This window comes from Bos indicus, chromosome 9, assembly GCF_029378745.1.
Source record: "Bos indicus isolate NIAB-ARS_2022 breed Sahiwal x Tharparkar chromosome 9, NIAB-ARS_B.indTharparkar_mat_pri_1.0, whole genome shotgun sequence".
NCBI classification, from domain to species: Eukaryota; Metazoa; Chordata; class Mammalia; order Artiodactyla; family Bovidae; genus Bos; species Bos indicus.
In genome coordinates this window covers 270,693-342,781 of record NC_091768.1, presented here as the reverse complement: position 1 = coordinate 342,781, position 72,089 = coordinate 270,693, and the positions used below count along the sequence as shown (strand labels likewise).

Here is a 72,089-nt window from a genome sequence, read left to right as displayed (position 1 = left end):
TTGTGCTGGAATCCTCCTCTCAAGTGTCGATATTTAGAGAGCTGCTCTCTATTTGTGGCGTGTGGTCTACTTGCTAGTTTTGGCTAGTTTGTTCCTCTCTGACATTTGTAGGGACATCTACTAGACTTGCAGGAGTGGGTTCGTCTCTTTTTGCTGTGGAGGTGACCCTCTCTAGGTGCAATGTCAGAGGTCTCCTCTCTAGCTGTTATAGGGGTGATACTCTCCAGTTTTGGTGGGTGGGCTCTTCTTTCATTGTGGCCATTGGCTTCTCTTGAGTGGCTTCTCATTGTGGCATACACCTCCTCTCAAATTCAGGAGGGCTCTGGGGGCCCCTCTATCGTTGCAGGGTGCCTCATCTGGGTGTTCTCTGTGGGGTGGGTGTTCATTCTACTTGTTTTTGGGGGCTCCTAACTGTTTTTCATGGGGTTGCTCCACTCTAGTTGTGACGAGCTTCTCCTGAATTACTTCACTGGCTTCATCACTGTTTTGTGGCACAGAGGATTCGTCTCTAGGTGCAATGTGCCAGAGAGCTCCTCTCTAGTTTTGGCAGGGAAATTCTCTCCAGTTTTGGTGGTGGTGGTGGGTCTCCTAGTTTCATCTCTGGAGGCTTCTTCCTTGTGATGGCAAAGGACTCCAGTGGGCTTGTGGTGGGGCCTCCTCTCGAGTTGTCTTGGGCTGACTCATCTCTAGTAGGGATGTGCAGCATGGCTCATGACTTGTTGCAATGTCAGTTGGCTACTCTCTAGTTTTGGCCTGGGACTTCTCTGTAGTTGTGGTCGGGGTCAACTCTGTAGTTGTGGTGGTTTAAATATCCTCTAGTAGTGGTGTGCAAGCTCCTCACTCTTTGTGGTGTGGGGTTCATCTCTATGAGCAGCAGAGGGGCTCATCTCTCTCTGTGATGTCCAGTGGGCTCCTATTGAATTGTGGGGCTGTGTCCTCTCTGGTTTGGGTGTGGGTGGCTCCACGGGGGAGTCCTCTCTGCTTTTGGTGCTAGGGGTTCCTCACTAATATTAGTGGGATTGCTGCTCTCTAGATGTGAGGGACTCTACTCGGCTTACTTTATCTCTATTTGTGGCAGAAGGGTCTTCTTTCTAAGTCCTGCAGGACTCCACTCTAGTTTTGCTGGGGAAATCCACTTCAGTTTTGGCTGGGGAGCCCCTTTGTCATTTTGGCTAGTGGCTCCATTTCTTGTTACAGTTAAGCACTCCTGTCAAATTGCAGCAGGGAAATCCTGGTGCCTCTTGAATTACCACAGGTGACTTGGGCTTCCTTGAGATTGGTGGTGGATCCTCCAGTCGAGCTTCAGTGGGCCAGATCCTCTCTAGTAGTGATCACAGAAAACTAGCCAATCTGATCACATGGATGGACCACAGCCTTGTAGAGGGAAGGGTCATAGTGGAGAGGTCTGACAGAATGTGGTCCATTGTAAAAGGGAATGGCAAACCACTTCAGTATTCTTGTCTTAAGAACCCCATGAACAGTATGAAAAGGCAAAATGATAGGATACTGAAAGCGAACTTGCCGGGTCAGTAGGTGCCCAATATGCTACTGGAGATAAGTGGAGAAATAACTCCAGTAAGAATGAAAGGATGGTGCCAAAGCAAAAACAATACCCAGTTGTGGATGTGACTGGTGATAGAAGCAAGGTCTGATGCTGTAAAGAGCAATATTGCATAGGAACCTGGAATTTTAGGTCCATAAATCAAGGCAAATTGGAAGTGGTCAAACAGGAGACGGCAAGAGTGAACATTGACATTCTAGGAATAAGTGAACGAAAATGGACTGGAATGGGTGAATTTAACTCAGATGACCAGTATATCTACTACTGCGGGCAGGAATCCCTTAGAAGAAATGGAGTAGCCATCATGGTCAAAAAAGAGTCCAAAATGCAGTACTTGAATGTAATCTCAAAAATGACACAATGGTTTCTGTTTGTTTCCAAGGCAAACCATTCAATATCACAGTAATCCAAGCCTATGCCCCAACCAACCAGTAATGCTGAAGAAGCTGAAGTTGAACGGTTCTATGAAGGCCTAAAGACCTTTTAGAACTAACACACAAAATAGATGTCCTTTTCATTATAGGGGACTGGAATGCAAAAGTAGGAAGTCAAGAAACACCTGGGGTAACAGGCAAATTTGGCCTTGGAATATGGAATGAAGCAGGGCAAAGGCTAATAGAGTTTTGCCAAGAGAACGCACTGGTCATAACAAACGCTCTCTTCCAACAATAAAAAAGAAGACTCTACACATGGACATCACCAGACGGTCAACACCAAAATCAGATTAATTATATTCTTTGCAGTGAAAGATGGAGAAGCTCTATACAGTCAGCAAAAACAAGACCAGGAGCTGACCGTGGCTCAGATCATGAATTCCTTATTGCCAAATTCAGACTTAAATTGAAGAAAGTGGAGAAAACCAATAGACCTTTCAGGTATGACCTAAATCAAATGCCTTATGATTATACAGTGGAAGTGAGAAATAGATTTAAGGGACTGGATCTGATAGACAGAGTGCCTGATGAACTATGGATGGAGGTTTGTGACATTGTACAGGAGACAGTGATCAACACCATCCCCATGGAAAAGAAATGCAGAAAAAGCAAAATGGCTGTCTGAGGAGGCCTTACAAATAGCTATGAAAAGAAGAGAAGCAAAAAGCAGAGGAGAAAAGGAAAGATCAACATCTGAATGCAGAGTTCCAAAGATTAGCAAGGAGAGATAAGAAAGCTTTCCTCAGTGATCAATGCAAAGAAATAGAGGAAAACAACAGAATGGGAAAGACTAGAGATCTCTTCAAGAAAATTAGAGATACCAGGGGAACATTTCATGCAAAGATGGGTTCGATAAAGGACAGAAATAGTATGGACCTAACAGAAACAGAAGATATTAAGAAGAGGTGGCAAGAATACACAGAAAACTGTATAAAAAAATAGCTTCATGACCTAGATAATCACAATGGTGTGATCACTCACCTAGAGCCAGAGATCTTGGAATGTGGAGTCAAATGGGCCTTAGAAAGCATCATTACAAACAAAGCTAGTGGAGGTGATGGAATTCCAGTTCAGTTATTTCAAATCCTGAAAGATGATGCTGTGAAAGTGCTGCACTCAATATGCCAGCAAATTTGGAAAAGTCAGCAGTGGCCACAGGACTGGAAAAAGTCAGTTTTCATTCCGATCCCAAAGAAAGGCAATGCCAAAGAATGCTCAAACTACCACACAATTGCACTCATGTCACATGCTAGTAAAGTAATGCACAAAATTCTCCAAGCCAGGCTTCAAGAGTATGTGAACCGTGAACTTCCTGATGTTTAAGCTGGTTTTAGAAAAGGCAGAGGAACCAGAGGTAAAATTACCAACATCTGCTGGATCATGGAAAAAGCAAGAGAGTTCCAGAAAAACATCTATTTCTGCTTTATTGACTATGCCAAAGCCTTTGACTGTTTGGATCACAATAAACTGTGGAAAATTCTGAAAGAGATGGGCATACCAGACCACCTGACCTGCCTCTTGAGAAACCTATATGCAGGTCAGGAAGCAACAGTTAGAACTGGACATGGAACAACAGACTGGTTCCAAATAGGAAAAGGAGTACATCAAGGCTGCATACTGTCACCCTGCTTATGTAACTTATATGCAGAATACATCATGAGAAACGCTGGGTGGAAGAAGCACAAGTTGGAGTCAAGATTCCCGGGAGAAATATCAATAACCTCAGATATGCAGATGACACCACCCTTATGGAAGAAAGTGAAGAGGAACTAAAAAGGCTCTTGATGACAGTGAAAGAGGAGAGTGAAAAAGTTGGCTTAAAGCTCAACATCCAGAAAATGAAGATCGTGGCATCTGGTCCCATCACTTCATGGGAAATAGATGGGGAAACAGTGGAAACAGTGTCAGACTTTATTTTGGGGGGCTCCAAAATCACTGAAGATGGTGATTGCAGCCATGATATTAAAAGACGCTTACTCCTTGGAAGGAAACTTATGAACCAACCTATATAGTATATTGAAAAGTAGAGATATTACTTTGCCAACAAAGGTCCGTCTAGTCAAGGCTATGGTTTTTCCAGTAGTCAGGTATGAATGTGAGAGTTGGACTGTGAAGAAAGCTGAGCACCAAAAAATTGATGCTTTTGGACTGTGGTGTTGGAGAAGACTCTTGACAGTCCCTTGGACTGCAAGGAAATCCAACCAGTTCATCCTAAAGGAAATCAGCCCTGGGTGTTCATTGGAAGGATTGATGCTGAAGCTGAAACTCCAGTACTTTGGCCACCTCATGCGAAGAGTTGACTCATTGGAAAAGACTCTGATGCTGGGAGGGATTGGGGGCAGGAGGAGAAGGGGGCAACAGTGGATGAGATGGTTGGATGGCATCATCAACTCAATGGACATGAGTTTGGGTGAACTCTGGGAATTGGTGATGGACTGGGAGGCCTGGTGTGCTGCAATTCAAGGGGTGGCAAAGAGTTGGACACGACTGAGAGACTGAACTGAACTGACTGGGTATGCTCCTCTCTAATGGCAATGTTCACGGGATCTTATCTCTAATTATGGCTTGGGTCTCCTCTCTAGTTGCAGTGCGGGCCTCCTCTTTCATTATGATCAACCTGGGTGTTCCACTCTAGTTTTGGTGTGCATGGGCACTTTTCTCTAATTGTGATGTGTGGGGATGGGCTCCTATCTACCAGTGGCAGGGGTGTCCACTATAATTGTGACAGGGATTCTACACTCTTGTTGCAATATATGGGATGGGGGCTCTTCTCTAGTTTCAGTGGTGTGCTCTTCACTAATTGCACCTTTAGGATCAATTATCTAGCTGCAGTGTGTATTCGGCTCTCTAGTTTTGGTGGTTGGGCTCAAAATTGTGATGTGTCTGGATGCACATCCCTAGTTGTGCTGTGCCTAGGGAAGTCCTCTATAGTTGTGGAGTGGGAACTCCTGTCTTGTTGCATAATGCTGTGAGGCTCTTCTCTCGGTGCAGTTTGCTTGCTCATTTCTATTTGTGGCTTGAGGGGCAACTCTTTAGTAGTGTCGGGAAGTCTCTTCTCTAGATGTGGTGTATGAGATTGCTCCTCTTTAGAGGTGGGGTGTGGGGCCTCCTTTCTACATGTGGTGTCCAGGTGGGCTCCTCTCTAGTTGCAGTGCATGGGCTCCTCTCTAATTGTGGTGAGGGACTCCCTTCGAGTTTTGTCATGGGACTTGTTGTTCCCCTCGAGTTGAGGTGGAACCTCCACTCGAGTTGTTGTGGGGTGGCTCCTCTCTGGTAGCAATGTGCAGGGTGGCTTCTGTTTAGTTGCAATGTGTTGGTGGATAAACTACCTGCAGCATGAGGTACTGGTGTTGGGGGGTCAACTCTTAGTTGTGTTGGTGGGCTCCTCTCTAGTTGTGTTGTGCAGTCTTCTCTCAAGTTGTATTAGTGGGGCTCTTCTCTAGTTATGGTGTGCAGAGGTCACCTCTAGAGTTGGGGTCGAATTTTCCTTTCGAAATATGGAGGGGATTTTCTTTCTGGTAGCAATGTGCACAGGCACTCTTTCCAGGTGCAATATCCGTAAACCTACTCTCTAATTATCACATGGCCCCTCCTCTTTAGTTTTGGCATGGGCGCCTCCTCTCTAGTTTTGAAAGGAGGCTTCTGTCTAATTGCGATGTGCAGGGATGCTCCTCTCAATTGCAGATGTTCAAGGGGCTGCTCTCTAGTTGCACATGACATCTACTCTCTAGTTGTGTCGAGGTTATTCCTCTCTGTCGGTGGTAGGGGATTCTACTCGACTTGCAGCAGAGGCTCATCTCTATTTGTGGTGGAGGGGGACCTCTCTAGGTGTGATATCCTGGGTCTTCTCTCCAGTTGTGGTGGTGGGACAATCTCCAATTTGGGCGGGTGGGTTCCTCTGTCATTGTGGCCATAGATTTCTCTTGAGCTTTGGCATAGGTCTTCCCTCAAGTTCAGGTGGGGACTCAGGGCTTCTCTCTAATTGCAGTGGTGCAACCTCTGGGGGTTCTCTGTGGGGAGAGTGTTCTCTCTACTTGTGGCATTGGGGACTTCTTTCTAGTTTTCACATGGTTGCTCCACTCTAATGGTTAGAGGTTCATCTCGAGTTATGTCAGGGTCCGTGTCTTTATTTGTGGCGGAGGCCACCTCTCTAGGTGCAATGTGCCAAAGGGCTCCTCTCTAATTTTGGCAGGGGAATCATTTCCAGTTTTGAGGGGGGGCTCCTCTATTTGTCGCCAGGGGCTCCTTTGTGATGATATAGGGCTCCTATAGTTATGGTGGAGGACTCAGGGTTCCTCTCGAGTTGGGACAGGTGACTTGGGGTTCCTTTATAGTTGTGATTGGGCTGAGCTGCATGGGGCAACTCCTCTCTAGTAGCGATTAGCAGCTGGCTCCTGTCTCATTGTTATGTGTGGTATGTAACTGTATAGTTACACATTGGGCTCCACTCTAGTTGCAGTGGGGTCAACTTACATTTTTGTTTCAGCTCCTCTCTAGTTGTGGTTTGCAGACTCCTCTCTAGTTGTGGCAGGGGCAGGGGTCTACTCTTTAGAAGTGGTATGGGGCTTCCTCTCCTGTTGTGGTAGAGTGCTCCTCTCATATTGTGGTGGGTTTGGCTCCTCCTGAAAAGCCTTTCAATTTGCATCAGGGGGCTTGGGGCTCTTCTTGAGTTGCTCTGGGTAACTCAGGATTTCTCTCAATTTGCAGAAGAGGAGAAGGGCCTCCTCTGGAGTTGTAGTGGGGATCTCAGGGTTTATCTTGAGTTGCAGTGACTTGGGGTTCCTCTAGAGTTGCAGCATTGGTCTCAGGGTTCCACTTGAGCTGTGGTTGGGAAACTGGGGTTTCTCTCGAGTTTGGGGGGGGTACTCAGAGTCCCTCTTGACTAGCAGTGGGGCCTCCTCTCGAGTTGTCTTGGGGCAACTCATCTCAAGCAGGGATGTGCAGGGTGGCTCCTGTCTTGTTGCAAGGTCGGGTGGCTACTCACTAGTTTTGGCATAGAACTTCTCCATCATTGTGATCGGGGTCAACTCTGTAGTTGTGGTGGGTTCGATCTCTTTAGTGTGCAAGCTTCTCTTTACTTGTGGTGTGAGGTTTGTCTTTATTAGCAGCAGAGTGGCTCCTCTCTATATGTAATGTCCAGCAGGCTCCTCTCGAGTTGTGGTGAAGGCTTCCTGTTGAGTTGCGTAGATGTGTCCTCTCTGGTTGGAGTGTGGGTGTCTCCACAGGGGAGGTCCTCTCCACCTTTGGCACTAGGGGTTCCTCTAGCACCATAATTTTGTTGGGGTTGACCCTTTTTCATTGCGACAGATAGTCAACTCTGTAGTTGTGTTGAGGGCACTCCTCTTGATGCCTTGGAAGGGGCTTTTCCTCCATAGGTGGAATGTCTATGTGGCTCTTCTCCACATGAGGAATGTAGGCTCATCTGGAGTTGTGGCAGGGTGCTTGTCTATTGTGCCGGCGGGCTCCTCTCTAAGTTGATTTCCAGGGGCTCCTGGCCAGTTGTGGGCAACTTCTCTCTAGTTGTGATATGCACACTCTTCTCTAATTGTGGCACGAGACTCCAAGCTAATTGTGATGTTCATGGGGTTCTCGAGTTGTGGTAAGGGCATCTCTGTACTTGAGGTTGTGGGCTCCTCTTTATTTGTCTCAGGAAGCACATATCAATATACTGTAGGAGCTTGGGAATCCTCTAAAAGGGGGCAGTAGATCCTGTCAAGATGAATCAGGGAACTCCTCTCAAGTTTCGGTGAGGGGCTCCTCTCTAGTTGTGGTTGGTTTTCCAATCTAGTTTTATCTAGAAAGCTCCTCTGTATTTGCAGTGGGGTTCAACACTCTAGTTGTGGTGGGTGGTCAAGTCTCTAGTTGTGATGGGGGTCTCCTCTCTATTGGCAATGGGCAGGGGTTTTCCTCAATATTTGCAATGTGCAGTGGGGTTCTTCTCCAGCTGTGGTGTGTGGGCTGTACACTAGATGTGTCGAGCTTCACTTCTCTAATTGTGCTGTGGGTGCTCCTCTCTTATAGTGATATGTAGCGATATGACCTGGGCCCCTCTCTTGTGATGGCATGGTGCTCCTCTCTAGTTGTGCTGAGGTCTTATCTCGATTTTCCCTGAGACCTCCTGTTGAGTTGAGGAAGGGGGCTCAGAGATCCTCTTGAGTTCTGGTGCTGCCTCCTCTTGAGTTGCAGAAGCCAGCTTGGGGTCCTTTCGAATTGTGGCAGGGAACTCGGGGTTCTTCAAGAGTTGCAGCAGTGGACTCCAGGCTCCACTTGAGTTGTGGAGGGTACTTGGTGTTCTGCTCCAGTACAGAGGAACTAGGAGTTCCCCTCCAATTGCCATGGAAATCCCCTCTTTAGATGAGTCACAGGACTCAGAGCTCCTCCCAAGTTGTGGTGGGTTGTCTCCATGGGGTGGGGCATCCTCTCTACTTCTGGCATTGAGTCTCCTCATTAGTTTTTCACGGGATTGCTCCACTCTGATTTTGCGGAGCTCCTCTAGAGATACTTCAGTGAGATCATCTCTATTTGTGGCTGAGAAATTCCTTTTTAGGTGCAAGGTCCTGGGGACCCCGCTCTTGTTGTGGTGAGGGGATCCTCTCCATCTGGTGGGGAGTTCCTCTGTCTTTGTTTCTGGGGGAATAGGGCTCCTCTTCAGCTGAGCTGGATTCTCATGGTTGCTCTTGAGTTGCAATGATGGTCTTGGGAATCTTATCAAGGTGCATAATGGGGCTTGGTGCTCATCTTGAGTTCCAATGGGGAACACGGGGTTCCTCTTGAGTAGCGGCAGGGGAGTTAGGCCTCCTCTCGAGTAGAAACAGGGAACTCGGGGTTCCTCTCGAGTTGCACCGAAGAATTTGAGGTTCCTCTCGAGATGCAGCACGGGACTCAGGGTGCCCCTTGCACTGTGGCAAGGAACTCGTGTTTCCTCTTGAGTTGGAGGTTGCTCATCTATATTTACCACATAGTGACTCCTCTCTAGGTATGATGTCTGTGCGCATACCTTCACATTGTTGCCGGTGGCTTCTCTTAAGCGGCGGAGTCCTCCTCCTGAGTTGTGGTTGTGGACTCAGGGCTCCTCTCCGTTTTCAGTGGTCCCTCCTCTTAGGTTGTGATGAGGGGCTCTGAGGAGGGTTTCTCTCTTCTTTTGGCACTAGGTATTCCTCACAATTTTTATCGTGGTTGCTCCTCTCAACTTATGAGGGCCCCCTCTCGAGTTAATTCAGGGTGCTTCTCTCTATTTGCTACAGAGGGGATTCTCTGTATGATGTCTCGGTGGACACCTCTCTACTTGTGGTGGGGGAAATCTTGCTAGTTTTGGTGGGCATCTCCTCTGTCATTGTGGCCAGTAGTTCCTCTCGTATTGCAACAAAGGACTCAGTTGTTCCTCTCTAGTAGCATTGGGGAGTGGTGTTCTTCAGTCTTTGTGGTATGCAGGGGAATCTTGTCCAGATTTGGGGTTCCAGCTCCTCTCTCATTGTGGAGCATGTTCAACACACTAGTTGTGGCCTGGGGCTCTCTCTAGTTGCATTGTACTAGGGGTTTCTCTCTGTCTGTGGTGTGGTGGCTCCTTTGAGTTGTTGTAGTTGTTACTCTGTTTGCTGTGGGCAAAGGGATACTCTCTAGTTGTGGTGGGGTTCCAATCTAGTTTTATCCAGAAGGTTCCTCTCTAATTCAAGTGGGGGTCCACTGTCTGGTTGTGGTGGTGAGTCTCCTCTCTAGTTGCATTGGGCAGGGGTTTTCCTTAACATTTGCAATGTGAGGTGGGCCTGTTCTCCAAGTGTGGTATGTGGGCTCCTCTCAAGTTGTGGTGAGATGCACTTCTCTAATTGTGCCGTGGGTGCCCCTCTCTTGTAGTTATGTGTGCCTGAATCCCTCTCTTGCAGTGGCATGGTGCTCCTCTAGTTTTGCTGATGTCTTGTCTCAGTTTGCCATGGGAGCTCCTCTTGAGTTGAGGCAGGGGACTCAGCTCTTCTTGTGTTCTCATCGTGTCTCCTGTTGAAATGCAGCAGGGCGCTTGGGGTCCTTTTGAGTTAGGGTGGGTTAACTCTGGGTTCCTCTCCAGTTGCACCTGGGGAATCAGGCATTCTCTTGAGTTGAGGCAGGCAACTCGGGGTTCCTCTCAAGTTGCAGTGGGGAACTTGGGGTTCCTCCCAAGTGGCAACAGGGGACCTGGGGCTCCAGGTGAGTTGCAGCTAGGAACAGGGGTTTCTTCTCAAGTTGCAGAGAGAAACTTGGGGTCCTTCTCCAGTTGAAGCAGAGTACTCACAACTCCTCTTGAGTTGTGGTGGAAACTCAGGGTTCCTCTCGAGTTGCAGTACAGGTCTCAGGGTTCCACTCTAGCCGTGGTGGGGAACTCAGAGTTCCTCTCTAGTTGGAGGTTACTCAGGGTTCCTCTCGAGTTGCAGGGGAGCCTCCTCACAAGTTGTCTTGGGTCGACTCTTCTCTAGCAGGGATGTGCAGTATAGCTCCTCTCTTGTTGCAATTTTCCTGTGGCTACTCACTTGTTTTGGCATGGGTCCTTACTCTAGTTGTGGTTGGGGTCAACTCTGTAGTTGTGGTGGGTTTGATTCTCTTTAATTGTGTTGTGCAAGCTCCTCTCTAGTTGTGGTTAGGGATTATCTCTAGCTGTGGTCGGGCTACTCTTTTCTAGTTGTGGTGTGCTAGTGGCCTATTCTCTAGTTGTAGTGTGCAGGCTCCTTTCTAGTTATGGTGCAGGGCTCTTCAGCTGAAATATCTGAGGGTAGTCCACTCTCATTGCAATGTGCAGGGCCTCCTTATTGTGGTTGGGGGACTCATCTATATTTTCCTCAGAATGACTCATCTTTAGGTATGGGGTTTGGAGGCATGGTCTCACCTTGTGGCCTGTGGCTTCTCTCAAATAGCAGTGGAGTCCTTCTCTTCAGTTGTGGTTGTGGACTTGGGGCTCCTCTAGAGTTGCAGTAGTCCCTGCTCTTAGGTGGTGATGGGTGGCTATGAAGGGGGTTCCTCTCTTTTGGCACTCGGTGTTCCTCACAAATTTTTGCATGGATGCTCCTCTCTGCTTGTGAGGGCCTCCTCTCGAGTTACTTCATGGGGCTCATCTCTATGTGCAGCAGAGGGATCTCCACTCTATGTGTGATATCTTGCTGGTCACCTCTCTACGTGTGGCAAGGGAAACCTCTCCAGTTTTGGTAGGGGTTCCTTCCTCTGTCACTGGGGCCAGTGGCTCCTCTTGTGTTGCAGCAAAGGACTCAGCGTGTCTTCTTTAGTTGCGTTGGGCAGTGGTGTTCCTCAATCATTACAGTATGTGGGTAAATCATCTCCAGATGCAGTTTGCATTCTCCCCTCTAGTAATGATGCATGGTCAACACACAAGTTATGGCCAGGGGCTCTCTCTAGTTGCACTGTACTGGGGGTTTCCTTTTAGTTGTGATCTGATGGCTCCTTCAAGTTGTTGCAGTCATTACTTTAGTTGCTGTGTGCAAGGGGCAGATCTCTAGTTGTGGTGGGGTTTCCAAACTAGTTTTACCCAAAAGACTCCTCTCTAGTTGCAGTGGGGTTCAACTCTCGAGTTGTGGTAGGTAGTCAACTTTCTAACTGTGGTGCGGGTCTCCTCTCTAGGTGCATTGGGCAGGGCTTTTCCTCAATAGCTGAAATGTGCTGTGGAGCTTGTCTCCAGATGTGGTGTGTGGGCTCCTCTCTAGTTGTGGCGAGTTGCACTGCACTAATTATTCTATTGGTGTCTCCTTTCTCATAGTGATGTGTTCCTGGGCTCCTCTCTTATGGTGGCATGGTGCTCCTCTCTAGTTGTCCTGAGGTTTTATCTTGATTTGCCAAGCAAGCTCCTCTTGAGTTAAGGCAGGGGACTCAGAGCTCCTCTTGAGTTCTGGTGATGCCTCCTCTCAAGTTGCAGCAGGTGTCTTGGGATCCTTTCAAGTTGTGGCGGGGAACTCAGGGTCCCTCTCAAGCTGCAACAGAGGACTCAGGGCTCCTTTCAATTTGCGGCAGGAACTCGGTGTTCCTCTTGAGTATAGCACACAACTCTGAGTTCCTCTCAAGTTGCTGTGGAAGCCTCTTTTTAAGTTGAGGCAGTGGACTCAGAGCTCCTCTCGAATTGTGGTGATGCCTCCTTTTCAATACTGGTGGGTTGTTTCCGTGAGGTGGGGCATCCTCTTTACTTTTGGCACTGGGATCTCCTCACTAGTTTTTCTCAGGATTGCTCCACTCCAATTTTGAGGCAATCCTCTTGAGTTCACCTCATCTTGAGTTGAGGTGGGAAACTCATGGTTCCTCTCCAGTTGCAACAGGTATCTCAGGGTTCCTCTTGAGTTGTGATGAGGATCTCAGGGAACCATTTGGATTGCCTCAGGGGAGTCAGGGCTCCTTTCTAGTTGAGAGGGGCACCTCGGGATTCCTCTCGAGTCGCTGCATGGGAATAGGGCCTCATCTCAAGTTGAAGCAGGAAACTCGGGGTTCCTCTCAAGTGGTAAGAGGGAAGTTAGGCCTCATCTCATGTTGAGGCATGAGACTCCGCTTTCCTCTCGAGTGGTAAGAAGGGTGTCAGTCCTAATGTCGAGGTGAGGCGAGGAATTCGGGATTTTCTCGAGTTGCAACCCGGGAGTCAGACTGCCTGTCGTGTTGTCAGGGGAAACTCGGGGTTCCATTCGAGCTGCGGCAGAGTAAACAGGCCTTATCTCGAGTTGAGGGGGAACTCGGTGTCCTTTCCACTTGTTGTGGGAAACTCAGGATTCCTCTCGAGTTGTGACGAGGATCTCAGGGAACCACTCGGGTTGCCTCAGGGGAGTCAGGCATCCTTTCGAGTTGCGAGGGGAACTGCGGGATTCTTCTTGAGTCGATGCTGTGGAATGCGGCCTCATCTCGAGTTGAGGCAGGAAACTCTGGGATCCTCTCCAGTTGTGACAGGGATCGTGGGTTCCTCTTGAGTTGTAACAAGGAAGTCAGTCCTTGTCTCCTGTTGAGGCATGGAACTCCGCTTTCCTCTCGAGTGGTGAAAGGGGTGTCAGGCCTCCTATCAAGTTGAGGTGGGGAACTCAGGATTTTTCTCGAGTTGCAACAGGGAAGTCAGACTTCACTTCATGCTGTGAGGAGAAACTCGGGTTCCATTCGAATTGCTGCAGGGGAATCAGGCCACATCTCGAATTGACGTAGAGAACACGTGGTTCTTCTCGAGTTGTGGTGGGAAACTCAGAGTCTCTCTCGAGTTGCGATGGGAAACTTGGGGATCCTCTGGAGTTGCAATAGGTGAGACAGGCCTACTGTCGAGGTGCGAGGGAGAAGTCAGAATTCCTTTTGAGTCAAAGCAGGGGATTAGGCCCTCATCTTGAGATGAGGTAGGGAACAAGGTGTACTTCTGCAGTTGTGGTGTGAAACTCGAGGTTTCTTTCATGATGCGATGGGTATCTCGGGGAATATCTCAAGTTGCAAAGGGAGTCAAGCCTCCTTTTGAGTTGTGAGGGGGAATTCAGGATTGCTCTCGAGTCGCTGCAGAGGAATCAGGCCTTATTTCGAGCTGAGGTGGAATTCAGTGTTCTTTTGACTTGTGGCAGGAAACTCGGGTTTCCTCTCGAATTGTGGTGGGGATCTGGGGATTCCTCTCGAGGGGCAAGAGGAGAGTCAGGACTCCTCTCGAGTTGAGGTTGGGAAGTCGTGTTTCCTCTAGAGTTGCAGCCTAGACTGGGAATCAGGCCTCCTGTCGAATTGCAGGAGAAACTCGGGGTTCTTCTCTAGTTATTCCTGGAAACTTGGGGTTCCTTGAGAGTTGCCACAGGGGACTGAGAGCTGCTCTCGAAGTGCAGTGAGAAATCAGTGTTCCTCTGGATTTGCAGCACGGGGTGTAGGATTGCAGTGGAGTCGTGGCAGGGAAGTTGGTGTTCTCCTCGAGCTTGGTTGGTACTCAGGGTTCTTGGCAACTTGGGGTGGGGCCACCTGTCAAGTTTTCTTGAGGCAACTTGTCTCTAGCAGTAATGTGCATGGTGGCTCCTGTCTTGTTGCAATGACGGGTGGCTGCTCAGTAGTTTTAGCAAGGGACTACTCTATCCTTGTGGTCGGGGTCCACTCTGTAGTTGTGGGGGCTTTGATTATCTCTAGTGGTGGTGTGAAAGCTCCTCTCTCCTTGTGGTGTGAGGTTCATCTGTATTAGCAGAAGAGGGGCTCCTCTTTGTGTGTGATGTCCAGCTGGCTTCTCTCAAGTTGTGGTGGAGGGCTCCTCTTGAGGGGTGTGGCTGTGTCCTCTGCGGTGGGGTGTGTGTGTCTCCACGTGAGAGGTCCTCTCTGCTTTTGGCGATATGGGTTCCTCACTTCTATTCATGGGATTACTGCTCTCTAGTTGTGAGGGCCTCCACTGCACTTCCTTCAGGGAGCTTGTCCTCATTGGAGGCAGAAGGTCTTCTTTCTAGGTGTGATATCCTGGGGGAGACCTCTTGAGTTGTGCCTGGGGAATTCACTTCAGTTTTGGCCAGAGAGCCCCTCCATCATTTGGTGCAGTGGCCCATTTTCTTGTGCCAGACTAGGGATCCTGTGAAACTGAAGTGGGGAACTCAGGGTGCCTCTTGAGTTGCAGCACATGTCATGGGGTTCCTTTAAAGGTGTGATGGAGACTCCTCTTGAGCTACAGTGGGGCAGATCCTGTCTAGTAGCAATGTGCAAACTGTTTCCTATCTAAATGCAATGTGCAGGAGGTGACTCTCTATATGTGGCTTGGGGTCCACTCTCTTTGTAGTGAGTGTACACTCTTTATTTGCTTTTTATTTACACTTTATTTGTAGATCAGCTCATCTCTAGTTGTTGTTTGCAGCCACTTCTCACGCTGTGGCTGAGAACTGCTCTTTAACTGTGCTAGTTGGGATCCTCTCTAGATGCCATAGAGTGCTCTTCTCAAATTGGGAGTTGGGTGACTCCTTCACGGTTGTAATGAGAAAGGGCACTTTTTCTAGTTGCAAAGGGCAGGAAGCTCCCGGCTATTTGTGGCAGGCTGGGCCTCCTGCTTAGTTGTGGTATGAGGCTTCCTCTTTGGTTGTGGTAGAAGGCTCTTCTCCAATTGGGGTGGGGTAGGCTCCTCTTGGGAATCCTCTGCAGTTGCATCAGGGTCTTGGGGCTCGTGTTGAATTGAGATGGGGAACTTTGGGTTACTCTCGAGTCAGTGCAGGGGAATCAGGCCGCATCTCGAACTGAGGCCAGGCACTCGGGGTTAGTCTCGAGTTCTGGCGGGAAACTTGGGGTTTCTCTCGAGTTGTGATGGGGAACTCAGGGATCCTCTGGAGTTGCAATAGATGAGACAGGCTTCCTCTTGAGGTGCAAGGGGGAAGTCAGGGTTCCTCTCGAGTTGAAGCAGGGGATTCGGCCCTCATGTCAAGATGAGGTGGGGAACATGGGGTTCTTCTAGACTTGTGGCTGGAAACTCGGGCTTCCTCTCGAGTTGCAACGGGAATCTCGGGGAACCTCTCGAGTTGCCAAAAGGAAGTCAAGCATCCTTTCAAGTTGGGAGGGGGAACTCGTGATTGCTCTCGAATCACTGCAGGGGAATTGAGACTCATCTCACATTGAGGGGGGAATCTTGTGGTTTTTCTTGAGATATGGTGGGAAGCCTTTATGTTGCCTCAGGAATCTTTTGTGTTGCCTTAGGGGAGTCAGAAAACATTCATAAAACGAAGATCATGGCATCCGGTCCCATCACTTCATGGGAAATAGATGGGGAAACAGTGTCAGACTTTATTTTTCTGGGCTCCAAAATCACTGAGGATGGTGACTGCAGCCATGAAATTAAAATACGCTTACTCCTTGGAAGGAAAGTTATGACCAACCTAGATAGCATATTGAAAAGCAGAGACATTACTTTGCCAACAAAGGTTCATCTAGTCAAGGCTATGGTTTTTCCTGTGGTCATGTATGGATGTGAGAGTTGGACTGTGAAGAAGGCTGAGCACTGAAGAACTGATGTTTTTGAACTGTGGTGTTGGAGAAGACTCTTGAGAGTCCCTTGGACTGCAAGGAGATCCAACCAGTTCATTCTGAAGGAGATCAGCCCTGGGATTTCTTTGGAAAGAATGATGCTAAAGCTGAAACTCCAATACTTTGGCCACATCATGCGAAGAGTTGACTCAATGGAAAAGACTCTGATGCTGGGAGGGATTGGGGGCAAGAGGAGAAGGGGACAACAGAGGATGAGATGGCTGGATGGCATCACCGACTCAATGGACATGAGTCTTAGTGAACTCCGGGAGTTGGTGATGGACAGGGAGGCCTGGCGTGCTGCGATTCATGGGGTCACAAAGAGTTGGACATGACTGAGCGACTGATCTGATCTGAGGGGAGTCAGGCCTCATTTCGAGCTGTGAGGGGGAACTAGGGATTCCTGTTGAGTAGCTGAAGACTCGAGAATTGGGCCACATCTCAATTTGAGGCGGGGATCTTGGGGTTCTTCTCGAGTTGTGGTGGGAAACTTGGAGCTTTACTTGTGTTGTGATGGGGAACTCAGGGATCCTCGAGTTGCCATAGGTGAGACAGGCCTCCTCTTGTGATGCAATTGGAAGTTAGGATTCCTCTAGAGGTGAAGCAGGGGTATCGGCCCTCATATCAAGATGAGGTGTGGACCACAAGATTCTTCTAGAGTTGCGGCAGGAAACTCGGGGTTCCTCTCCAGTTGTGACAGGAATCTCAGAGAACCTCCTGAGTTGCCAAAAGGGAGTCAAGCCTCCTTTCGAGTATCGAGGGGGAACTCGGCAACCACTCTTGAGTCACTGCAGGGGAATCTGGCGTCATCTCGCATTGAGGGGGGGATGTCGTGTTTTTTCTCGAGTTGCGGCAGGAAGCCAGGGTACCTCTTGAATTGCGACGGGGACCTCAGGGAACCTCTCGTGTTGCCTAAGGGGAGTCAGGCCTTCTTTCGAGTTGCGAGGGAGAAGTTGGGATTGATCTCAAATTGCTGCAGGGGAATACGGCCTCATCTTGAGTTGAGGTGGAAAACTCAGGATTCCTCTCAAATTGCAACAGGTATCTCGGGGTTCCTCTCGAGTTGTGATGGGGACATCAGTGAACCACTTGTGTTGCCTCAGGGGAGTCAGGCCTCCTTTGGAGTTTCAAGGGGAACCTCAGGATTCCTCTCAAGTTGCTGCAGGGGGAATGGGGCCTCATATCTAGTTGATGCAGGAAGCTTGAGGTTCCTCTCCAATTGTGACAGGGATCTTGGGGTTCCTCTCAAGTTGCAACAGTCAGGTCAGGCCTCATCTCATGTTGAGGCATAGAACTCTGCTTTCCCCTCGAGTTGTGAAAGATGTGTCAGGTTTCCTATAGAATTGAGGCGGGGAACTCGGGCTTTTTCTAGAGGTGAACAGGGGTGTTGCACCTGTTCATGTTGTGAGGAAAAACTCGGGGTTCCATTCAAGTCACTGCAGGGCAACCAGGCCTTATTACGAGTTGAGCAGGAACTCAGAGTTCTTTCAACTTGTGGCAGGAACCTCGGGGTTCCCATTGCGTTGCAATATCTGAGACAGGCCTCCTCTTGAGGTGCAAAGAGATAGTCGGGATTCATTTCAAGTTGAAGCAGGGGAATTGGCCTTCATCTCGAGATGAGGTGGGGAACACGGGGCTCTTCTCTAGTTGTGGGAAACTCGGGGTTCTTCTCGTGTTGTGATGGGTATCACAGGGAATCTCTGGAGTTGCATAAATGGAGTCAAGACTCCTTTCAAGTTGCAAGAGGAAACTCGGGATTGCTCTCGAGGCACTGCAGGGAAAAAGGGCCTCATCTCGCATTGAGGGGGGAATCTCGTTTATTTCTAGTTGTGGCTGGAAGCTCAGGGTTCCTCTCGAGTTGCGACAGGGACCTCGGGGAAACTCTTGTGTTGCCTCAGGAAAGTCAGGCCTCCTTTCGAGTTGTACCTTGGGTTTCCTTTCGAGTTGCTGCAAAGGAATTGGGCCTCATCTAGAGTTGAGGCAGGAAACTCAGGGTTCCTCTCCAGTTGCAACAAGGATATTGGGGTTCCTATCGAGTTTCAACAGGGGAGTCAGGCCTCGTCTTGTGTTGAGGCATGGAACTCTGCTTTCCTCTCAAAGTGTAAAAGGGGTGTCAGGCCTCCTGTCGAGTTGAGGCATGGAACTTGTGCTTTTTCTAGAGGTGCAACAAGGTAGTCAGACCTCCCTTCGAGTTGTGAGGGGGAAAGTAGGGGTTCCATTTGAGTCACTGCAGGGGAATCAGGCCTTATCTCAAGTTGAGGGGGAACTCTGAGTCCTTTTTTCTTGTGGCAGGTGACTTGAGAGTACTCTGGAGTTGCAATAGGTGAGACAGGCCTCCTCTTGAGTTGGGAGGGGAAAGTCGGGATTCCTCTCGAGTCAAAGCAGGGGAATCAGCCCTCATCTCGAGATGAGGTGGGGAACATGGGGCTCCTCTCGAGTTGTGGTGGGAAATTCGGGGTTTCTCTCGAATTGCGATGGGTATTTTGCTGGACCTCTAGAATTGCATAAAGGGAGTCAAGCTTCCTTTCAAATTGAGAGGGGAATGCGGGCTTTATCTTCAATCATGGCAGGGGAATCGGGCCTCATCTCAGGTTGAGGGAGGAATCTGGTGGATTTCACGATTTAGTGTGGGAAGAGCAGGGTTCCTCTCGAGTTGCTACAGGGACCTCAGGGAACCTCTTGTGTTGCCTCAGGGAAGTCAGATCTCCTTTCGAGTTGTGAGTGTCACCTTGGGATTCTAGTCGTATTGCTGCAGGGGAATTGGGCCTCATCTAGACTTGAGACGGGAAACTCAGGGCTCCTCTCTAGTTGTAACAGGGATCTCAGGGTTTCTATCGAGTTTCAACAGGGGAGTCAGGCCATGTCTTGTGTTCCAGCATGGGACTCAGCTTTCCTCTTGAGTTGTAAAATGTTGTCAGGCCTCCTTTCAAATTGGGGTGGGGAACTCGGACTTTTTCTAGTGATGCAAAGTGGATTCAGACCTCCCTTCATGTTGTGAGGAGAAACTCGGGGTGCCATTCGAGTTGCTGCAGTGGAATCAGGCTTTATCTCAAGTTAAGGTGGGAAACTCAGGGTTGCTCTCCAGTTGTGACAGGGTTCTCGGGGTTCCTATCAAGTTTCAACAGGGGAGTCAGGCCTCGTCTTTTGTTGAGGCATGGAACTCTGCTTTCCTCTTGAGTTGTAAAAGGGGTATCAGGCCTCCTGTCGAGTTGACCCGGGGTACTCAGGCTTTCTCTAGAGATGCAACTGGGGAGTCAGACCTCACTTCATGTTGTCATGGGAAACTTGGGCTTATATTCGAGTCTCTGCAGGGGAATCAGGTCTTATCTCGAGTTGAGGGGGAACTCGATGTCCTTTCGACTTGTAGCAGGAACCTCGGGGTTCCTCTCGAGTTGCAATAGGTGAGACAGGCCTCCTCTTGAGGTCAAGGGGAAAAATCGCGATTTCTCGCAAATTGAAGCAGGGGAATTGGCTCTCATCTAGAGATGACCTGGGGTACACAGGGTTCTCGAGTTGCGGTGGGAAACCGGGGGTTTGTCTAGAGTTGTGTCAGTGTCTCGGGGAACCTCTAGAGTTACATAAAAGGATTCAAGCCTCCTTTTGAGTTTCAAGGGGAAACACGAGATTGCTCTCGAGTCACTGCAGGGGAATTGGGCATCATCTCGCATTGAGGAGGGAATCTTGTGGTTTTTCTCGAGTTGTGGAAGGAAGCTTGGGGTTCCTCTTGAGTTGCTATAGGAACATCAAGGAACCTCTCATGTAATCTCAGGGAAGTCAGGACTCCTTTCGAGTTGCAAGGGCCACCTCGGGATTCCTCCCGAGTCGCTGCATGGGAATAGGACCTCATCTCGATTTGAGGCAGGAAACTCGGTGTTCCTCTCTACTTGCGACAGGGATCTCAAAGTTCCTATTGAGTCTCAAAGGGAAGTCAGGCCTCCTGTCCTGTTGAGGCATGGAACTATGCTTTCCTTTCGAGTTGTTAAAGGGGTGTCAGGCCTCCTGTTGAGATGAGGTGGGGAACTCGGGCTTTTTCTAGAGGTGCAAATGGGGACTCAGACCTCCCTTCGTTTTGTGAGGGGATACTTGGGGTTCCATTCGAGTTGGTGCCAGGGAATCAGGCCTTATGTCTAGTTGAGGGGGAACTCAGTTTCCTTTAGACTTGCGGCAGGAACCTCGGGGTTCCTCTTAAGTTGCCATAGGTGAGACAGGCCTCCTCTTCAGGTATGAAGGGAAAGTTGAGATTCCTCTTGAGTTGAAGCAGGGGAATCGGCCCTCATCTCGAGATGAGGTGGGGAACACAGGTCTCTTCTTGAATTGAGGCAGGAAACCCAGGGTTCCTTTCGAGTTGTGATGGGTTACTCAGGGAACCTCTGGAGTTGCATAGAGGGAGGCAAGCCTCCTTTCTAGTTGTGAGGGGGAACACAGGACTGCTTTAAAGTCACTACAGGGGAATCAGGCCTCATCTCACATTGAGGGGGAAATCTTGTGGTTTTTCTTGAGTTGCGGCTGGAAGCTTGGGGTTCCTCTCGAGTTCACACGGGGATCTCAGGGAACCACTCATATTGCCTCAGGGAATTCAAGCCTCCTTTCGATTTGCAAGGGACACATCGGATTCTTCTCGAGTCACTGCAGGGGAATAGGGCCTCATCTTGAATTGAGGCAGGAAACTCAGAGTTCTTCTCGAGTTGTGACAGGTATCTCAGGGATCCTCTGGATTTGTATAAAGGGAGTCAAGCCTTATTTCGAGGTGCCAGTGTGAACGCAGGATTGCTCTCCAGTCACTGCTGGGGAATTGGGACTCATCTCGAGTTGAAGTAGGAAACTCGGGGTTCCTCTCCAGTTGCAATAGGGATATAGGGGTTCCTATCGAGTTTCAACAGGGCAGTCAGTTCTCATCTCATGTTGAGGCATGGAACTCCACTTTCCTGTCATGTTGTAAAAGGGGTGTCAGGCCTCCTGTCAAGTTGACATGGGGAACTCGGGCTTTTTCTAGAGGTGTGCAGGGGAGTCAGACCTCCCTTCCCGTTGTGGGGGGAATCTCGGCATTCTGTTTGAGTCTCTGCAGGGGAATCAGGCCTTATCTTGACTTAAGGGTGAACTCAGTGTCCTTTCAACTTGTGACAGGAACCTCGGAGTTCCACTCAGGTTGCAATGGGTGAGACAGGCCTCCTCTTGAAGTGGGAGGGGAAAGTTGGGATTCCTCTTGAGTTGAAGGAGGGTAATCAGCCCTTATCTGGAGATGAAGTGGGGAACACGGGGCTCTTTTTGAGTTGTGGTGGGAAACTCGAGGTTCCTCTCGAGTTGTGATGGTATCTCGGGGAACCTCTGGAGATGCATAAAGGGAGCCAAGCTTGCTTTCAAGTTTTGAATCGGAACTCAGGATTACTCTCGAGTTGCTTCAGGGGAAATGGGCCTTGCGTTGATGAGGGAATCTAGTGGTGTTTCTTGAGTTGTAGCAGTAAGCTTTGTGTTCTTCTCGAGTTGAAATGGGGACCTCAGGGAACCTCTCATGTTGCCTCACGGAAGTCAGGCCTTGTTTCAAGTTGCAAGAGGCACCTCGGAATTTCTCTTGAGTCACTGCAGTACAGTGGGGTCTCATCTCGAGTTGAGGCGGGAAACTCAGGGTTCCTTTCCAGTTGTGGCAGGGACCTCAGGGTTCCTACCGAATTTCAATGGGGAGTCAGGCGTCCTCTTGAGTTGAGGCATGGAACTCTGCTTTCCTCTCGAGTTGTGAAAGGGGTGTCAGGCCTCCTGTGGAGTTTCGGGGCAGGGGGAGTTGGACTTTTTTGAGAGGTGCAACAGGTGAGTCAGACCTCCGTTTGTGTGTGAGGGGATACTCTGGGTTCCATTGAGTCGGTGCAGGGGAATCAGGCCTTATCGCAAGTTGAGTGGGTACACAGTGTCCTTTCAACTTGCGGCAGGAAACTCGGGGTTCTTCTCAATTTTTCAATAGGTGAGAGGGGCTTCCTCTTGATATGCAAGAGGAAAGTCGGGATTCCTCTTGAATTGAAGCAGGGGAATTGGCCTTCATCTTGAGATGAGGTGGGGAACACAGGGCTCTTCTCGAGTTTTGGCGGGAAACTCGGCTTTCTCTTGAGTTGCAATGGGTATCTTGGGGAAGCTCTTGAGTTCCATAAAGGGAATCAAGCCTCCTTTTGAGTTTTGAGAGGGAACTCAGGATTTCTCTCAAGGCACTGCAGGGGAAAACGACCTCATCTCGTGTTGAGGGGGGAATATCATGGTTTTTCTGGAGTTACGGCAGGAAGCTTGTGGTTCCTCTCGAGTTGTGATGGGGACCTCAGGGAACCTCTCGTGTTGCCTCAGGGAAGTCAAGTCTCCTTTTGAGTTGCCAGGGGGAGCGTGGGATTGCTCTCGAGTCACTGCAGGGGACTCAGGACTCATCTTGTATTGTGGGGGGAATCTCGTGGTGTTTCTCAAGTTGTGGCGGGAATATTGGGGTTCATCCTGAGTTGCAGCTAGCACTCAGGGAACCTTTCATGGTGCCTCAGGAAAGTCAGGCCTCCTTTCCAGTTGTGATGGGCACCTCAGGATTTCTCTCCAGGTGCTGCAGGGAAATATGGCCTCATGTCGAGTTGACGCGGGAAACTCAGGGTTCCTCTCCAGTTGTGACTGGCATCGTGGGGTTCCTATCAAATTTCAACAGGGGAGTCAGGCCTTGTCTTGCCAGCCTTCCCTGTCCATCACCAACTCCCAGAACTTACACTCCTGTCCATTAAGTCAGTGATGCCATCCACCCATTGCATCCTCTGTTGTCCCAATCTCCTGCCTTCAATCTTTCCCAGCATCAGGGTCTTTTCTAATGAGTCAGTTCTTCACAGCAGTTAGCCAAAATATTGGAGTTTCAGCTTCAGCATCAGTCCTTCCAACGAATGTTCAGGACTGATTTCCTTTAGGATGGACTGGTGGGATTTCCTTGCAGTCCAAGGGACTCTCAAGAGTCTTCTCCAACACCACAGTTCAAAAGCACCAATTCTTCAGTGTTCAAGTTTTTTTATAGTCCAACTCTCATATCCATACATGACTACAGGAAAAACCATAATTTGACAAGATGGATCTTAGTTGGCAAAATAATGTCTTTGCTTTTTAGAATGCTGTCTAGGTTGGTCACAGCTTTCCTTCCAAGGAGCAAGCATCTTTTAATTTCAAAGCTTCTAAATCGTAGTTTTAGAAAATTACGATTATTTCCTTTTCCCAAGTGCATTTACTTTGATAAAATCTTTGTGTCCCTCTTGGGAGGGTGGGACAAATATTACAAATAAAAATTCTGGCTATTGTTGAAAGTCCTTCTTTAGAGGACCAAAACTACCCTTCATTGAAAGGTTTCTGGGTCTGTAAAGTGGCTCAATTCCGGGAAGTAATGAGGAGCCAAGACTATCTATTTTAATAATTTTAACTCGATTTTGGTTGACTTAAGTTGATTTAGATCAGTAGGTGCCCAATATGCTACTGGAGATCAGTGGAGATATAACTCCAGAAAGAATGAAGAGATGGAGCCAAAGCATCTTGTTGTTGTTGTTATCAACACTCAGTTATGGAAGTGACTGGTGATGGCAGTAAGGTCAGAAGCTGTAAAGAGCAATATTGCATAGGAACCTGAAATGTTAGTTCCTTGAATCAAGGCAAATTGGAAGTGGTTAAACAGCAGATGGCAAGAGTGAATGTCAACATTTTAGAAATCACTGAACTAAAATGGGCTGGAATGGGTGAACTTAACTGAGATGACCATTATATCTACTATCATGGGCAAGATTCCCTTAGAAGAAATTGAGTAGCCATCATAGTCAACAAAAGAGTCAAAAATGCAGTACTTGGATGCAATTTCAAAAAAGACAGAATGATCTATGTTCATTTCAGTATCATGGTAATCCAAGTCTATGCCCTGACCAGTAATGCTGAAGAAGCTGAAGTCGAATGGTTCTATGAAGACCTACACGACCTGTTAGAACTAACACCCCCAAAAGATGTTCTTTTCATTATAGGGGACTGGAATGCAAAAGTAGGAAGTCAAGAAACACCTGGAGTAACAGGCAAATTTGGCCTTGGAGTACATAATGTAGCAGGGTAAAGGCTAATAGAGTTCTGCCAAGAGAATGCACTGGTCATAGCAAACACCCTCTTCCAAAAACATAAAAGAACACTCTACACATGGACACCACCAGATGGTCGACACTGAAATCAGATTGATTATATTCTTTGCAGTGAAAGATGGAGAAGCTCTATACAGTCAGCAAAACAGGACTGGGAGCTGACTGTGGCTCACATCATGAACACCTTATTGCCAAATTCAGACTGAAACTGAAGAAAGTGGAGAAAACCACTAGACCATTCAATCAGTTCAGTTCAGTTCAGTTCAGTTGCTCAGTCGTGTCCGACTCTTTGCAACCCCATGAATCACAGGACACCAGGCCTCCCTGTTCATCACCAACTCCCAGAGTTCACTCAACCTCATGTACATTGAGTCAGTGATGCCATCCAGCCATCCCATCCTCTGTCATCCCCTTCTCCTCCTGCCCCCAATCCCTCCCAGCATCAGGGTCTTTCCTTCCAAGGAGTAAGTGTTTTTTAATTTCATGGCTGCAATCACAGTCTGCAGTGATTTTGGAGCCCCCCAAAATAAAGTCTGTTACTGTCTCCACTGTTTCCCCATCTATTTCCCATGAAGTGATGGGACCAGATGCCATGATCTTCGTTTTCTGAATATTGAGCTTCAAGCCAACTTTTTCACTCTCCTCTTTCACTTTCATCAAGAGGCTTTTTAGTTCCTCTTCACTTTCTGCCATAAGGGTGTTGTCATCTGCATATCTGAGGTTATTGATATTTCTCCCAGAAATCTTGATTCCAGCTTGTGTTTCTTCCAGCCCAGCATTTCTCATGATGTACTCTGCATATAAGTTAAATAAGCAGGGTGACAATAGCAGTGGGGCCTTACTGATGGTGGCTGTCTTGTGCTTGTGGACAGGCTTCATGATGCTGATGATGCTGCTGGGCTGCAGGGAGGGCTGCAGCCAGTAGGAGGTGTTCTCCACGTTGGCCATGTAGATGCCCAGGCTGCCATCCTCACACAGCAGGATCATCATCATCCACTGCTGCTCGTTGCAGGCCATGTGCCTGATGGCCACTGTATCCTGGATCTAGGAGGAGGGGACGGGTCGTGTTAGTTCCCACACCTACGGACCAAGGCCTACACAGAGAGGCAGAGAAGCCAGTGGTTTCACGGTAACCTAAATCAAATCCCTTATGACTATACAGTGGAAGTAAGAAATAGATTTAAGGGACTAGATCTGATAGACAGAGTACCTGATGAACTATGGACAAAGGTTCATGACATTGTACAGGAGACAGGAATCAAGACCATCCTCAAGAAAAAGAAATGCAAAAAAAAGGAAAATGGCTGTCTGAAGAGCTCTTAAAAATAGCTGTGAAAATAAGAGAAGCCAAAAGCAAAGGAGAAAAGGAAAGATATACCCATTTGAATGCATAGTTCCAAAGAAGAGCAAGGAGATTTATGAAAGCCTTCCTCAGGGATCAGTGCAAAGAAATAGAGGAAAAGAGTAGAATGGGAAAAAATAGAAATCTCTTCAAGAAAATTAGAGATACCAAGGGAACATTTCATGCAAAAATGGGCACAATAAGGGACAGAAATGGTATGGACCTATCAGAAGCAGAAGATATTAAGAAAAGGTGGCAAGAATACATAGAAGAACTATATAAAAAAGATCTTCATCACCCAGATAATCATGATGGTCTGATCACTCACCTAGAGCCAGACATCCTGGAATGTGAAGTCAAGTGGGCCTTAGGAAGCATCACTATGAATAAAGCTAGTGGAGGTGATGGAATCCCAGTGGAGCTATTTCAAATCCTGAAAGATGATGCTGTGAAAGTGCTTCACTCAATATGCCAATATATATGGAAAACTCCTCAATGGCCACAGGACTGGAAAGGTCAGTTTTCATTCCAATCCCAAAGGAAGGCAATGCCAAAGAATGCTCAAACTACCGCATAATTGCACTCATCTCACACGTCTCACGCACTAGTAATCAAAATTCTCCACGCCAGGCTTCAATAATATGTGAACCATGAACTTCCAGATATTCAAGCTGGTTTTAGAAAAGCCAGAAGAACCCGAAATAAAAATGCCAATATCCATTGGATCACCGAGAAAGCAAGAGAGTTCCAGAAAAACATCTATTTCTGATTTATCGACTATGCCAAAGCCTTTGACTGTGTGGATCACAACAAACTGGAATATTCTGAAAGAGTGGGTATACCAGACCACCTGACCTGCCTCTTGAGAAACCTGTATGCAGGTCAGGAAGCAACAATTAGAACTGGACATGGAACAACAGACTGGTTCCAAATAGGAAAAGGAGTACATCAAGGCTGTATATTGTCACCCTGCTTATTTAACTTATATGCAGAGTACATCAAGAGAAACGCTGGGCTGGAAGAAGCATAAGCTGGAATCAAGATTGCTGGGAGAAATATCAATAACCTCAGATATGCAGATGACACCACCCTTATGGCAGAAAGTGAATAAAAACTAAAGAGCCTCTTGATGGAAGTGAAAGAGGAGAGTGAGAAAGTTGGCTTAAAGCTCAACATTCAGAAAGCTAAGATCATGGCTTCTGGTTCCATCACTTCATGGCAAATAGATGAGGAAACAGTGGAAATAGTAGCAGACTTTTTTTTTTTTTTGGCTCCAAGGTCACTGCAGATGGTGACTGCAGCCATGAAATTAAAAGAGAGTTACTCTTGGAAGAAAAGCATGACCAACTTAGACAGGATATTAAAAAGCGGAGACATTACTTTGCCAACAGAGGTCCATCTAGTCAAAGCTATGGTTTTTCCAGTAGTCATGTATGGATGTGAGAGTTGGACTATAAAGAGTGCCAAAGAATTGATGCTTTTGAACTGTGGTGTTGGAGAAGACTCTTGAGAGTCCCTTGGACTGCAAGGAGATCCAACCAGTCCATCCTAAAGGAAATCAGTTTCTGAATTTTCATGGGAAGGACTGATGCTGAAGCTGAAACTCCAGTACTTTGGCCACCTGATGCGAAGAGCTGACTCATTTGAAAAGACCCTGATGCTGGGAAAGATTGAGGGCATGAGCAGAAGGGGACGACAGAGGATGAGATGGTTGTATGGCACCACCGACTGAATGGACATGGGTTTCGGTGAATTCCGGGAATTGGTGATGGACAGGGAGGCCTGGAGTGCTGAGATTCATGGGGTCGTAAAGAGTCAGACATGACTGAGCCGCTGAACTGGAACTGAAACAAAGCAAAAATAGAATCACACACTTTGCAAACAAACTTAAAATTACTAAGAGGGAAAGGTGGAAGGGGAGAGGTAAACTGAGAGATTGGGGTTGAAATATACAAACTACTCTGTCTAAATAGATAGCTAGTAAGAATCTACTGTGTGGAGAAGGAAATGGCAACCCACTCCAATATTCTTGCCTGGAAAACCCCATGGACAGAGGAGCCTTGTAGGCTACAATACCTGGGGTCACAAAGATTTGTGTTTGACACAACTGAGCGACTTCACTAACTAAGAACCTACTGTATAGCAGGAACTGTACTCAATACTCTGCAATAATCTATATGGGAATAGAATCTTAAAAATAGTCAAAGTATGCTTATGTATCACTGATTCACTCTGCTGTATAGTAGAAGCTATGTAACATTGGAAATCAACTGTATTCTCATAAAAATTAATTTAAAAAGAGTAAGTGTAAAGCAATAATACAAAACAAAAGATAAGATTGTCCAAATAGGAGTATTTTCTTTTCAGGATATCAACATTCATATTAAAGTATAAAATTTATTTAATGATAGATTGTATTAGGCAAATATTTATTTTACAAACTCTACAGTTACAGCTAAAAATTAATAAGGAAAATTGGATAAAAAAATGGTTCATTTCAGTTGCTCAGTCATATCCAACTCTTTAAGACCCCATGGACTGAAGCATGCCAGGCCTCTCTGTCCATCACCAACTCCCAGAGTTTCCTGAAACTAATGTCCATTGAGTCAGTGATGCCGTCCAACCAGCTCATCCTCTGTCGTCCCCTTCTCCTCCCGCCTTCAATCTTTCACAGTATCAGGGTCTTTTCAAATGAGTCAGTTCTTTGTATCAGGTGGCCAAAATATTAGTTTCAACTTCAGCATCAGTCCTAGGACGGATTAGTTGGATCTCCTTGTAGTCCGAGGGACTCTCAAGAGTCTTCTCCAACACTACAGTTCAAAAACATCAATTCTTTGGTGCTCAGCTTTCTTTATAGTCCATCTCTCACACCCATACATGACGACAGGAAAAACGATAGCTTTGACTAGACGGACCTTTGTTGGCAAAGTAATGTCTCTCTTTTTTAATATGGTGTCTAAGCTAAGCTAAGTCATTTCAGTCATGTCCAACTCTGTGTGACCCCATAGACGGCAGCCCACCAGGCTCCCCTGTCCTTGGGATTCTCCAGGCAAGAACACTGGAGTGGGTTGCCATTTCCTTCTCCAATGCATGAAAGTGAAAAGTGAAAGGGAAGTCGCTCAGTCGTGTCTGACCCTCAGCGATCCCATGGACTACAGCCTTCCAGGCTCCTCCATCCATGGGATTTTCCAGGCAAGAGTACTGGAGTCGGGTGCCATTGCCTTCTCCGATATGGTGTCTAAGTGATACATAAACACTAAAAGTATATTAAAATCACAAAAATATAATAAGAAAAAAGTGAAAATATATATGTATATGAGAAAATACATGTATAAGAGAAACAAAACACAAACAGTAAGGCAGTAAATTTAAATTTAGTCATATTTATAAAACCACTATTGAAATGTATAGCAATCCAATCAATGTACAGCATGATGCTGATGTTGTTCAGTGGCTAAGTCTTTTCTGACTCTGCAACCCCATGAAATGCAGCACGTCAGGCTTCCTTGTCCTTCACTATCTCCTGGAGTTTGTTTAAACTCATGTCCATTGAGTCAGTGATGCCATCTCATCCTCCATCTTCCCCTTTTTTCAGTAAGCTGGCTGTTCACATGACGTGCCCAAGGTATTGAAGTTTCAGCTTCAGCACCAATCCTCCCAGTGAATATTCAGGGTTGATTTCCTTTAGGATTAATCAATTTGATTTCCTTCCTGTTCAAGGGATACTCAAAAGTCTTCTCCAACACCATAGTTTGAAAGCAGCAATTCTTTGGCACTCAGCCTTCTTTATGTTCTAACTCATATCCATACGTGACTACTGGAAAAAAAGCTACTATAGCTTTAACTATACGGAGCTTTGTCAGCAAAGTGATGTCTTTGCTTTTTAATACTCACTCTAGGTTTGTCATACCTTTTCTTCCAAGAAACAAACGCCTTTTGATTTCATGGCTGATCACTGTCCACACTGATTTTTGTGCCCAAGAAAATAATATAGAGCATGGTGACTATAGTTAAATAATTTTGCATATTTGAAAGTTGCTAAGAGAAATTTTTAAAAATTCACATCACAAGAAAAAAGTGTTTAACTTTGGGTGGTGATGGATATTAACATTGAAGATATTAACATTAGACATTGTGATGATCATTTAAAATATATTTGTTGTTCAGCAGAAGTTAATATAATGCTATAAGCCAAGTATATCTCAATGTATCACTGAATTTTAAAGGTCATGCTTTATGTTGTGTAAATTATGCCTCACCACTATTGCTAATTTAAGCATCAAAGCCTAATAAAAATAATAATGACGTTGTGTTGTATAAATATGTACCATGAATACTTACTCTGTTATGTTTCATGCTAAGTCATCAGTCTAAAGGTATACATGTTGCAGCATGCTATAACACCCTTTTTTAGTGACCAAAAGTGAGGACTGCGGCAGAATCTGGCTTTATGCTCTTCAAATACATCTGTTTTATTGACATACAATGAACATCATTCCCTAACCTTCTCAGAACTATATTGGACCAGGTGATTAGTTTCTACAATGACATATGGGTAGAAGTGATGTGTTTATTACATATAGAGGCTCTGAATAGTATATTTGTTTCCTTATGTTCTGTCTGTCTTGGCATCTTAGCTTTCTGCATGCTGAAGATCCAGTAGGAAACTACAAAGAAGAAGTAGGAACAGTGGGACTCTTGGATGGAAACAACCAGAGTTTCTTCATCACTGACTGTAAACATGTGCTGTAATATGTTTGCAATATGTTTCTTTATTTTGTTACACTGATATATTTGAGGTATTTTCACGGAGTGTAGATTTTTTTTTAATATAAATTTATTTATTTTAATTGGAGGCTAATTACTTTACAATATTGTATTGATTTTGCCATACATCAACATGAATCTGCCATGGATGTGCACATGTTCCCCATCCAGAACCCCCCTTCCACCTCCCTCTCCATTTGTTTTCAGGTAATGATGATATTGAATTGAATTGAGAAGCATTCAATTCACTATCCCAATGATAGATTTAAGGATTAGATCAATTTACTCACATGGGTGATGGGTGATGGACATTCAGTTTGTTCCATCCTGTAAGTAAAACCTAGTTGAAACAAATAATCAGTGCAATTCTCATTTGTAAGTAAACATGACACTAAATGACATGGATACAACACCAATCCTAAAAAAAGGTACGTAAGTCCAATTTATGAGGAACATGCTGTAAGAAAGAGAAGCAAATTTAAAATACAAAAAAGAAACTCAATTTTAGAAACACAAATAGTGTTTCAAGTTGTCAAAGAATCTCTAAACAGAAAGAAAAAATTGTACTTATGAGCAGAAGTGGATATTGGCCTTGTAACCTCATTCCTGATAATTTTATCTACATACCTGCCTGGAAGTAGCTGAAATAGAAAAAGCATTTTGACAGAGGAAATTTTGTTTTTCTTTCCTGTCTTAAATAATTGTGTTTAAATGTTTATTTAAAAAAGAAAATGTATTAATTGGAGGATAATTGCTTTACAATGTTGTGTTGGTTCTGCTGTACAACAAAGTAAACCAGTCATAGGTGTACATATATTTCTCTGTCTTTAACCTCCCTTCCACACTCTACCCCACCCCCCACCCCCAGGTTGTCACAGAGCATCAGGTTGAGCTCCCTGTTTTATATGTTTAGAAACTTCCCACTAGCCATCTGCTTTACATGTGGTGGTGTGTATGTCTCAATGTTAATCTTTCAATTTGTCTCATCCTCTCCTTCGCTCACTGAGTCCACAAGTCTGTTCCCTATGTCTGCATCTATATTCCTGCCTTGCAAATAGGTTTATCAGTATCATTTTTCTCAAGCACACACACGCATGCGTGTGTGTGTTAATAGAGGATATCTGTCTTTTTCTTTCTGACTTACTTCACCCTGCATAACAGGCTCTAGGCTGTTTTTAAGGTGCCTTTCATTTTGAATCTGCTAGATACCTACGCTGATGACCAACTAGATATCCTAACATGAATAAAACTACCCAGATTTTTGTCAGCAGATACAACATGCTTTAATTTCCACAAAAGTTAATCTAGGAACAGTGTTCCACTTCTGAGAAGGGATCTAATCCTCCCCACAGTGTATTGGAAAGAACAACCATACCACGTTTGTGTATTAGTAAGTAACACACTTTTCTAAAGATGTGAAAAATGAGATATGGGAATAAAATTAAGGAAGGCAAACTTACAGAAATTACTAATGGTCTGAAATGCAATAAGTTGAAAGTTTTATTTTTTTTTCCAGAAAGTATAATTGATATTAGATAATTAAGTGTCATTTTTCCACTATTGGTACTAGATAATTAAGTGTCATTTTTCCATCACCACAGAGGGGAACCTTTGTGCCAAGAAGGAGCTTCAGAGGAAAAATCATCTACAGAAAAATTAGTCTTAAAACATAAACCCAGATGATCACTGAACAGAAGCAATCTTCTAGAAATTAAACTGATACTCAAGAGAAAATGTCCCCCAGGGTGAGCATGATTACTTCCTACATAGGAGCAGCTGATCTTTGAAGAATACTCCAGAATGACAGTGACTTTCTGATTCAAAAGAATTGTAAAAATTTACAGGGTCAAAACATCTATATTCTTATAAATAACTTCATGTAAATCCATGAAGGTAAGATGTTAGATGGTTTTATTTAAAAGTAGTTCTGAATTTGAGGTTTAAGATAAAAAGGATAAAACAGAAAAATATGAAATTCTGAGATCTTTGTCTGAAAATTAGTTAACAACTTAAACTAACCAATATATTTCTTAACTTTTTTAATGATAAAATAAAATTAGAAATAAATGAAATAGAAATAATAATAGTTATAATAAAACTTTCTCTTAAGGTAATTTTGAAAACTAATTCTAGTGGAAATAGAGAAATATGAGAGAACATTTGTTGACTCAATATTTATTTTTATCAAAGTATTAATGCAAAAACAATAGTTTGTGGAGATGGAAGATGGGAACAAACATAGTAGATTTAATGAAATATGAAAACACAGTTAGAACACTAATAAAGTGTTATGAAAATTGTTGCACAGTGTTGACTGCCTGATATCTGATTACATGAACTTGAAGTAAAGCAAGATAACAGGCCTCTGTGTGTGTGTGTGTTAGTCCCACTCATTTGCTTTTGCCATTTGCATTCCTAAAATAAATAATCATGGGGTTTAAATAAAGTTACACTTATTAGATAAAATTACAAAGGGATTACATAGGAAGTATTTTATTTGGTTGTAAGAGAAATAGATGACAATGGATCAGAGAATCACATAAGTTAAGAACAGACTATATTAAAGTATCATGAAAGTGAAAATCACTCAGTCATGTCTGACTCTTTGTGACCATGTGAACAGTCCATAGAATTCTCCAGGCCAGAATACTAGAGTGGGTAGCCTTTCCCTTCTCCAGGGGATCTTTCCAACCCAGGGATCGAACCCAGATCTCCCGCCTTGCAGGCAGATTCTTTACCAGCTGAGTCACAAGGGAAGCCTGAGAATACTGGAGTGGGTAGCCTATCCCTTCTCCAGTGAATCTTCCTGACCTTGGAATCAAACCAGGGTCTCCTGCATTGCAGGTAGATTCTTTACCAACTGAGCTATCAGGGAACCCAAAATATCATGAAGAATGGGTCATATTTATGGACTGAGTTAAAGGTTAATTGGTATTTGTAATGCAGTGTATCATGGGTATTAATAGGGAATGTTATTGGACCCCAAGATGTAACTAATGCTTTCCATGTATAGCATAACTGATGGGTGAGGTACACAGTAGAGAACAATACTATTACATGTATCTGTTCCCCCAGTAACAAGAAATGAGTTTAAGAAAGTCAGTTCTCATTGGAGTAGAAATGGGAGGGCTTAAAATGTTTTGAATAAGAATTAGGCAAAAGTTTTAAGTGAAAAGCTTTGAATTGAAAGGAAATGGAATAAGTCAATAGGTACAGAAAAAGAAATTGATGAACCCAAAGAAAAACAATAGCAAGCCTGTATCATATATAATTTCACTTTTAAAAGGGGTGAAATAATTTAATACTATTCTTGTACAATAAGCACTAAATAAAAATGCATACATCGTATTGTTCCTGGTATCATTACTGCTGCTGCTCAGTTACTTCTGTCATGTCTGTCTCTTTGTGATCCCATGGACCATAGCCTGCCGGGCTCCTTGTCCATGGAATTCTCTAGGTGAGAATATTGGAGTGGGTTGCCATCCCCTCCTCCAAGGGATCTTCCTTACCCATGGATCAAACCTACATCTCCTGTATTTCCTGCATTTCAGGCAAACTCTTTTACTGCTGAGATACAGAGAAGCCCTCTGGTATCAGCACATACAAGTGTAAAAAATGAGGATTTTATTTCTCTAATTGATTTTAACTGCACATCAGTTCATTGCTGAAGTTTCAAATCTCATTTCTTAGAAACTGAGCAAGGCAAAGGCAGAAATAATTGAAGGGATTATGTAAATAGGTTCATGCATCTAATCCAGTTAACATAAGGGAAATGTTGCTCAAAAGCATTAATGAATTAACCATCTTGAATTTACCATATCTACAGATGAAGTACAAATTAAGAACAGAAAAATCAAATATCACCACAATGATGGAATTTATCCTCTTGGGGTTTTCTGATATTCCCAATTTCCAATGGATTCTTTTGGGGATATTTTTAGTCCTCTATTTGACCATCCTGATGTGCAACAGTGTCATTGTATTGATAACAAGAATTGACCCTATTCCCCAGACCCCCGTGTACTTTTTCCTCAACCACTTTTCCATTTTAGAAATCTGTTATGTAACTGTCACTATCCCAAGAATTCTCACGGACCTCCTGAACCAGAAAGGGCATGTTTCTTTCATTGCCTGTGCTACACAAATGTGTTTGGTCCTTCTGTTTGGAGGTTTAGAGTGTCTCCTCCTGGCCGTGATGGCCTATGACTGCTACGTGGCCATTTGTAAACCTCTTCCGTATGGTCTGATCATGAGCCCCCAGGTCTGCGTCCAGCTGGTCACTGCCTCCTGGGTCAGTGGAGTTCCTGTTGTAATTGGGCAAACATGGCAGATTTTCTCTCTGCCCTTTTGTGGGTCTACCACAATTAATCATTTTTTCTGAGACCTCCCCCCCATATTCAAGCTTGCCTATGAGGATGCATTTGTGAACGAGATAGCAGTCTATGCAGTTGCAGTGGTATTCATTATGGTTCCATTTCTGCTGACTATGATAAAATAATCTCCAACATTCGCCAGAGCGAGGGCTTTAGCCTAAAGCCTTCTCTACTTGCTTGTCTCACCTCACAGTGGTGGTCTTATTCTATGGCACAGCCTCTACCACTTATTTACAACCCAAACCAAATCAATCTGAAGAAACTGGGAAGCTGATCTCTCTTTTCTACACAGTTTTGATCCCAACGTTCAATCCCATTATATATACTCTGAGAAACAAAGATATCACCATAGCACTGAGAAAACTACTAAGTAAATTATCAACCTGACTCAAAGGCTTGAAATTACAGAAGCAATTTGTTTCTATGTTTCTCACGTAAATACATCAGAAAATATCATCTAATTTGTTTCTATGTTCCTATAAAATGATAGTTAATATCATCACTGCCATCTCACATTATTTGAAAGGACCTTAGTTTCAAAGAGCTAAGGGTTTCTGGGTTATCAAAGCACACATTACCTCCATGGCAATGATCTATTCTGAAAACCTATCTTCCCTCTCACTAGGAAAGAGTGAGTTAAGAGATTTCCTGATCAATAAAATGATAGTTAAATGCTATATAACTAATGATCATGGTCATGCTCTGTAAGAAATTTGCTTGAAACTTCCCATTCCTTCAGGCATATTCACTGTCCTTTTCCATACTTATGATTGGATTTAGATGATGAGAAAACAACAACCACATCCAAGTTGGTGGGAGTAGGGGAATCTGAGTGCTTTCTTGCAGTTTTTCCTTCTTTCTCTGTTTTGCAACTGTCCATAACCCTTTCAGAGTATAAACCCTGAAAGGATCCTTTGTTACCTCAATGCTGACTGTTCTCTAGTGACGTCATTTCCTCTGGCTTATAGCTTTCATGTTTTGCTTTTGTAGTGTCTCCTTAGTATTAGGACTATTAGGAATTTAAACTATAAACTGCATTGGGTTGAATGTTGATCCCTCTAAATATATATCAGGTTATAACCTACAAACCTGAACTTGTTAGGAAAATAAAAGCCTTTGCAGATGTAATTCACTTAAGGACTTTGAAATAAGATTATCTCAATTTAAGGGAAGGGCACTATGTCCTATGATCAGTGTTTTAGTTCTTATAAGGGAGGAAGAGAGATTAAGTTAAAAATAGAGACACAGTGACACAGAAGAACACCACGTGAAGATGGAGGAAGCAACCAGGAATGACACAGCCATGAAGCAAAGCAGGTCAGGGACCACCAAAAGCTGAAAGAGGCCAGGAGTTACTATCCCTTTAGAGTCTGTAGAGGAAAACCCTACCAGCCCTGTGATTTGGGCTTTTAAAGATGTGAGAAAGTCAACTTTTGTTCTTTAAACCACTCAATTTGTGATAATTTGTTACAATAGATCTAGGAATGTAATACACTGTGTAAGCAGTCATTTTATTAAGGTGTTTTTATTCTAATCATCTGGAATAAATTCTGTATCTTTTGAGAACAGTGATTTAAAAAAATATGTAGATTTTTTTTTTTTTTACTTTAAAAACTATATCAATGAAGCCTTATAAAAAATATTTGCTTCAGAATGATGGTTAGTTGTGTTTGTTCAAGGATGTTTATTAAAAGCTTTTTTTTAATACTGCAAAAGACAACACTAGCAAAGCAAAGGTAAGCTGTTCTCATTTGGAACATACTACTCACGGGCGCCCGTTTACCATGTGATGCTGCACAGTCTCTCAAGACAATGTTTTAGAGCCAAGCCAGTGAGGAAATCCCAAGCTTTTCAGACATGTAAGTACATAAATACATGTACAAAACATAACTCTATTTTTGCAAAACAAAGGGATATAGCTTCCATGTATTCATACAACATCTCACATGTGCATCTTTCTACTTGGTGTGTATATATGTCAGCAATATCTGGATATGTATTAGAAGAGAGAATGGGCTTCTTTACAGTGACAGGAGTTCAGATAATATCTGACTTATTTATTTATACTTTTTTGTGGTATGGATTTATTATAAAGATAATAATAGGCCCATCACAAAAATAATAAATTTTATTCAGAAAAAAACTAAATATGGAAGAAAATTACTGCATTTCTCCTTTTCTTATTGCCTCCCAACATTTTAAAGAATATTTAGTAGCTAACAGAAATTTCAATATCAGCCAAATGATATTTGATGTTTGAAAGAAACAGCACATTTTTTATGAACTAAACAGAGCCAGAATATATAATGTTTGGTCATGTCTTTAAAAAGGACTAAATTGGCTTTAATAATAGTTACAAACAGAGATAAATTTAAGATTATGAGGTGGATATTTATGTACATAGGTACTTTTACATATTTATAATATACATTTTATATAATATAAACATATATATTTCAATATTCATTGGAAGGACTGATACTGAAGCTGAAGCTCTAATAATTTGGCCACCTGATGCAAACAGCCAACCCATTTGAAAAGACTCTGATGCTGGGAAAGATTGAGGGCAGAAGGAGAAGAGGGCGTCAGAGGGTGAGATGGTTGAATGACATCATGGATGCAATGGACATGAACTTGGGCAAACTCCAGAAGATGGTGAGGGACAGGGTGGCCTCCAGTGCTGCAGTCCATTGGGATGCAAAAAGTTGGACATGGCTGGAGGACTGAACAACAACAAATATACATTTATATATAGCTATACTATATAAAATAGTTACTATATAAAATAAAAATAAAAATTACTTATTTCACTCTTTTCACAGAGAGAACATCAAACACACACACACACACACAACCAAGAAGCACATCTCACTTCAGTGATAACACTGGTTCTTTTTGATTTTTCTGTATTTACAATGTCTGAGTGTTTCTCTTTGTAATATTTTCCTTTTTTATGTGATTATCCTGGTGAGAAGCAACAACAATACTCTTATAATCAGAGTTGACAAGGCTCTCAAATTCCCATGTATTTTTTCATCAGTAACTTTTCCTTCCTGGAAATCTGTTATGTATCTGTCACTCTTTCTAGAATATGCATAAACCTTTGGTCAGAATATGCACTACAAAGATATATTTTATTTGTATTCTTGGAGACACAGAATACTTGGTCTTGACAGTTATGGCCCATGACTGCTATGTGGCCAACTGTAACTTTCGCAACTTTCCCTACTTCTAAACCAGGAGCTCTGTATTCAGCTGATGATGCTTGGCTCTTGGATCAGGGGTGTTACAGCCAGGATAAGGCAAACATGCCAAATTTCCCCTCTGTCATTTTTGGATCTAACTACAAGCTGGGCTGTGGCAATGTTTTTCTGAATGAGATGTCAGTCTCTATAGTTGTACTATTAGTGAATCATTTGTCATGACCCCTTTTCAGTTGACACTTGGCTCCTACAGTAAAATCTCTTCTCCATCCTGTGTTGCCATCAGCAACGGGATGAGCCAAAGTTTTCTCCACCTGCTCACCTCACATCATGTGTGTGCACTAAGTTGTTTCAGTAGCGTCCAACTCTCTGCAACCCTGTGGACCGTAGCCCAATTGGCTCCTCTGTCCACAGGGTTCTCCAGCAAGAACACTGGAATGGGCTGCTGTGCCCTTCTCCAGGGGATCTTCCCTACACAGGGATCGAACCTGCTTCCCTTAAGTCTCCTGCATTGACAGGTAGGTTCTTTACCATTAGTGCCACCTGGGAAGCCCCATAGTTGAGCCTTTATTTTGTGGACCCAGAACCATTACATATTTATGATGTGATTCCAAACATTTTTACAGGAAAGATTTTTTCCCTCTCCTTTCTATACCGTGTTACCCTGATGTTTAATCCCATGATATATACTCTGAGGAATAAGGATGTCATGACAGCCTTGAGAAAATGACTGCCTTAACGTTGAACATCTTATCCACTACTTTGAGCTAGTGATCTTTTTCCCCGCTAAGTTCTGCTCTTGTCTTAATCAGATATTATTTGAAATTTTGCTTCCTGTATTAATATAAATTGATTATCCTCATGAACTTGCCATTTTATGCTTGACTTTCTGATATCAGGATTATCTCCCTGGTGTTTGCATTTATAAAAAATTAATTTTTTTGCTGATCTCATATTTAATGGACTAGTCTCTGTCAGCAAAAATTCACTGCTTATTTGATTTGTTGTTGTTGTTCAGTTGGTAAGTCATGTCTGCCTCTTTGTGTCTTCATGGACCATAGCATGCCAGGCTCCTCACTCCTCCACTGTCTCTCGAAATTTGCTCAGATTCATGTCCATTGAGTCAGTGACACTATTAATATCCAACCATCTCATCCTCTGCTGTCTCCTCCTTTTTGCCTTCATCTTTACTAGCATCAGGGTCTTTTACACTGAGTTGGCTCTCTGCATCAGGTGGCCAAAGTACTAAAACAATATAGTATATTTTATCTATCAACTGGCCTCCTAATATTTTTACCCAAAATTCATAATGTATATTCTATTTTGTCTCCCTCTGTATTGTTATAACTTACTTAAAAACAAAAGATTTCAGCTAGCAAAGATTACTGCATATGGAAAGCTTTAGAGAATACTTGTTGAATGACTATAGAACAAGTCATAGAATGACTTGAATAAGCAAAAGTTCATACTACAGAAAATGTAGAAAAAAATGGCCTTTTAATAGAGTATATTAATTTAATTATATATAATGGTGCAAAAAAAGAGAGCTTGACCCTCACTTCACAAAATTTATTTTAAAATGTAATCTCAGATAACTTGTAAACTTAAGTAAAATGCATAACAATGAGTTTTTTATAAGATAATGTTTATTAACTTCATAACGTTGGTGTGAAAAAAGTGTTTTTGATAAAATTATTAGTCATAATGTAAATATTAATCTGTTACACTTCGTGGATATTCAGAGTGAAAAATTTCAACATAAAATGTTTAAATACACTATAGTTAAAGGAGTGCTCTAAATCAAAAGCATCAAAAATTCAGGAGAAAAATTGACAACAGACTTAAAGGTGCATTTCATAAGACAGAATAATCTAAATGCCCAGAAAAAAGAAAATAACTCACTAGCAACCAGTAAATGCAAATTAAAAGCAGATTTAAACCAAATGAAATCTATGACACATTCATTACAAGGATGAAATAAACAAAAAGACTCACCCTATCACATACATAAAGGATGTGGAGTAATGAAAGCTCTCGCCTGATGCTGGTGAGTGAATTGTACAGCATATTAGCACACAGCCTGCCTTCATCAAGAAAAGCTTACCCTTAGCCATGTACCAGAAGAAGTGTGTGCACATGGGTGTCAAGGGACACATCTGAGAATGCTCATTTCACACCATTGATAATATCAAATCTTTATCAAACTAGAATTGACTGTAACTGTGATAATTTCACACAGAGGAAAACCAAGGAGTTATAGAAATGAATAAAATGCAATTACATACAGCATGGATTAAGCATATTTTTCAGCAAACCAAATCATAATCATATTGTACATATCCTTTTTGTTAAGGTAAAAAGCAGTATTTAGAACACCATTTATCATATGTATATACATAATTCCTTCTATTTCTTTTTTTTTATACTTTTTTTAAAATTTTATATTATTTTAAAACTTTACATAATTGTATTAGTTTTGCCAAATATCAAAATGAATCCACCACAGGTATACATGTGTTCCCCATCCTGAACCCTCCTCCCTCCTCCCTCCCAATACCATCCCTCTGGGTCGTCCCAGTGCACTAGCCCCAAGCATCCAGTATCGTGTATCAAACCTGGACTGGCAACTCGTTTCTTACATGATATTTTACATGTTTCAATGTCATTCTCCCAAATCTTCCCACCCTCTCTGTCTCCCACAGAGTCCATAAGACTGTTCTATGCATCAGTGTCTCTTTTGCTGTCTCATACACCGGGTTATTGTTACCATCTTTCTAAATTCCATATATATGCGTTAGTATACTGTATTTATGTTTTTCCTTCTGGCTTACTTCACTCTGTATAATAGGCTCCAGTTTCATCCACTTCATTAGAACTGATTCAAATGTATTCTTTTTAATGGCTGAGTAATACTCCATTGTGTATATGTACCACTGCTTTCTTATCCATTCATCTGCTGATGGACATCTAGGTTGCTTCCATGTCCTGGCTATTATAAACAGTGCTGCGATGAACATTGGGGTACACGTGTCTCTTTCCCTTCTGGTTTCCTCAGTGTGTATGTCCAGCAGTGGGATTGCTGGATCATAAGGCAGTTCTATTTCCAGTTTTTTAAGGAATCTCCACACTGTTCTCCATAGTGGCTGTACTAGTTTGCATTCCCACCAAAAGTGTAAGAGGGTTCCCTTTTCTCCACACCCTCTCCAGCATTTATTATTTGTAGACTTTTGGATTGCAGCCATTCTGACTGGTGTGAAATGGTACCTCATAGTGGTTTTGATTTGCATTTCTCTGATAATGAGTGATGTTGAGCATCTTTTCATTTGTTTGTTAGCCATCTGTATGTCTTCTTTGGAGAAATGTCTATTTAGTTCTTTGGCCCATTTTTTGATTGGGTCGTTTATTTTTCTGGAGTTGAGCTATAGGAGTTGCTTGTATATTTTTGAGATTAGTTGTTTGTCAGTTGCTTCATTTGCATTATTTTCTCCCATTCTGAAGGCTGTCTTTTCACCTTGCTAATAGTTTCCTTTGATGAGCAGAAGCTTTTAAGGTTAATTAGGTCCCATTTGTTTATTTTTGCTTTTATTTCCAATATTCTGGGAGGTGGGTCATAGAGGATCCTGCTGTGATGTATGTCAGAGAGTGCTTTGCCTATGTTCTCCTCTAGGAGTTTTATAGTTTCTGGTCTTACGTTTAGATCTTTAATCCATTTTGAGTTTATTTTTGTGTATGGTGTTAGAAACTGGTCTAGTTTCATTCTTTTACAAGTGGTTGACCAGATTTCCCAGCACCACTTGTTAAAGAGATTGTCTTTAATCCATTGTATATTCTTGCCTCCTTTGTCAAAGATAAGGTGTCCATATGTGCATGGATTTATCTCTGGGCTTTCTATTTTATTCCATTGATCTATATTTCTGTCTTTGTGCCAGTACCATACTGTCTTGATAACTGTGGCTTTGTAGTAGAGCCTGAAGTCAGGTAGGTTGATTCCTCCAGTTCCATTCTTCTTTCTCAAGATCGCTTTGGCTATTCGAGGTTTTTTGTATTTCCATACAAATTGTGAAATTATTTGTTCTAGCTCTGTGAAGAATACTGTTGGTAGCTTGATAGGGATTGCATTGAATCTATAAATTGCTTTGGGTAGTATACTCATTTTCACTATATTGATTCTTCCAATCCATGAACATGGTATATTTCTCCATCTATTAGTGTCCTCTTTGATTTCTTTCACCAGTGTTTTATAGTTTTCTATATATAGGTCTTTAGTTTCTTTAGGTAGATATATCCCAAAGTATTTTATTCTTTCCGTTGGAATGGTGAATGGAATTGTTTCCTTAATTTCTCTTTCTGTTTTCTCATTATTAGTGTATAGGAATGCAAGGGATTTCTGTGTGTTGATTTTATATTCTGCAACTTTACTATAGTCATTGATTATTTCTAGTAATTTTCTGGTGGAATCTTTAGGGTTTTCTATGTAGAGGATCATGTCATCTGCAAATAGTGAGAATTGTACTTCTTCTTTTCCAATTTGGATTCCTTTTATTTCTTTTTCTGCTCTGATTGCTGTGGCCAAAACTTCCAAAACTATGTGGAATAGTAATGGTGAAAGTGGGCACCCTTGTCTTGTTCCTGACTTTAGAGGAAATGCTTTCAATTTTTCACCATTGAGGATAATGTTTGCTGTGGGTTTGTCATATATAGCTTTAATTATGTTGAGGTATGTTCCTTCTATTCCTGCTTTCTGGAGAGTTTTTATCATAAATGGGTGTTGAATTTTGTCAAAGGCTTTCTCTGCATCTATTGAGATAATCATATGGTTTTTATTTTTCAATTTGTTAATGTGGTGTATTACATTGATTGATTTGCGGATATTGAAGAATCCTTGCATCACTGGGATAAAGCCCACTTGATCATGGTGTATGATCTTTTTAATGTGTTGTTGGATTCTGATTGCTAGAATTTTGTTAAGGATTTTTGCATCTATGTTCATCAGTGATATTGGCCTGTAGTTTTCGTTTTTTGTAGCATCTTTGTCAGGTTTTGGTATTAGGGTGATGGTGGCCTCATAGAATGAGTTTTACCTTCCTCTGCAATTTTTTTGAAGAGTTTGAGCAGGATAGGTGTTAGCTCTTCTCTAAATTTTTGGTAGAATTCAGCTGTGAAGCCGTCTGGACCGGGCCTTTTGTTTGCTGGAAGATTTTTGATTACAGTTTCAATTTCCATGCTTGTGATGGGTCTGTTAAGATTTTCTATTTCTTCCTGGTCGAGTTTTGGAAAGTTGTACTTTTCTAAGAATTTGTCCATTTCTTCCACATTGTCCATTTTATTGGCATATAATTGTTGATAGTAGTCTCTTATGATCCTTTGTATTTCTGTGTTGTCTGTTGTGATCTCTCCATTTTCGATTCTAATTTTGTTAATTTGATTTTTCTCCCTTTGTTTCTTGATGAGTCTGGCTAATGGTTTGTCAATTTTATTTATCCTTTCAAAGAACCAGCTTTTGGCTTTGTTGATTTTTGCTATGGTCTCTTTTGTTTCTTTTGCATTTATTTCTGCTCTAATTTTTAAGATTTCTTTCCTTCTGCTAACCCTGGGGTTTCTCATTTCTTACTTTTCTAGTTGCTTTAGGTGTAGAGTTAGGTTATTTATTTGACTTTTTTCTTGTTTCTTGAGGTGTGCCTGTTTTGCTATGAACTTTCCCCTTAGGACTGCTTTTACAGTGTCCCACAGGTTTTGGGTTGTTGTGTTTTCATTTGCATTCATTTCTATGCAAATTTTTATTTCTTTTTTGATTTCTTCTGTGATTTGTTGGTTATTCAGCAGCGTGTTGTTCAGCCTCCATATGTTGGAATTTTTAATAGTTTTTCTCCTGTAATTGAGATCTAATCTTACTGCATTGTGGTCAGAAAAAATGCTTGGAATGATTTCTATTTTTTTGAATTTACCAAGGCTAGCTTTATGGCCCAGGATGTGATCTATCCTGGAGAAGGTTCCATGTGCGCTTGAGAAAAAGGTGAAATTCATTGTTTTGGGATGAAATGTCCTATAGGTATCAATTAGGTCTAACTGGTCTATTGTATCGTTTAAAGTTTGTGTTTCCTTGTTAATTTTCTGTTTAGTTGATCTATCCATAGGTGTAAGTGGGGTATTAAAGTCTCCCACTATTATTGTGTTATTGTTAATTTCTCCTTTCATACTTGTTAGCATTTGTCTTACGTACTGTGGTGCTCCCGTGTTGGGTGCATATATATTTATAATTGTTATATCTTCTTCTTGGATTGATCCTTTGATCATTATGTAGTGACCTTCTTTGTCTCTTTTCACAGCCTTTGTTTTAAAGTCTATTTTATCTGATATGAGTATTGCTACTCCTGCTGTCTTTTGGTTCCTATTTGCATGGAAAATCTTTTTCCAGCCCTTCACTTTCAGTCTGTATGTGTCCCCTGTTTTGAGGTGGGTCTCTTGTAGACAACATATGTAGGGGTCTTGTTTTTGTATCCATTCAGCCAGTCTTTGTCTTTTGGTTGGGGCATTCAACCCATTTACGTTTAAGGTAATTACTGATAAGTATGATCCCGTTGCCATTTACTTTATTGTTTTGGGTTCGAGTTTATACACTGTTTTTGTGTTTCCTGTCTAGAGAATATCCTTTAGTATTTGTTGGAGAGCTGGTTTGGTGGTGCAGAATTCTCTCAGCTTTTGCTTGTCTGAAAAGCTTTTGATTTCTCCTTCATACTTGAATGAGATCCTTGCTGGGTACAATAATCTGGGCTGTAGGTTATTTTTCTTTCATCATTTTAAGTATGTCTTGCCATTCCCTCCTGGCTTGAAGACTTTCTATTGAAAGATCAGCTGTTATCCTTATGGGAATTCCCTTGTGTGATATTTGTTGTTTTTCCCTTGCTGCTTTTAATATTTGTTCTTTGTGTTTGATCTTTGTTAATTTGATTAATATGTGTCTTGGGGTGTTTCTCCTTGGGTTTATCCTGTTTGGGACTCTCTGGGTTTCTTGTACTTGGGTGATTATTTCCTTCCCCATTTTAGGGAAGTTTTTCACTATTATCTCCTCAAGTATTTTCTCATGGTCTTTCTTTTTGTCTTCTTCTTCTGGAACCCCTATGATTCGAATGTTGTAGCGTTTAATATTGTCCTGGAGGTCTCTGAGATTGTCCTCATTTGTTTTAATTCTTTTTTCTTTTATTCTCTCTGATTCATTTATTTCTACCATTCTATCTTCTAATTCACTAATCCTATCTTCTGCCTCTGTTATTCTACTATTTGATGCCTCCACAGTGTTTTTAATTTCATTTATTGCATTATTCATTATATATTGACTCTTTTTTATTTCTTCTAGGTCCTTGTTAAACCTTTCTTGCATCTTCTCAATCCTTGTCTCCAGGCTATTTATCTGTGATTCCATTTTAGTTTCAAGATTTTGGATCAATTTCACTATCATTATTCGGAATTCTTTATCAGGTAGATTCCCTATCTCTTCCTCTTTTGTTTGGTTTGGTGGGCATTAATCCTGTTCCTTTATCTGCTGAGTATTCCTCTGTCTCTTCATCTTGTTTAAATTGCTGAGTTTGGGGTGTCCTTTCTGTATTCTGGCAGTTTGTGGAGTTCTCTTTATTGTGGCATTTCCTCACCATGTGTGGGTTTGTACAGGTGGCTTGTCAAGGTTTCCTGGTTAGGGAAGCTTGTGTCGGTGTTCTGGTGGGTGGAGCTGTATTTCTTCTCTCTGGGGTGCAATGAAATGTCCAGTAATGAGTTATGAGATGTCTATAGTTTTGGGGTGACTTTGGGCAACCTGTATTTTGAAGCTCAGGGCTGTGTTCCTTTGTTGCTGGAGAATTTGCTTGGTATGTCTTGCCCTGGAACTTATTGGCCCTTGTGTGGTGCTTGGTTTCAGTGTCGGTATGGAGGCATTTGATGAGCTCCTGTCAATTAATGTTCCCTGGAGTCAGGAGTTCCCTGGAGTCAGGGTTTGGTCTTAAGTCTCCTGCTTCCGGTTATCGGTCTTATTTTTACAGTAGTTTCAAAACTTCTCCTTCTATACAGCACCATTGATAAAATATCTACATTAAAGATGAAAAGTTTCTCTATTGTGAGGGTCACTCAGAGAGGTTCACAGGGTTACATGGAGAAGAGAAGAGGGAGGAGGGAGTTAGAGGTGACCCAAATGAGATGAGGTGAATCAAGAGTGGAGAGAGTGGGCTAGCCAGTAGTCACTTCCTTATGTGCACTCCACAACTGGACCACTCAGAGATGTTCACGGAGTTATACAGAGAAGAGAAGAAGGAGAAAGGATACAGAGGTGGCCAGGAGGATAAAAGGGGGGAATGAAAAGGAGGGAGACAGATCCAGCCAGTAATCAGTTCCCTAAGTGTTCTCCACCGTCTGGAACACACAGAAATTCACAGAGTTGGGTAGAGTAGGGAGGGGTTAGGGAGGAGACACAGGCGACCTGGTGGAGAAAAAGGAGAGTCCAAAGGGAGAGAGAGCAGTCAAGCCAGTAATCTCACTCCCTAGTGAAAAATGGGTCCTGAAGATTGGGTTCTTAAAGGTACAAAGTTAGTAACAAATACATAAAAGCAAAAATTAAAAATCTAGAGTAGAGTTTGGAATTTCAAAAATACGATGTTAAAGAAAAGAAGAAGGAAAAGAAAGAGAGAAAAAACGAATAAACTAAAACAAACAAGGTCGCGAAAATTATAAAGAAAGTACAGGTACAAAATTGATAACTAATACCAGAAAGCAAAAATTAAAAATCTAGAGTAGAGTTTGGAATTTCAAAAATACAATGTTAAAAAAAAAAAAGAAGAAGAAAAATAAAGAGAGAAAACAAACAATAACAAACAATGTCACAAAAATTATAAAGAAAATACAGGTACAAACTTCATGTCATTCAGATATACAATGTTATATAAAAGAAGAAGAGAAAGAAACAGAGAAGAAGAAAAAAAGAAGTCACAGAAATTATATATATAAAAAAACTATAGGTACAGAATTGATAACAAATACCAAAAAGTGAAAATTAAAAATCTAGAGTAGAGTTTGGAATTTCAAAAATACAATGTTAAAGAAAAGAAGAAGAAAAAAAAAAAACAAGGTCAAAAAATTATAAAATATATATATATGAAGTTTGCTGAAGAAGAAAAAAATAGGGTCTTTTTTTTTTTTTTTTTTTTGCAAAGTAATAGGTTATAAAAGTGGAAATTAAAGGAACAATAGAGGACTTAAAAAAATTTTTTTTAATTAAAAAAAAAAGAAAGAAAGAATGATTGTAAAAATAATAAAAATATATCTAGGACTTTCTTGGTTTTGTTGTGGGTGTTGTGGGTTCAGTTCATTTTTGCCTAGTTCCTTGGTCAGACTTATATTTCTCAAGATCTATAGGCCCCTTCCTATGTAGTCCGTAGTAACCACAGGGTTTTGATCTATTGCCTGTAGCTTCCAAGGCGTTTCCCTCTGTTATATCTTCTTCTGTTTGCTAGTCTCTTCAGTATCTGGTTTCCGCCCTGACACAAAGGGGACGGTGGAGGACACTTTTTTTTTTTTTTTTTTTTTTAGGCTTACTTGTTCAGTCGCGCTGTGGGGAGGGAGGGAGGGATGCTGCAAACAAATAACACTGGCGTGCGCTCGCAGTGCCTCAGCCACCCTGGGTGTGCCCCCGCTCATGGCGCATGTAGCCACCCTGCCAACAGTGCTCGGGCTCTAGGTTGTTCCGCCGGGAACAATCCGAGGCCGGCCCTGGGTTGCATGCACCTCCCAGGTCCAGGCCGCTCAGGTTCAGGCACTCAGAGGCGCAGACTCAGTTGGGCCTGCGTTTTGTGCTCTTCCCAGGTCCTAGCAGCTCAGGTGATGTGTTTGGCGAGCGCCAATGCTGCGACTTATCACCTCCCCGCCACTCGGTTATCTGGGTGTAAAACCGGCGCACCTTCTCAAGCAGATGTTGACCGTCCAGACCCCCAAGAAGTTTTAGTTAGCAAAGAAGCCTGCTTACAGTTTTATAGATAATGTCTCTCTGGGGCTGCGATTGCCCCCTTCCGGCTCTGGCTGCCTGTCACCGGAGGGGGAAGGTCTGCAGCCGGCTATCTCTGTTCAGTCCTTTGTTCCGTGCGCGGGCCTGGCGGTCTTAGGTTAGGGCTGGCTTTTCCCGTGGTAGATATCCCACAGTCTGGTTTGCTAGCCCAAATTATTTCGCTCAGATAGCACTCAGGGTATTCAGGCCAGATCCTTAGTCTGAGCGATGCAGCCCGCGCCACGCCTCCCTGCCCAGCCCCCGCTTGCTAATGGCGGATGCAGGCGTCTGCGCTGCTTCTCCGCTGGGGGAGTTTACGGTAGGGCTCACAATCTGCGAGTTTTAATTGTTTATTTATTTTTTCTCCCTGTTATGTTACCCTCTGTGCTTCAAAGCTCGGCACAGATTTGGCAGTGAGAAGGTTTCCTGGTGTTTGGAAACTTCTCTCTTTTTAAGATTCCCTTCCCAGGACGGAACTCTGTCCCTCCCTCTTTTGTCTCTTTTTTTGTCTTTAATATTTTTTCCTACCTCCTTTCGAAGAGTTGGGTTGCTTTTCTGGGTGCCTGATGTCTTCTGCCGGCATTCAGAAGTTGTTTTGTGGATTTTACTCGACGTGTAAATGCTCTTTTGATGAATTTGTGGGGGAGAAAGTGTTCTCCCTGTCCTACTCCTCTGCCATCTTGGCTCCTCCCCCCCTCCTTCTATTTCTTAAATTTCATTTAATGAGCATTTTCTATCATTGAAAAAAGCATAATACTCTTTCTTACTTTTGGCTATGCTTCTATTTTATTCTGAAACTAATTTAGAAAAATAAATTACCTTTTATTATAAAAAAGTAGTGATTAAACAACAAAAATATGATTCAAGACTGATGATGCTACAGAATTGCTTTGAAAAATAAATCAACATCTTTATAAAAGGACATAGTTAAAGCCAAGTTTAATTTTCCAACCTCTAAAACAATAAAAAACAAATAACTTTTGTGGTTAAGAGGCACTGGTCACAATAAGCCAGTCTACTTTCAAGCACTAGAAATTTTTGATAAGTTATATCACATATTTTAAAGATATATAACTGTGGGAGAAAAAAGAATAGATGACAATATCAAAATCAAGGCTCATTAAGTCATAAAATAGTCACAGTTTTTCAAGCACAAATTTGTTGCAATATCATGCTACTGCATATCTTAGTATGTGTGCATGCTTACTGATTAATTCAAAGAGTGAGCACTATTGTGGTATTGGTCAACTGGATAGTCCTCTCCACATGTACATAATGCATAGGAAAATGTCTCAGACTTTTTAACACTGTATCACTGTTCAGATTACAATTTACTTATTATTATTATTTTTAACAAATGAAGCTGCAGTCTGTATGTTGAAGGAATAATTTTCTTCTATGAATTGTTAATTCATCTGCTTTATCCATTTTTAAAATTTATACTTTGGACTTTTCCTCTGTATTAAAGAAGGAGCCAAGATCACTTTATTTGAAATCAATTGTAACAATTTTTTCCATTATATTAATTATATTTGATACTTATGGGGCTTGCTGCTTTTTAGCATCTAGAATAATTTATTTTTACACAGTTTTTTGTTTGTTTGTATGTGTGTGTGTCCTGCAGTCTAAATTTTAATGAGTTAAACTTTCCTTACTCCAAAACCATAAAACCGATTTCTTAGAATACTGTCATCATTTCACTCTAAAATATACAAAATTGTGTATAATTTAGGGTTTATCCTGCTGTGGGATAGTTATCAAAAATGCATATACTGTTTTTTTTTCCCTCTAAGCCTGCACAGTTGTCCGAAATAACAGTTATTTTAAATGCCCATGCTTTACCAATTTGGAAGGCTATTTTAGTCAATGACAAATGTTCATGTATATTTGAACCTTTTCTAGAATTTCTTATTCTATTCCATCAAAAGACTTCTTGATACTGCACTGATCTGTGCTCAGTTGCTCAGCTGTGTTGGACTCTTTGTCAGATGCCATGGACGATAGCCCGCCAGACTCCTCTGTCCCTGGGATTTCTCAGGCAAGAACACTGGAGTGGATTGCCATTTCCCACTCCCAGGGATCTTCCTGACCCAGGAATCAAACCTGTGTCCCTGGCCTTTCCTGCCTTGGTAGGCAGATTCTTCACCACCTGAGAAGCCCATGAATAATACTACATTCTGTGAATCACGAGGTCTTGTAACTCCTTTCCAGCACTATTTCTTGGATGAGCCCCTGCAGGAGCTTAACCTGGTTGGCCTCTGACTCCCCTTCTGTCCTTTATCACATCTGGTCCCCGTGAGAAGCCTGTCCCACCACCCACTACTCACGGGCCTGCCATGATCTTTGCCATGAGGCTCCTGATACTTTTTAATTAACCTTCCAAATTACTCCCATTGTCACATTACTATATGTGTTCTCTCTCTTGTAAATATTTTTTCTTCATAATCATACACCTTAAGAAATCACTATTTACTAAATAATAGGAAACAATATCCAATTTTTGGGGTTATGAGAAACTGGCTCTAAGCCAAGGTTTTAAAACAATCTTAATATTGGAGAAATTTCTCCACATTTGAAACATATAACTCACAAACTTTTTGCTTAGCATCTTTCCCATGATCTCAGCTGGACTTATTCCAGAATCTCATTTTATTGTAATTAGAGTCAAAGTATTCACACCTTGAACATGTAAAATAAATTTGGGAAAAATTGATGGTAGGCTGCAAAAGGGAGGAAAAAATTTCTCCTACTACAATTAAACTTGGGTTACATTTTAAAATTTTGATGTATGTTTAATACATTCATCAGCTAAATCTCAGGTTGCTGAAGAAATCAATAACACACTAATTTTGCACATAAAAATATTTGCCATTAGAATATGTATTATAACTATTACACAGATCTGTCCTCTAACTAGGAATCAAGGAACATATCATACAGAGGCTCTTCATAATGCATTCATAATAGTTAAGGTAAAAATTGGATGCATGTCTGTTTTGGATCGACCCAAATAATATTGTGTGAGTGTGTGTGCTCAGTCATGTATGACTCTGTAGCCCACCAGGCTCCTCTGTCCATGGAATTCTCCTGGCAAAGATTCTGGAGTGGGTTGCCATTTCCTACTCGAGGTGAATTTCCTGACCCAGGGATCAAACCTGTGTCTCTTGTATCTCCTGCATTGGCAGGCCAATTCTTTACCAACTGTACCACCTGCTGCTGCTAAGTCTCTTCAGTCGTGTCCAACTCTGTGAGACCCAATAGATGGCAGCCCACCAGGCTCCCCCATCCCTGGGATTCTCCAGACAAAAACACTAGGGTGGGTTGCCATTTCCTTCTCAAATACATGAAAGTGAAAAGTGAAAGTGAAGTCGCTCAGTCATGTCTGACTTTTTGCGACCCTATGGACTGCAGCCTACCAGGCTCCTTCGTCCATGGGATTTTCCAAGCAAGAGTACTGGAGTGGGGTGCCATCGCCTTCCCTGTGTACCACCTGGGGGGCCCACAAATAATATTACTTAGCAGCCTGTTCACATCTAAGAAATAAAATACTCTGTCTCCTCTATTCCCTGGAGAGAGTAAAGAAAAATGTTCTCTGAGTAGAGTGAGAACAATCTGGGAAAATTTTTTTTTAAATATAACGTCAGAAAATTCATGAAGTGATGATTTTATTTTATTTATTTTTTTAATTTAATTTAATTTTATTTTTAATTTTACTATTTTAATATTTTACAATATTGTATTAGTTTTGCCAAATATCGAAATGAATCCACCACAGGTATATCTGTGTTCCCCATCCTGAACCCTCCTCCCTCCTCCCTCCCCATACCCTCTGGGTCGTCCCAGTGCACCAGGCCCAAGCATCCAGTATCGTGCATCGAACCTGGACTGGCAACTCGTTTCATACATGATATTATACATGTTTCAATGCCATTCTCTCAAATCTCCCCACCCTCTCCCTCTCCCACAGAGTCCATAAGACTGATCTATACATCAGTGTCTCTTTTGCTGTCTCATACACAGGGTTCTTGTTACCATCTTTCTAAATTCCATATATATGTGTTAGTATACTGTATTGGTGTTTTTCTTTCTGGCTTACTTCACTCACAGAAAGCTGTGGTACATATACACAATGGAGTATTACTCAGCCATTAAAAAGAATACATTTGAATCAGTTCTAATGAGATGGATGAAACTGGAACCTGTTATACAGAGTGAAGTAAGCCAGAAAGAAGTGATGATTTTAATTGGAAATTTAAATGTGCCAGGTGGCAGAGATCCCTTGGGTAGAGATAACTACTTTTAAAGAACACTTTATGTTTAGAAAGAACAGAATATTTAAAGGCCAGTTGAATAACTTCGATGAAACAAGTAATTTCACTTACAGGAAATTAAATATTCTGACCTTCTCTAGTGAGAAAAATCAGCAACATCTTAAGTAAGAAAGGTAAATATGAAAATAATTATAGTAAGGTTTAATTCTTATTTTAAATTTAAAATTAATAATTTACCCATTAAAACATGTGTAAATTATAAATTTTAACATGGTAGCAAATGTTTTGGTTTATTAAAGCAACTTCCATATATTTCTTATTCTATTAAATAAAAATTGCAATTAAATAATAATAATAAATAATGGTACTAAGTCACTTTGAAATGTCAAAAATTGTAATAATTAAAGCCTAGGTATAGATGATAGTAAAGAAAACTTCATTTGAGTCAACACATTGTAACAAAAAGTTATATATGCTTATTTTTTGATATTATAATAAGAGATTTAATATGACATAACACATAAAAAAGTTACAACCTTTGGGGAATTCAAAGAACAATTATTTTGAAGAAAGAAACTTATAGAATTCAGGATTTATAAAATAATAAAGATAGCTTTAAGTCCAACATTGTTTTTAAATTATTTTCAAGGATTACATTGCTAATTTTTATCAGATATACAAATATACTTGAAATACACCTTGTTCCACTCTTGAAAAATTCAAACTCAAATCTTACCTACTTCATGTTATACAAGATTTGATCACCAAAATGTATCTGTACAATTAAAAACTATTTTATATAGCACTGGAAATAATTTTATTCAAGTAATGGGTGAAATTGCTCATACTAAATGTTTTTATTCATAAATGATAAAGATTAAAATTCTATTCTTTTGTATATTAATCTTTTCTCCCTTTTCAGATCGACAATTTTAAAAGTGTCTGTTCCTTTTCTCAATTTCAGAATCAAATAATGAACACCATATTAAGTAAACAAGCATTTTCTAGGTTCTATATTGTTCCCAAGTATGAAAATAGTCTCAGTCCTTCAATCACAGATCATGTAATATCAGTGGGAAAATAAAAGGTATATGAAAAGAATTAGCCAAATTGCAACTCTATGTGCTACAAAGTCGTGTGTGTTCTCCCTATTAGTTCTAAAGAGTGGAGGTGATAATATTATTGAAATTATTGGGAGAAAATTCTTGGAGAATTCACATCTAAGAGTCTGGGATTTTTATAACACTGTGATGATAGTTTTAATATCTTATTTCATTCCCTCATTAACCATGTGATACAAAGTCAAGGTAAATTAGAGAGCAGTTTTTCATAGTGGTAAAACAGAGAGTGAAATTTAGAATAAAAAAATTTAGTTTTTAATAACAAAAATAATAGCTAGCTTTTAAATAGACTTCTATGAATGCCAAAACATCTTTAATTTGCTTTACATGTATCAAATGAATTAATTCATATAGCAATCCTAACTGTTGGTACAACTGTTAGTTTTGCAGCCAAGTGATCTATGGCACAGGGAGATTAAGTGGTTTGCATTGCGGTTTGCAAGCTGGCAAGTGAAGCCATGATTTGATTGCAGGCTATCTTGTCAGGATTGTAGTTTTTGCCCATGACACTGTATTTAGACTATGCTTGCATGGAAAACCTCGAAACGTAAAGGATGGGGAAATGAGAAGCAGGGCTGGAAGTCATGTTGAGTCAAGTGATGCCTGGCTGCTGCTGCTGCTAAGTCGCTTCAGTAGTGTCCGACTGACTCTGTGCGATCCCATAGATGGTAGCCCACGAGGCTCCACCGTCCCTGGGATTCTCCAGGCAAGAACACTGGAGTGGGTTGCCATTTCCTTCTTCAATACATGAAAGTGAAAAGTGAAAGTGAAGTCGCTCAGTCATGTCCGACTTTTCGCGACCCCATGGACTGCAGCCTACCAGGCTCCTCTGTCCATGGGATTTTTCCAGGCAAGAGTACTGGAGTGGGTTGCCACTGGAGTGTAATATTTAAGGAGGCAGTCACTGTAACAATGGTGCAATGCAGAGTCAGCCTTGAAACTGAGTGAGTGCTCTGAGATTCTGTACTAGAGGACTCTCATTCCTTATTTAGCTAAGACCGTATTCTACTCCTGGCTCTGATGAAAGGAAAAAAAAATGCAAAAATGTAATCATCAACAAGTAACTCAATAACTAGCAAAAACAATTTTTCTAGGGAATGTGTTACAAACCTGGCAACTAAATATTTAAGAACATTATACCATATTAATAATTATAATTATAGGACTATAACTTATACATAAACATATTAAAAGTGATAGGTAATTTTTTCAATAATATATTTAATTATCTCAAATAAGAAAGCAAACAGAAAATTTAAACAATTACTTAATATAACAGATGATAAATAACAGAGTTAGGATTCAAACTTAAGTATGATTTAAAAAATAGCCACTGATTTGCAATCACAGAATCAATGTGCAAATGATCAGTGTATCCATCATTGCTAAATCTCAATATCCTGGCTCAAGAAAAGTGAGTTTAGAAACCGTTATCTGAATTATTATTATTATTTTTTGAGGAACAACAAAGACTTCAGAGAGGCACACAGAACCAGGGTAAAGCATGACAGGAGGTATCTTACACAGCTAGTGAACACATTCCAGGCAACCCCTGTTTTCCCAGAGTGACCCTTTTAATTGCTTGTATCTGTATCTATTCCCACACAACTTTTCCAGAATAAAACCCTCTTATAGCCCCCATATAGTATCTTACTGAAATATATGTATTTTATTCCCCTATGTACAATAAAATAAAATATTATCTCATTTTTTTTGTAAACTGCATAATAATGTGAATTGTATATAAGAACGTGTATGATCAAGATCATCAAGTGATGGGAGGGAAATGAAGAGTTGAAATATGTAGCTGAAAATATATAGGAAGATAATTTCTGTTATATTAATAGTTCTACTGAAGTATGTAAAGAAAAGTTACAGAGAAGTACAACAAAATTTCCAAAAAATGTAAATATTTAAAGGAATTCCCAGAAGTCCAATGATTAAGACTCTGTACTTTCACTTCAGTCTCTGGTTGGGGTACTAAGATCTCATAAGCCATGAGATACGGCCACAAAATGATGTAAGTATTTAAAACTGAGATCACATAGCAACACTATGGGTCTATCTTCAATGATTATCAATTTGTCCAATGCCTGTGCTGATCAGGGCGTTTGGTGTTTCCCTGGTGGCTCAGCTGATAAACAATCCACCTGCAATGCAGGAGACAGGGGTTTGATCCCTGGGTGGGGAAGATCCCCTGGAGAGGGGAATGACAACCCACTCCAGTATTCTTGCCTAGGAAATCCTATGGACAGTGAAGCCTGGTGGGCTACAGCCCATGTGATCAGAGAGTCAGACACGACTGAATGATTAACACTTTAACCTTTTTGACTTTGACCTGTATTTGAAAAGAATGCCTTATAAGACATTTCAAGGGAGAGTGTATGGTGATAACACATGGATTATAAACTGAGAAAGGAGAAAAGCATAAATAATAAAATTCTTAAATTAGAAACAATTGCATTGATGATGAAAATCAATCTGGGTATCCTGATACAATTTATAAAACAGGCCCTGATCCCTGATGGTAAAATAAAAAGTAGATACTACATTTCCACCTTTTCACAGATGAAACACCAAGAAAAAACACCAGAAGGTAATCTCACTAAACTGATGGAGTTTGTTCTCTTGGACTTTGCTGATATTCCTCATCTCCAGAGGTTTTTATTTGGACTGTTCTTACTCATCTATATAATTATCTTGATGGGCAATGGCATCATATTTCTGATAATAAAACTAGACCCTGGTCTCCAGACCCCCATGTCCTTTGTATTTGGCAATTTTTCCCTTTTGGAAATCTGCATATAGCAGATTATGTTACACTCCCCAGAATGCTCACGTGTCTTTGGACACAAAGAACGATTTCTTTTGTTGCTTGTGCCACACAAATGTGCTTCATTCTTATACTTGGGGCCACCGAGTACTTCCTTCTGGCTGTGATGGCCTATGACCGCTACGCGGCCATTTGTAGCCCTCTTCACTATCCTCTAGTCATGAACTACAAGGTGTGCATCCAGCTAGTGGTTGGCTCCTGGATCAGTGGAATCCCAATCCAAATAGGCCAGACAGGCCAGATTTTCTCTCTGCCCTTTTGTGGTTCTAACTTCATCAACCACTTCTTCTGTGACATCCTTCCCATACTCAAGCTGGCCTGTGGGGACACATTTCTGAATGAAATGTTAGTCTTCACAGTTGCTGAGCTGTTTGCTTTGGTTCCATTTCTGTTGATACTTGTCTCCTACGGCAAAATCATCTCCACAATCCTTTAATTGCCATCAGCCACAAGTCGGGGCAAAGCCTTTTCCACCTGCTCCACTCATCTTATGGTTGTGGCATTGTTCTTCGGATCAGGCCTTGTCACATTTAAGACCCAAGACCGCAGGAACTGGCAAAGTGCTTTCTCTCTTCTACATGATTGTGATGCCTGTGTTTAACCCCATGATATACAGTCTAAGTAACAAGGATGTCATGATGGCACTGAGACAATGGCCATGCAAATACCTTAGTTCATTGAAAAAATAAGTTGTATTTCAGAACTTGATTTCTTATATATTTGTTATAAATTTTCAATATTTATCTTAAAGTCAATTTATCTGTCTATAAAGTGGTAGTTATTACCAAAATAAAAATTACTTGTAACACTGAGAAACCTTTCTGTCTCCAGTTATACAGTTATGTATGGGTCAACAAATAGCAAATCATTCACTTGGGAATTCTATATCCTTATTGTGAAATGTTCTCTTGTAGTAAGAACTTTAGACAAGAATTGCTATAATAGGCCCAGCTGTAATACAGACTCAGTTATATCACTTATTTGAAAGTATTATTATTCAGTTCCATAGAGTTGTCACAGAAATTTTAAAAACTTAGTAATGGACATGAATTAAAATGTTATGTATATGTTTCAATGTCATTCTCCCAAATCTTCCCACCCTCTGCCTCTCCCACAGAGTCCATAAGACTGTTCTATACGTCAGTGTCTCTTTTGCTGTCTTGTACACCGGGTTATTGTTATCATCTTTCTAAATTCCGTATATATGCATTAGTATACTGTATTGGTGTTTTTCCTTCTGGCTTGCTTCACTCTGTATAATAGGCTCCAGTTTCATCCACCTCATTAGAACTGATTCAAATGTATTCTTTTTAACGACCCAGAGGGATGGTATGGGGAGGGAGGAGGGAGGAGGGTTCAGGATGGGGAACACATGTATACCTGTGGTGGATTCATTTTGATATTTGGCAAAACTAATACAATTATGTAAAGTTTAAAAATAAAATAAAATAAAGAAATCCACTGGGGGGGGGATGTTATGTATAGTTTGGCCTAGCAATTATTCTACAGAGAAATAATTTCTTATAGTGAAAAGTAGTTCTCATTGGGAATGTAGTTTAATAAATGAAGTTGTACAATGATATTAGTAATTATTAGGCATCATTTATGTGTACATCATGGGGTTCTCAAGGCAAGAATACTGAAGTTGTTTGCTATTCCCTTCTCCAGTGGACCACATTCTGTCAGACCTCTCCACCATGACCCACCCATCTTGGGTGGCCCCACAGGGCATGGCTTAGTTTCATTGAGTTAGACAAGGGTGTGGTTCTAGTGTGATTAGATTGACTACAGCTCTCTGTGTTTATGGTTTCAGTGTGTCTGCCCTCTGATGCCCTTTTGCAACACCTACTGTCTTACTTGGGTTTGTCTTACCTTGGACGTGGGGTATCTCTTCACGGCTGCTCCAGCAAAGCGCAGCCGCTGCTCCTTACCTTGGACGAGGGGTATCTCCTCACTGCTGCCCTTCCTGACCTTGAACATGGAGTAGCTCCTCTAGGCCCTCCTGCACCCATGCAGCCACCTCTCCTTGGACATGGGGTAGCTCCTCCCGGCTGCTACCCCTGGCCTTGGGCGTGGGGTAACTCCTCTAGGCTACCGCCCCTGGTCAGGAAGCAACAGTTAGAACTGGACATGGAACAACAGACTGGTTCCAAATAGGAAAAGGAGTACGTCAAGGCTGTGTACTGTCACCCTGCTTATTTAAATTATATGCAGAGTACATCATGAGAAATGCTGGGCTGGAAGAAGCACAAGCTGGAATCAAGATTGCCGGGAGAAATATCAATAACCTCAGATATGCAGATGATACCACCCTTATGGCAGAAAGTGAAGAGGAACTAAAAAGCCTCTTGATAAAAGTGAAAGAGGAGAGTGAAAAAGTAGGCTTAAAGCTCAACATTCAGAAAACGAAGATCATGGCATCCGGTCCCATCACTTCATGGGAAATAGATGGGGAAACAGTGGAAACAGTGTCAGACTTTATTTTGGGGGGCTCCAAAATCACTGCAGATGGTGATTGCTGCCATGAAATTAAAAGACGCTTACTCCTTGGAAGAAAAGTTATGACCAACCTAGATAGCATATTGAAAAGCAGAGACATTACTTTGTCAACAAAGGTCCATCTGGTCAAGACTATGGTTTTTCCAGTGGTCATGTATGGATGTGAGAGTTGGACTGTGAAGAAAGCTGAGTGCTGAAGAATTGATGCTTTTGAACTGTGGCATTGGAGAAGACTCTTGAGAGTGCCTTGGACTTCAAGGAGATCCAACCAGTCCATTCTGAAGGAGATCAGCCCTGGGATTTCTTTGGAAGGAATGATGCTAAAGCTGAAACTCCAGTACTTTGGCCACCTCATGGAAGAGTTGACTCATTGGAAAAGACTCTGATGCTGGCAGGGATTGGGGGCAGGAGGAGAAGGGGATGGCAGAGGATGAGATGGCTGGATGGCTTCACCGACTTGATGGACGTGAGTTTGAGTGAACTCCGGGAGTTGGTGATGGACAAAGAAGCCTGGCGTGCTGCGATTCATGGGGTAGCAAAGAGTCAGACACGACTGAGTGACTGAACTGAACTGAACTGACTGATATGTATATCAGAGTAAATCCATAATATAATTTGTTGAGTTGATAAAACAAAAGATATTGTTGAAATCTTTACATATAATAAGATGAGCATGGAACAAGTGATGGAAATATTCACAAGTCATGTTTTTTTTTTTTATATATTTTCCTAGAGATGATAGTTGGGATAGAAAAGTTAGGGGGAAAGACAAAGGATTTAATTTTTTTTTAAGTAAGTATATGCTATAAAAGCACAAGTATTGTACACCTTAAACCTTACATACATACCCATATTAGACATGGTCAATACAAAAATAATCATCGTTGTTAATTATGGAAATCACAGAGTAAATCATTCTATTTTTCCCTTTGTTTTATTGAAATTGTGCAGTTTATTACAATAAGTTTGTGCTATTTAGGTAATCAAAATAACAAACAATAAATTTGTATTTCTTCTGGACAAGGAAAATCACAATTATTAGCTGTGTTGCTATTTCTGTAGTTATATAATTTTCAAAATTCTATGTATATATAATAATCCTTCATATAGACAGGCAACAGATCATTGGAGAAATATGACTTGTCACCAGTACTCAAAGTTAAAATATATGATGAAGCTTGAACAGTTGCTTTTAAAGTTTATTCCCATAAAAATACTTGTCAGTTTTGTTCACATTTATATGGAGCTGGCTATTTCCAGATGGATAGGGAGGTGCAGTACCACTGTCTCCTTGGGAGAAAGCAACCAGATAACATGTGACCAATTCTGATAATAGAGTGAAGAAGGAAAAACCAACTCTTATTGAGAACCAAGTAAACAAATCACCAAGATTCTCAGATAATACAGCCATCATAACCTACTAAAATCTAATAGAAACAATCGAATACAGGAGGTTAAAAGAAAGAGAACTATAATAACAGCAACAACCAAATTCCAGGAAAATTTCTAGGCAGAAGTTGGTTAAATCCTGAAACTATCATATGTTGGAAAGATTGAGACAGAAATTAAGAAATCCTCTCTTTTTTCTCTCCCTCCTGCCTAATTAAAAAAAAAAAACAAAAAACTTTTTTTAGAGAGAAGAGATAACTAACAGGGGAGGGGGCGCGGGGAAGGGGGGACAACATTTAAAAATATTGATATATCAAACAGATGTGACTGGATCTGTCTCCTTTTATAGAGAAGGGCAAATAAGAGTGATATCTTGGAGCATTATGACTTTTTTGGGTAGATACTGAAGTTCCACAAGCTAAAAATGTCAGTGAACAGTTTTAGAAATTATTTTCTCTTTGGCTTGGCAACTAACAAACCATATCTAAACTAGTTATCACATTCAGTGGTAATAGCTCGCTAAAAATCTGTATCTGTATCACTTGTTTTTAAAACACAATGAATGTGTGCAAATACTACCACTGCTTTGTAAATTATAAATATCTTTATTAGCAAGATAATCTTTTGTTACTACTTTGCATTGTACTATTCCCAGAACAAGTCACTTATAATTCTGAGAAACTAAGCACACACAATTTTATTATTTAGAAACATGGAAAAAGATATTCATTTACGTAGGTATACATGCTTGTCTGTGTGTGTCTATGTGTGTACTTTAGGAGAATATTGCTCTTGTGGACTGAAGTCAACTGACAACGAAGGATAGGAAGGTCAATAATATGTGCAAAATCTTTCCAAGATTAATAGACTGATTTGGGGAAAGTGAATATGTCTTCATTGTGCATCTGGATTGTATTAATAGCTATGGATTCTTTGCTGGAAAAGAATATTCAGGGAATAATGGTAGACATCTTTCTTTCCTTCTTTTAAAGGTATCTGCATATTTATATTTATATAGGTATCACATAAATATGATATGGGAGGGATTAGGGGCAGGAGGAGAAGGGAACGACAGAGGATGAGATGGCTGGATGGCATCACTGACTCGATGGACGTGAGTCTGAGTGAACTCTGGGAGTTGGTGATGGACAGGGAGGCCTGGCGTGCTGCGATTCATGGGGTCGCAAAGAGTCAGACACGACTGAGCGACTGAACTGAACTGAGGTATCATACGTATAATTGTTTCTTGGAATAGTGTTTTGCTATATGTAACCTTTATATCAATAACTATTTCTTTAGCTGTGATGTGAAAGCATGCAGGCTTATTTCACTGTCATATAATTAGTACAGAGAACATATATATTAGAATAATAGAATTGGAAGATAAAGATAAGGTAAACAGATGATCTAAGGGAAGAGTTGGAAAAAATATAAATTATGAAACAAACTTTGAGAGAGATGATGTTGAAATTTCAAAAAGGATTGAGCTTTGCCATAACAAGCTTTACACACAAAAGATATCCATATTTATATATGTACATTTATATTTTGTGTTTAAAGCATTTAGATAGATGATAGATACATAGATAAAAAGAGTTTGTGTATGTGCATGCAATAACACATATGCAAACTTTTCTGGTGGATTCATTGAACTAATTATATTTAGAATGATTAAGGTTATCATATATGGCCTTCCCCAGTGGCTCAGTGGTAAAGAATCTACCACTGAGATTCATTTCAGATTCAATCTGAAATGCAGAAGCTGCAGGAGATGTGGGTTTGATCCCTGGATTGGGAAGATACCTTGGAGAAGGGCATGGCAACCTATTCCAGCATTCTTGCCGGGAGAATCCCATGGATAGAGGAGCCTGGCTGGCTACAGTCCATAGGGTGGCACAATCAGACACAACTGAAGTGACTTAACATGCACACACAAGGTTGTCACATATATATATTGTTGTTGCTATTTAGTAGCTCAGTCGTATCCGACTCTTTGTGAGCCCATGGACTGCAGCACGCCAGGCTTCCCTGTCCTTCACCATCTCCTGGAGCTTGCTCCGTTCAAACTCATGTCCATAGAATTGGTGATGCCATCCAATCTCTTCCTCTGTCATCCCCTTCTCCTTCTGCTTTCAATCTTTCCCAGCATCAGGGTCTTTTCTAATGAGTTGGCTCTTCACATCAGGTGACCAAAGTATTGGTGCTTTAGCTTCAGCATCAGTCCCTCCAATGAATATTGAGGATTGATTTCCTTTAAGATTGACTGGTTTGATCATCTTGCAGTGCAAGGTACTCTCAAGAATCTTCTCTAACACTACAGCTTAAAAACATCAATTCTTTGGCACTCAGCCTTCCTTATAAAATGTGTCTTTGAGGATCATTATTCTCTGACAGCCAACATACTTGAAAAAACAGAGAATCAATTAATAACTGCCTCATATATTGCATTTCCATACTGAAAGTATGTGTAAACATTAGCAAATCACTGAATATCTTAGATCAAATAAAAAGAGAAAGAGCCTTAAGATAATCTCTGTCCTTTTCTTTCAAATGAGGTCTCATTTAGAATTGTAAGTAAAATCAAATGACTAACAAAAAACTATCTACTCTCCTTCAGTGTGATAAAGAATGATAGATGACAATGAAAAACATGTTAGGAAAAAATAGTTAATGAATTAAAGAATGTTTCTAGAATCTTGAAAATCAAGTGATGAGAATCAAGAAGGGAAAGGAGATAGAAGAATATGTGTTCTATGGACATTCAATGCAAAATTAAATGTTCCATGTCAGCAAATAGTGGCAGGTGCTGTAAGCCAAGGATAAGAGCAGGTATTTATTCATGCATGAATATCATGAGACATTAAGAAAGAATGAACTCTGCCTGAAGGTTTAAGAAGGCAGGGAAGTGTGAACGTTGTTGTGGGAGAATTTGTATTAATAATATTGTTAAAAATAATTTCAGTATTTAAATGAGTAGCCATTATTATGGAAAACTAGATGTTGGCAAATGCTTCCCTCTCCAAGATTTTTAAAATTTCCAAAAAGACTCCTTGAATCCAAGATATTGTGTTCATTGCTTTGACATAATTAATGACAGTAGGCATTATTGCTATTTTATAGACAGAGAAATTGATACAAAAATAACAGTTGAGATACTTGAGAATGCACAGATTATAATAAATTCAAAACAAAAATCAGTTATCTTAATTATAGGGCTGATACTGTTTCATTTCATTACAATTTGCTTATCTAAGAGTTAAGGGAAAGAATTACTATTGTTGTTCAGTCTCAAATTCATGTCCAACTGTTTGTGATCCCCTGGACAGTAGTATAGCAGGCTCCACTGTCCCCCACTGTCTCCCAGAGTTTGCTCAAGTTCATGCCCATTGAGTTCATGATGCTATCTAATTATCTCATCCTCTGCCACCTCCTTTTCGTTTTGCCTTCAATCTTTCCCAGCATCAGGGTCTTTTCCAATGAGTTGATTCTTTACATCAGGTGGCCAGTATTGGAGCTTCAAATTTAGCATCAGTCCTTCCAATGAATATTCAGGGTTGATTTCCTTTAGGACTCACTGGTTTGACCTCCTTGCATCCAAGAGATTTCTTTAGCTTCACAGTTTGAAAGGGAAAGAATAACACTCCCATAACTATTATATCTTCACTTTCTTTATCACCATCAGTAATGTATTTAATTTTTGACACATACAAAAAATAGATGAAGTAGGTTAAGATATTTATACTCATGTGTGCCATGTGTGCGTACTTGGTCACTCAGTCATGTCTGACTCCTGCCAACCCATGGACTATATAGCCCCCTAGGCTACTCTGTCCATGGAATTTTTCATGCAAGAATATTGCAGTGAGTTGCCATTTACTTCTCCAGGAGGTATTGCTGAGGTCTTCCTTCATTGGCAGGCAAATTCTATACCAGTGAACCACCTAGGAATCCCCACAAGCCCTAGAAAAATAAAAATCCAAATTTATAAACCAAATGTTATAATTAAACTGTTAACTCTTTTAAGGAGAAATTAATCTGAAGGGATAAAAATCTACAAAAGAAATTAAACCTATAAAGTGACATTATCATTAGATAAATAAGTGATGTTGTCTACAAGTATTAGTAGTAATTTTTAGTTATAAAGGTAAGTATCTCTTGAGTTACACATTCGAAAGAGAGAAACAGGTGTATAGTGAAGTGTTGATAAATTCTCTCTTTTTTCTTTCCTGTTAGGATATTTATGATGGAATAATTCTTGATTTTATCTGTACCCTCTGGTTAATTTCATATACATTACTGAAAGATCAACTGGTAAATGTTAGTTATATTTATACTAATTTAAATACAGCTTATAGGCAGGCAGTATTAGGCATTTTTTATTATATATTACTATTTATGATATTAAGTAATTATGTGTGATTCTTTACTTGGAAAGTGAAAGTTGCTCAGTCATGTCAGATTCTTTGCAACCGCATAGACTATACAGTCCATGGACTTCTCCAGGCCAGAATACTGGAATGGGTTGCCTTTCCCTTCATCAGGGGATATTCCCAACACAGGGATCGAACCCAGGTCTCCCTCATTGTGGGCAGATTCTTTATCAGCTGAGCCGTAAGGGAAGCCCAAGAATACTGGAATGGGTAGCCTATCCCTTCTCCAGGGTATCTTCCCGACTCTGGAATTGAACTGGGGTCTCCTGCATTGCAGGCAAATTCTTTAATAACTGAGCTATCAGGGAAGCTCCAAATTTTCATCTAAATTACTAATCTGTTCCTTGATATTACATGTAAAAAAAGAATCCACACATAGATTTTATTTTTCATTGCAACTTTGTTAATTCAAGTAAGCTCTAGCAAAGATTCCAAGTAGGAAATGCATTTTGGAAATTGGTATGAAGCACAGTAATGAAAGCAGTATGACAGTGCTGTCAGATGTTTGATATTCAATTTTTATCACTCTTGGAAGAAGTGGGAAGAAAAGATCCAGATATGCAGCTCCCTCTGGTTATACATGGAACAATTTTCTTAATTTATACTGAGAAAGTGGATGCAATGAAAGGTTTTCATTCTATTTTTAAATGATTGTTCACAAACATAAGACTTATAATTTAGTCTTGTGTTCATTCCTCATCACATATCTAATAAAAAATCTCCCATGAGAAATGAATGTATCACAAATACAAATGGTGGTACCAGCATATTTGTAAATAATTTACCAGTTATCAAGGCAAAGTATATTTTTTCTACACATTTAAAGCAAAATTCTAGCAGTTCACTTACCTGATAGTGTTAGAGTTGGGTAAATTTTAAATGGCTATGAAAAACTGGATTTGTCTTAAAGAATAAAACACAATTAATATTTGTTGCCTCCAGAGTGTTTTATCTCATTTATTACATTATTCATTATATATTGCCTCTTTTTTATTTCTTCTAGGTCCTTGTTAAACCTTTCTTGCATCTTCCCAATCCTTGTCTCCAGGCTATTTATTTGTAATTCCATTTTGATTTCAAGATTTTGGATCATTTTCACTATCATTATTCAGAATGATTTATCAGATAGATTCCCCATTTCTTCCTCTTTTGTTTGGTTTGGTGGGCAATTATCCTGTTCCTTTACCTGCTGGGTATTCCTCTGTCTCTTCATCTTGTTTATATGGCTACGTTTGGGGTGGCCTTTCTGTATTCTGGCAGTTTGTGAAGTTCTCTTTATTGTGGAGTTTCCTCACTGTGGGTGGGGTTGTACAGGTGGCTTCTCAAGGTTTCTTGGTTAGAGAAGCTTGTGTCAGTGCTCTGGTGTGTGGAGCTGGATTTCTTCTCTCTGGAGTGCAATGAAGTGTCCAGTAATGAGTTATGAGATGTCAGTGGTTTTGTAGTAACTTTGGGCAGTGTGTATATTGAAGCTCAGGGCTGTATTCCTGTTTTTCTGGAGAATTTGCGTGGTATGTCTTGCTCTGGAACTTGTTGGTCCTTGGGTGGTGCTTGGTTTCAGTGTAGGTATAGAGGCGTTAGATGAGCTTCTGTTAATTAATGTTCCCTGGAGTCAGGAGTTCCCTGGAATCAGGGTTTGGACTTAAGCCTCCTGCTTCTGGTTTTCAGTCTTATTTTTACAGTAGTCTCAAAACTTCTCCTTCTATACAGCACCATTGATAAAACATCTAGGTTAAAGATGAAAAGTTTCTCCACAGTGAGGGACACCCAGAGAGGTTCCCAGAGTTACATGGAGAAGAGAAGAGGGAGGAGGGAGTTAGAGGTGACCCAAATGAGATGAAGTGGAATCAATAGAGGAGAGAGCAGGCTAGCCAGTAATCACTTCCTTATGTGTACTGTACAACTGGACCGCTCAGAGATGTTCATGGAGTTATTCAGAGCAGAGAAGAGGGAGGAAGGAGACAAAGGTGGCCAGGAGGATAAAAGAGGGGAATGAAAAAGAGAAAGACAGATCCAGCCAGTAATCAGTTCCTTAAGTGTCCTCCACCGTCTGGAACACACAGAAATACACAGAGTTGGGTACAGCCGAGAGGGGTTAGGGAAGAGACATAGGCGACCTGATGGAGAAAAAGGAGTCCAAAGGGGGAGAGCGCAGTCAAGCCAGTAATCTTGCTCCCAAGTAAAAATGGATGCTGAAGATTGGGTTCTTAAAGGTACAAAATTGATAACAAATACCAAAAAGCAAAAATTAAAAATCTAGAGTAGAGTGGAATTTCAGAAATAAAATGTTAAAGAAAAGAAGAAGAAAAATAAAGAGAAGAATAAAAAAACAAAGTCACAAAAATTATAAAGAAAATATAGGTACAAAATTGATAACAAATGCCAAAAAGCAAAAATTAAAAATCTAGAGTAGAGTTTGGAATTTCAGAAATACAATATTAAAGAAAAGAATGAGAAAAAGAAAGAGAAAAAAAACAAAAAGTCACAAAAATTATAAAAAAAATATAGGTACAAAATTGATAACAAATACCAAAAAAGCAAAAATTAAAAACTAAATAGACATTTCTCCAAAGAAGACATACAGATGGCTAACAAACACATGAAAAGATGCTCAACATCACTCATTATCAGAGAAATGCAAATCAAAACCACTATGAGGTACCATTTCACACCAGTCAGAATGGCTGCAATCCAAAAGTCTACAAGCAATAAATGCTGGAGAGGGTGTGGAGAAAAGGGAACCCTCTTACACTGTTGATGGGAATGCAAACTAGTACAGCCACTATGGAGAACAGTGTGGAGATTCCTTAAAACAAAAACAAAAACAAAAAAAACTGGAAATAGAATTGCCTTGCTGCTGCCGCTGCCAAGTCATTTCAGTCGTGTCCGACTCTGTGCGACCCCATGGATGGTAGCCCACCAGGCTCTGCTGTCCCTGGGATTCTCCAGGCTTATGATCCAGCAATCCCACTGCTGGGCAGACACACCGAGGAAACCAGAATTGAAAGAGACATATGTACCCCAATGTTCATCGCAGCACTGTTTACAATAGCCAGGACATGGAAGCAACCTAGATGTTCACCAGCAGATGAATGGATAAGAAAGCTGTGGTACATATACACAATGGAGTATTACTCAGCCATTAAAAAGAATATATTTGAATCAGTTCTAATGAGGTGGATGAAACTGGAGTCTATTATACAGAGTGAAGTAAGCCAGAAAGAAAAACACCAATACAGTATACCAACGCATATATATGGAATTTAGAAAGATGGTAATGATAATCCTGTATATGAGACAGCAAAAATTCACAGATGTATAGAGCAATCTTTTGGACTCTGTGGGAGAGGCAGAGGGTGGGATGATTTGGGAGAATGGCCAATGGAGTCTGTGCCTCTGAGGACTACCCAAGTGCCTGAACCTGAGTGGCTTAGACCTGGGAGGTGCATGCAGCCCAGGGCTGGCCTCAGACAGTTCCCAGTGGAGCAACCTAGATCTTGAGTTGTGTGGGCAGGGAGGGTACACATGCCATGAGCGAGGGCAGGCCCAGTGTGGCTGAGACACTGCAAGCACACGCCAGTGTTACTTGTTTGCAGCATCCCTCCCTCCCCACAGTGTGACTGAACAAGTGAGCTCCGCCTCCCCCTCCCCCCCCCCCAAAAAAAAGTGTCCACCTCCACCTCCCTTGTGTCAGGGTGGAAATCAGATACTGAAGAAACCAGCAAACAGAAGAAGCTAAAACAGAGGGAATCACCTTGGAAGTGACAGGTGCAATAGATTAAAACCCTGTCATTATTGCCGACTACATAGGAAGGGGCCTATACATCTTGAGAATTATATGCTGGACCAAGGAACTATCCGAAAATGAACTGACCCCACACTGCTCACAACAACAAAAGAGAAAGTCCTAGATATATTTTTACTATTTTTATGATCATTCTTTTTTTTTTAATTAAAAAAAAATTTTTAAGTCCTCTATTACTCCTTTAATTTTCATTTTTATAACATACTACTACTTTGCCAAAAAAAAGACCCTACTTTTTAAAGCAAACTTCATATACATATTTTTAAAATAATATTTGTGACTTTGATTTCTTCTTCTTCTTTTCTTTAATATTGTATTTTTGAAAATCCAACCTCTATTCTAGATTTTTAATCTTTGCTTTTTGGTATTTGTTATCACTTTTGTACCTTTAAGAACCCAATCTTCAGTGCCCATTTTTACTTGGGAGCAAGATTACTGGCTTGACTACTCTCTCCTCCTTTGAACACTCCTTTTTCTCCATCAGGTCGCCTCTGTGTCCTCCCTCCCCCTTCTCTTCTCTACCCAACTCTGTGAATCTCTGTGTGTTCCAGATGGTGGAGAACACTTAGGGAACTGATTTACTGGCTGGATCTGTCTCTCTCCTTTTCATCCCCCCCTTTTATCCCCCTGGCCACCTTTGTCTCCTTCCTCCCTCTTCTCTTCTATATAACTCTGTGAACATCTCTGAGCGGTCCAGACTGTGAAGTGCACATAAGGAAGTGACTACTGGCTAGCTTGCTCTCTCCTCTTTTGATTCCACCTCATCTCATTCAGGTCACCTCTAACTCCCTCCTCCCTCTTCTCTTCTCCATGTAACTCTGTGAACCTCTCTGGGTGTCCCTCACTGTGGAGAAACTTTTCATCTTTAACCTAAATGTTTTATCAATGGTGCTGTATAGAAGGAGAAGTTTTGAGACTACTGTAAAAATAAGACTGAAAACCAGAAGCAGGAGGCTTAAGTCCAAATCCTGAGAACATCAAAGAACTCCTGACTCCAGGGAAAATTAATTGACAGAAGCTCATCTAACGTCTCCATACCAACACTGAAACCAAGCACCACCCAAGGACCAACAAGTTCCAGAGCAAGACATACCACGCAAATTCTCCAGAAAAACAGGAACACAGCCCTGAGCTTCAATATACACACTGCCCAAAGTTACTACAAAACCACTGACATCTCATAACTCATTACTGGACACTTCATTGCACTCCAGAGAGAAGAAATCCAGCTCCACACACCAGAGCACTGACACAAGCTTCTCTAACCAAGAAACCTTGAGAAGCCACCTGTACAACCCCACCCACAGTGAGGAAACTCCGCAATAAAGAGAACTCCACAAACTGCCAGAATACAGAAAGGCCACCCCAAACGTAGCCATATAAACAAGATGAAGAGACAGAGGAATACCCAGCAGGTAAAGGAACAGGATAATTGCCCACCAAACCAAACAAAAGAGGAAGAGATGGGGAATCTACTTGATAAATCATTCCAAATAATGATAGTGAAAATGATCCAAAATCTTGAAATCAAAATGGAATTACAGATAAATAGCCTGGAGACAAGGATTGAGAAGATGCAAGAAAGATTTAACAAGGACCTAGGAGAAATAAAAAAGAGGCAATATACAATGAATAATGCAATATATGAGATAAAAAACACTCTGGAGGCAACAAATAGTAGAATAACGGAGGCAGAAGATAGGATTAGTGAAGTAGAAGATACAATGGTAGAAATAAATGAATCAGAGAGGATAAAAGAAAAACGAATTAAAACAAATGAGGACAATCTCAGAGACCCCAAGGACAATATTAAACGCTCCAACATTCGAATCATAGGAGTCCCAGAAGAAGAAGACAAAAAGAAAAACCAAGAGAAAATACTTAAGGAGATAATAGTTGAAAACTTCCCTAAAATGGGGGAGGAAATAATCACTCAAGTCCAAGAAACCCAGAGAGTCCCAAACAGGATAAACCCAAGGCGAAACACCCCAAGACACATATTAATCAAATTAACAAAGATCAAACACAAAGAACAAATATTAAAAGCAGCAAGGGAAAAACAACAAATAACACACAAGGGGATTCCCATAAGGATAACAGCTGATCTTTCAATAGAAAGTCTTCAGACCAGGAGGGAATGGCAAGACATACTTAAAGTGATGAAAGAAAATAAGCTACAGCCAGAATACTGTACCCAGCAAGGATCTCATTCAAATATGAAGGAGAAATCAAAAGCTTTACAGACAAGCAAAAGCTGAGAGAATTCAGCACCACCAAACCAGCTCTCCAGCAAATGCTAAAGGAGATTCTCTAGACAGGAAACACAAAAAGGGTGTATAAACTCGAACCCAAAACAACAAAGTAAATGGCAACGGGATCATACTTATCAATAATTACCTTAAACGTAAATGGGTTGAATGCCCCCAACCAAAAGACAAAGACTGGCTGAATGGATAAAAAAACAAGACCCCTATATATGTTGTCTTCAAGAGACCCACCTCAAAATAAGGGACACATACAGACTGAAAGTGAAGGGCTGGAAAAAGATATTCCATGCAAATAGAGACCAAAAGAAAGCAGGAGTAGCAATATTCATATAAGATAAAATAGCCTTTAAAACAAAGGCTGTGAAAAGAGAAAAACAAGGACACTACATAATGATCAAAGGATCAATCCAAGAAGAAGATATAACAATTATTTATGCACCCAACATAGGAGCACCACAATATGTAAGACAAGTGCTAACAAGTATGAATGCAAAGGGGAAATTAACAATAACACAATAATAGTGGGAGACTATAATACCCCACTCACACCTATGGATAGATCAACTAAACAGAAAATTAACAAGAAAACACAAACTTTAAATGATACAATAGACCAGTTAGACCTAAATGATATCTATGGGACATTTCACCCCAAAACAATGAATTTCACCATTTTCTCAAGCACACACAGAACCTTCTCCATGATAGATCACATCCTGGGCCATAAATCTAGCCTTGGTAAATTCAGAAAAACTGAAATCATTCCAAGCATCTTTTCTGACCACAATGCAGTAAGATTAGATCTCAATTACAGGAGAAAAACTATTAAAAATTCCAACATACGGAGGCTGAACAACACGCTGCTGAATAACCAACAAATCACAGAAGAAATCAAAAAAGAAATCAAAATATGCATAGAAATGAATGCAAATGAAAACACAACATCCTAAAACCTGTGGGACACGGTAAAAGCAGTGTTAAGGGGAAAGTTCATAGCAATACAGGCATACCTTAAGAAACAAGAAAAAAGTCAAATAAATAATCTAACTCTAAACCTAAAGCAACTAGAAAAGGAAAAATGAAGAACCCCAGGGTTAGTAGAAGGAAAGAAATCTTAAAAGTTAGGGCAGAAATAAATGCAAAAGAAACAAAAAAGACCATAGCAAAAATCAACAAAGCCAAAAGCTGGTTCTTTGAAAGGATTAATAAAACTGACAAACCGTTAGCCAGACTCATCAAGAAACAAAGGGTGAAAAATCAAATCGATAAAATTAGAAATGAAAATGGAGAGATCACAACAGGCAACACAGAAATACAAAGGATCGTAAGAGACTACTCTAAGCAATTATATGCCAATAAAATGGACAACGGGGAAGAAATGGACAAATTCTTAGAAAAGTACAACTTTCCAAAACTGAACCAGGAAGAAATAGAAAATCTTAACAGACCCATCACAAGCACGGAAATTGAAACTGTAATCAGAAATCTTCCAGCAAACAAAAGCCCAGGTCCAGATGGCTTCACAGCTGAATTCTACCAAAAATTTAGAGAAGAGCTAACACCTATCCTAGTCAAATTCTTCCAGAAAATTGCAGAGGAAGGTAAACTTCCAAACTCATTCTATGAGGCCACCATCACCCTAATACCAAAACCTGACAAAGATCCCACAAAAAAAGAAAACTACAGGCCAATATCACTGATGAACATAGATGCAAAAATCATTA

The 72,089-nt window shown here is 41.2% G+C and overlaps 2 pseudogenes; both read left to right on the top strand.

Moving 5' to 3' along the window:
* The first annotated feature begins 33,997 nt into the window (after positions 1-33,997).
* Positions 33,998-34,916, top strand: LOC139184816 (olfactory receptor 10AG1-like; annotated as a pseudogene).
* A 19,530-nt stretch (positions 34,917-54,446) lies between these two features.
* LOC139185012 (olfactory receptor 10AG1-like) lies at positions 54,447-56,667 on the top strand (annotated as a pseudogene).
* The last annotated feature ends 15,422 nt before the right edge of the window (positions 56,668-72,089 follow it).